Source organism: Botrytis sinoallii, assembly GCF_014898435.1.
Source record: "Botrytis sinoallii strain Bc 23 chromosome Unknown BSIN_008, whole genome shotgun sequence".
Lineage (NCBI taxonomy): Eukaryota > Fungi > Ascomycota > Leotiomycetes > Helotiales > Sclerotiniaceae > Botrytis > Botrytis sinoallii.
Genome location: NW_024066035.1, coordinates 715,247 through 785,445, shown reverse-complemented (window position 1 = coordinate 785,445; position 70,199 = coordinate 715,247). Strand labels below are relative to the sequence as shown.

Here is a 70,199-nt window from a genome sequence, read left to right as displayed (position 1 = left end):
TGATTGGATCTCTGGGTCGGGAAAGGCTCGTGTTGAGGTTTATTTTGAGAGATTGGTAGGGGAGAGAGAGAGTGAAGCGTGGAAAATGGATTTGTACCGTGACTACGAGCGACCGTGGGAAGATGTCTCTCATTATCTTACAATTCATGTAATGAATGAGCACAGCCTCAATACCTCGGTGCCTCAATCTTTGAAGTGCAGGTGAAGTATAAGTTTAATTCTAGATGGGATGATTAGTTGGTTTATTACTTAATTGGGTAGTAGTTGATTTATGATTTTGGTTACAAGACCTTACTCATCAATGCATGTCTCGTATTGATGTATTGATATACGGTATTCTCTAAATACAGTTTTTTCATTCCTCTCTAATGACTTATTAGTAAGATATCATATCATAGCATCCATCCATCATAAAACATCAACATCAACATCAACATCAACATCAACACCAACATCAACACCAACATCATCATCATCTTCAAATTCATCAATCTAACTTTGCCCTCAAATCACACTTCATCACATCATCATCAAATCATTTGGTCAAAAAAGCATTGAACATTAGCATCACGACAATCATCATCATAACCAAACAACAATCATCATCATAACCAAACAATCACGCCAATCAATCAGTTTCAAACTAAATATAAAACACGACTCCATTTTTATCATCTCACTCCAATCCACTCTCTCACTCTTCTCTCCAATAATTCCCCAAGAAAGAAGCAGAGCGCATCGGGATCCAAGATCAAACCATCAATCATCAATCATCAAACGATTCAACTCGAATTGGGTATCCACTGATTCCACTCTCATACTCAGGATCCACTACTACTGATTCTCCCATTCTCAATTCTCAAACATGCCATCATCAAATCATAATGATCATCGTCTTCTCCATTTTCATCTCCATCTCCATCCATCCAAACCTCCAAATCAACCCACCACGAGGCAATCATCATTTCAAACCTCAAATTCAACCACAAGTCCATCAGCGTCCAAACGTTATAATCCTACGTGACCCCAACAACTCACAGCCAATTCCTACATGCCAAACCACACATCAAATCAAGATTATTTCCAATTTCTGTTGGTTGTGTTATTCCAAATGATACTTCTCAGCGCGTAATTCCTCATGACTACAGTAGCTACAACACAATATTACGATATATATTCCTTCCACATCCAACCCAACCCAACCACTCCCCCCCTACTCCATCCTCCCACATCTCCCGAATCCCAAATTCCCATCCACGAATTGCCGATTCCTTCCAACAAGGATTGACGTTACAAGTTACATTTTCATTCCCTTTCCATCCTCCGATCTTCAAAGGGGTTCTCACTTCTCACTTCGCTGATACGAGGTAACGGCTGTTTTTAGGGGTCGTATTGATGACCCCATTATTTAATTTTGATTTGAGATGATATGTCATGATATGAAAGGATTAATTGTTGGAGGGGTTCTAGAAGCTGATTTCTATACTTGTACACAATATACACAAACTATTTAACCAATGGGGTAGGGACATGAGACTCGAACCAATTCGAAATTCGAAATCTCATTTTCAGATGAATAATAATGAGGGATTGAATAAAAGAACGAGATTTGGTATCACCTCTCATAGCTGGAGATGAAGATCAACAAAACTGTTTGATTAGTCGCGTTTCATATCTATCTACTTGGAGTTTATCTACTATCTTTCTATCTATCTTACTCCATACCTACCTACCTATCTAACAATATCATCATCCATCATAAATACCACTACCAATACCAATACCAATTACACTTACTAGATACTCTCCCCAAGCAAGCAAGCAGACAAACAAGCAAGCAAACAAGTCCACAGAATACCATACCTTCCTATACCATACCGTACCGTACATGTCATACCATACCATACCGTACATATCATACCATACCATACCATACTCCAAAAACCAAATTTCTCATTTGTTTACTTTACTTACCGATTCTATTTATTATCTTGGATAATCTTGGATAACCTTGGATGAACCTTGGCTTGCTTGGATGTCTGCCTGCCTATTCATTGAATTGAATTGAATTGAATTGAATTGAATTGAATTGAGATTGAGATTGAGATTGAGATTGAGATGAGATGAACAGAAAGACAGACAGACAGGTAGGTAGGTGTCTGTATACCAATCAATAGATCAATTAATGAATAAATAGAAAGATAGAAAATAGAAAGATAAATTAAAAAAATACTCACTCATTCCGTGAGTCTTCTTGGGATGCTTACTGCTAGAATTCCTTGATTTTTCTTGATTTTTCTTGGGGTTTGTGGGATTGTTTTTCTTGGTAGTTTCTCTTAAGGGGAGAGTGTTTTTCTCTGGAGGTCTTGGGGTTCTTAAGGTTCTTGAGGTTCTTGGGGTGTGTTGGATGGGTGAGTAAATGAATGAATAAATGAATGAGTAATTGAATGAATAATTAGTATCTCATACTCTATATATATCTAGTAATCTATCTTGTATACTTTTTATAGTCTATTATATAAGTTAGATAAATTAGATAGATAGATGAAGAGTAGAGGGTAGAGTAGAGTAGAATAAAGTAGAGTAGCTGAAGACTTGAAGGAATTACGTTTTATTTTATAATATAATACGATATAACATAATATGATATAATATAATACGATTTGATACGATATCATATAATATAATATCTACTGCTACAAGTAAATAAAATATACTATAATATAGTATAGTGTATTATCACGGAGGTAATAGCTATGTCTAATGGTCACTTTGATCAGGAGATAGGTATATAGAGTGATAATACAACTAGATTGACTTGAGGTGTGATTTATAAGGATTATACCTGGTTTATATACCTGATTATGCGATGGAGTCGCCTAATTAGGTATATAGGGTACGCCAAATGAACGGAGTGAATAGTTTTAGTAATTATGGGAAAGAGTACTCCGGAGGAGTACTAGGATTAATACCGTAGGGTAACACTATACGGTGAATTCCGTGACATTATATTATAAAAAAGATTCAAAATTATCAAAATTATTCAGAAAAATATATTACTTATTTTTAAATATTTTTATAATAGTATTTTTGAAGGGTTAAAGTTGGAAATTCGAAAAAATTCGAAAAATTCGCTTATTTTGTATGGGAAAAGTGTTACGAGTTAAAAATTCTGAACTTTTTCAATAAAAGCTTATATAACTTTTTAACAAAAATAATGAAAAATAAATTAGAAATTTTTATAAATAAATAATGAACCAGATTATCTATTAGAAACTTTTTTTCAGTTTAATATCAAGAATTGTATTAATGATATAATATTTTAGATTATATAAAAAACATGAATTTTGCAGAGATTATGTTACAAAACATCACGGTGTGCGGTGGGTATGTTCAATAACTCTTACAAGCGAATTTTTCTCTTTTGGAAAAATTCGTTCGAGGTAGAATGGGATTGGTGGGTTGAAAGCGAGGTTGGTATATATATATATATATGTATATATATACGATGAATGGAAAATACCTACCTGCCTTGATAAATAAGTATACCGTGCCGTGGTGTGTTGTGCTGTGCTGTGTCGGACGGGCGGGTGATGAATTGTTAATTTTGTAATGTGTACTGTGTATTGGGTATGGAGTATGGAGTATGGAGTATGGAGTATGGAGTATGGAGTATGGAGTATGGAGTATGGAGTATGGAGTATGGAGTATGGAGTATGGAGTATGGAGTATGGAGTATGGAGTATGGAGTATGGAGTATGGAGTATGGAGTATGGAGTATGGAGTATGGAGTATGGAGTATGGAGTATGGAGTATGGAGTATGGAGTATGGAGTAGGTATCATTTAATAACTTGTTCATATCGGTTTGGTGAGTGGTTTCTGATATATGTATTTGTATAGTTCAGTGTTGTGTTGTATTGTATAAGATTACTAGGTATCTAGGTTGAATGATGATGATGATGATGATAACGGATTGAGATACCAGACAGATAGGTGGGTTGTTTTACCTAGAGCCTTGTTTCTTTTTCTCTTTCCTTTTTCCTTTTTGATGTGGTTTATAGTTTGTGGTTTGTGCTTTACATTGTGACATGTGATGGGATATTTTTAGATGATGGTTGAGCTTCGAAGAGGGTTTGTATATTTTTGTGTGGTGGATGGATGGATGGATGGGAGTTTAAGATAAGTTGCAGTTTACTAGATATGGCTGTTTTGTTCATTTGTTAGAGGTATAAATTAGGGGATTACTACCAGAAGATAGTTTCGTTTACCCTTCCTCAGTTTAAGGAGTGAAAATAGGGAATTTGGGTAACGAAGGGAGGGAGCGACTAGTTGGGTATCTCTGGAGAGTTAATCCTCCACTCGTTAATGTCGCTCATGGCAGATTCTTGCTATAGCTTGAGTTGAGAATGATTCTCACAGCGGTGTTATGTGCTCGGAATCTGGGCATCCTCGAATTTTGAGATTTTGAGATTTTTCTTTCTCGGAGATGATTTTTCATCTCCTTGCCATGCAGATTTGTCTGCCAGTGGAAGTAGGATGTACAGCAAGTGCTCTGTGTTTCTCTCATCTAATTTATATATCCATATACAACACAGTGTGATAATGCAACACAATGCAACCTCTTTCAAAAGATTGCAAAGAAAATATAGACAAGCTCAATCCTCACCTCCCAAACCCTCTACTCATCTCCACCAAACTACCAATCACAACCCTCCGCCAAAACCCCCGCCAACTCCTCCAACCACTTCCGATCCACCTCATCAAACCCCTCCTTCACCCCACAATCCACATCAATAATCGCCTTCACCACCCCATCCACCACAATCGGCACCACAATCTCGCTCTGACTAGCGGCATCGCATGCAATATGACCCGGAAACTTCTCCACATCGGGAACGAGCTGCGTCGTCTGAGTCGAAGCGGCGGTACCACATACACCGCGGGAAAAGGCGATGGTTTGACAAGCGACTTTTCCTTGGAAGGGACCGAGGATTAGGGAGGGCTTGGAGGGAGTGGATGTGGGGTCCAGGGTGTAGAATCCTGGAATGGGTAAGTTGGTGGTTTGGGAAAAGGTAAGGAAGGGAAGAGAGACGAACCGGCCCAGTTTACCTCTGAAGAGGGGGAGGGAAGTGATTTATATGCATGCCATAATAATGACGCTGTGTTTGATAAATTACTATGACCATTTCGTTATTCAACGTTCATATACATGTCATCTGACTAGATCATATCATATCACTTGATATAACGACTCGAAAAATTTGAATATTTACCACACCTATATCCCATTAGTATATACCCATACTCACAATTTACTCGCTCCTTCAATATCGACAATCCCAATCCCCAACCAAAGAAAAGAAGAAAGAAGAAAACATACCCAATTCCTCTGTCCATCAATTAATCCCCTCGCTTCGTCTAGAACCTGTGCATAAGCTTCCGCTTTGCTGATATCGGCTTTGAAAGTCGATGAGTCGGCGTGTACCTGTGGGTGTGGGAATGGAGTGTTAGTTGTGGTTTGGTACTAGATGAGCTGAGATGAGATGAGATAAAGTTCTGGATATGCTTTTCTCGTGGCCTTCGGGTAGTTTTACTATGGAAGGGGTGATTAACTATACCATTGTGAATCTTTCCGCTCGGAAGATTTGCTCGGACGGCTCGGCTCGGGATCGGAGCGTTAATAGACAAGGGACTTAGAATTGGAATTGAAATAGGCGGGATGGAGAAAAGCTTGGTTGTCTAGTGAGGATAACTAGGTTGTGAACTCAAAATCGTATATGAATGTGCGCTTCTTTTTATGTACATGTGAGGGGGAGGAACAGAGATTGATGGGTGGTCTGTGCGTTTGAGAGTGGAATTTTATTGCGTGAGGTCTCGTGATGTGGAGGTTTGGGAAGGTGAAAATGGTGGGTGAAAAATTGGATGATTTTTTTTGGAAATTCTTTGTTAAATCGATTTTAGATTATTTTAAATTGTAGAAAAGCTTTTAATTTATAGTTGGTAATCTTTCAGACATATTACAAATGTTTTTCGATGGTGTTTATTCGATTTCAAAATGATGTTTAGTTTCAACGAAATCCACGTTTGGCGAGTTTGGTTGGTGTGCCGGGTTTTAACTACTCTTTTACATACGATTCTAGTGATATCGATATAGCATCGAATCAAGCCTTAAGACCAATCATTCAATTGCTCCATTCTCTTCTCCATCCAAACTTTAGCACATGCTTATTAACAATTTCTACATTCATCTAGTTATCCCAGTCAAATATTCGCCCCCTCTCTTCTCTTCTCAACAAATTTCTGTTCCCCCAGAAAGGGCTAAGATGTTCATGTTTAATAGTCCTCTCATACCATTCCACAAGTTTAGAAAACTTCCCTCTCATCTCTACATCGATGACCTGATCAAATCCCCAATACAAAGCAGCAGCAACAGAGATATCCGCCAAGCTAATATCATCCGTACCAGATACATACATGTGTTTACTCAACTGGCTCTCCAAAACACCCAAAACAATCTCCAATTTTCTCATAGCTTCATCCTCTGCTCTTTCTCAAATGGCACAAATCCATATCTCCAGAAGATAAGCGTAGTGATAGGTTCAAAGATCTCATTATTAGCAAAAGATATCCATTGACGAATGGTCGCGCGTGATTTGATATTTGATCCTAGTAATTGGTTCATAGCAGGGCCACTTTCAGCGGCATACTGGGTAATAGCATCCGATTCGAAGAGTTGGAAGGAGTTAGCATCCTTGAATACTGGGACACGACCAAGTGGGAAGTCGGAGAGAAATTCGGGAGTTCGGTTGGTTTTGAACATGACGAAATCGGGAAAGAGATCAATGGTCCTGTTGTTGAAGGCAGCCGCGGCTTGGATCTGGAAGGTGGTATGTTAGATCAAGGGTATGGTATGTGAGATCTGCATTCGGATTGCCGGGTTCTTGACTGACCTTCATTGTACGAGGGTTGTTGGGGTAAGAATACACGGTTCCGAGAGATGACATCCTGAACGAGCCAGTGGTAATAGGTGATTGAACGGAAAGTATTCTTAATATTTGTTTGTCAATTCGCCGTGTGAACCTAAGTACTGAACGTTAAGTTTGCCCCCTTCAAGTGGGAAGTGAACTCTATTTATACCCTTTTCTCTTTGCTCTCTTAATACTGACATTGGGTTTGCAATTAAGTTTTTGAATGTTATCTAATATTACCAAGCAATCTCTACTAATTCCGACTTCTCTATATTATGGCTCCCGTTGCATCTTTCTGAGATTTGAATACCCGGAGTTAACAAGCTGACAGTGCCGGGGGTTTCGCCCATCGCAATAAGTTCAACTACCTTTAATAATTTTGAAGTATAATTATAGAACTGCAATTTTTGGAAAGAAATTCTAATGCATGTCAGTGACTTGCATGCTTCGAAAGAAAGCTCCGAAGCACTAATTCTTAGTGCCCGGACTTAGTCTCCTGAAGCGATTTCGCTAAATTAGCCAACTGCATGCGACTAGCAATCCTACCGCGCTAGTATCATGTAAATCTTTGAAATGCGAGATGAACGCTATGGGTTTATAAATCATCACATAGAATCATTTAGTTCAGTATCATAAATCCGAGGAATGCTCTCACTATTCTAAGAGAGAGAGAAAGGTCCTATCACTTGTTCTTGATAATACCTTGGTGTGTAATCTTTCGAAACTACATATACCTACAGGTACCTTCTAATGTTATTTTTAATATTTATACCTACTTATAGACATCATTATTATTATTATTATTATTATTATTAGTAATTTTCAACCGGGCCGTATAGGCAAGCCTCCCAGGGGGCATTACGGTTGGGCTAACTGCGGGATGATCTTCTAGTTTACATGATCCCCCTTTCCTAGGGATGGGGTCTCAATACCCTCAGTAGTCTCCCAAGCGATGGCTAGTGCATTTACGCCTTTGTCTCCGATCCTTTGAATATTTTTGTGTATGCTTTCCGATCTTCTATATAGTATTTATTTGAAAGCTACTTTATTCTATAAAAGTAGCTTTTGTATATATTTTATTATAGTATAATATACTGTATACTTCAATTTTCTTTTATATAGCTTTTCTAGATCTATTCCCTCCTACTCCCTGTTTATATTCACTTAAATCAATCGATCCCTTTCCTTCTCTCTTTTTATTCTTCTGATAGTGTTTTAGGGCATATGCTTTTATAGAAATCTGTTATAATAATGAATTTAGCGAATTTAGCTGATGTATATATTAGTTATTTCAGTAGTTGTTCTTGAGCTGCTTGATTATAGAGTGGGTATTTGGGCTTGATATCTGGAGGCTAGGTTTTATAGATCGCAAGGACTTTGCGATAATACATAATATACTTGGGGGATTTGAATGCTTTGTATAAATAGTGGATTATTGCTTCCTCGTATTTAAATTATTGATGATAGCTTTTGAAGTTACTATATGCTAAGCGGATTGCTAGTATATAGTAAAGAGTTGCTTGTGAGAGTTCTAGTTCCTTAAAGCATTTATTTATACTCTTTGGGTTTCATTTCTGGTACTGTTTGGAGAGCATTAATATCTATTTGATCCACCATGCCTGTACTGCCGATTCCATAGTAGTTTTTGCTATAGAATGGATACCACTTGCTGTAGGTTGATTCATATACCCTGAGACTGATTTTCTTGTCCCTTTGTCAGCGAGTGTATTCGCACGCTTATTCCCTTCGATCCCTATATGGCCTGGTGACTATTGATCTGGATTGAGTGTGTTTGCATCAGTTTGTGGCATTTGAGGAAAGCCCACTGTGATATGATAAAGGCTGTGCCTCTCATTCCCTATATCACTAATGTGCTATCAATATATATACAGATTTCCATTTATTTTATACCAATGATATTTCTGATTACTGCTTGGAGGCCTCGGTATACCCCGATTGCTTCTGTATCGAATACATAAGAGTTGTAATGCAATCCACTGTTTCCTTTGTATACTATTGTCTGTTCTTTATATACAATATCCATATCCTATTCGCCTACTATCCTTATCGGTTTATTCTAATCCATTAAAGAATATAGTAATCTGATTATATATATGGCTTATTCCATTATTTCTGAAAACTACTTTATCGCTATCTCTTTCGTAAGGCCTCTAATGGAATCCATTTGATATTCTAGTATATAATAAGGCCCTGCTAAAGTTGTCTCCTTAATTCGGGGAAGGTACTGGCTGATTATCTAGATCTTTGTTTTAGCTGGCTGTAATTGGCCTTCTCTATTGCTGAAGGAATAGATGGCTTTTATCCCTCGATAATTGTTGGTATCAATTTGGTGTTGATTAAAGTGTAAAGTACTTCATTCTTATCAATATAATTGATTGTATTATTTGTCTTGATTATTATTAATTATAGGAAGCTAGTACTTGATATAGTAAAAATGCTAGCGCTAATACATACGCTAATACATACGCTAGTGCAATACAATGCCCTCTTAGATTATATGATCGATATCCCGATACTGGCAACTCTTAAGTTGAATAAATTATATACTTTAAATCTAAGCCCATTATTCAATTTTAAGTACAGTGTTTTATCCTACTCCCTTAGCTCCTTTTCTATTATTCTCTTTTTATTTAATGTGTTACTTTAATGACTATTTTATTAATATCAATCAAGTCTTTTAAAGCTTGATATACACCGTTTTTAGTTATGGCGTCCGCAGGATTCGATTTCCTGTTAATCTATTTAATCTCCGTGATCTCTCTATTTTCGTAGCATTATTGTAAAGCTATAATATCGATCAGGAGTCGTTTTTCTGTACTTGTACTGAGCTTAATTAATAGGTCATATAGTGACTTAGAATCTGTACAAAGTATAAGTGGTATTTGCTTTTTAGGTTTGAGAATAGTATTGATAGTACCCTTAATAGCAGCTCCAATATCAAAACCTAGAATTAGTGTATATAGCTCAGAAGCTAGTACGCTTCTAGTGATTCTTTTGCATTTGATCGACATCCAGTGGATGATATTAGTATTGCTGTGCTTATCTACGAGGCATATAATATAGCCGATTTGTGATGATAGATTAGTATTGTTAGCAAAGGATGCATCGATAAAGATAACTAATTCGATAGAATCCATATCGAGAGGTATAAAGGTTAATCCTTTTCTTGGGTTGTCCATTTGCTATTTGATGATCTTATTGAGCTTAATAGCATCTTCTTTTTTCGGATTTATTATTTGGGTAGCAATTAAAAAATAATATGATGCCTTTGGTTGATATACTGTTGCGATATACGCATCTCTCGCGTGTTGAGCGATATATTGGTTCTTCGAAGTGATATTCTTTCGAATCTTTCCCCTCGTTCCCTGCATATCAACGCTCCCTAGTGTGATTATTCGGAGATTATCGTACTGTTTCTTTTGATTCAGATAGATTCTATTACTTTTAAAAGTGATTAAACCATTATTAAACTTAAGTGGATAATCTTCGGTGAGTTGCTTTTTGTTTTTAGTTATAAATCCGGCTTTTTTCAATTGCTTTTGTTCTAATTGTGTAAATCTTTTGTTTGTAATTATAAGAGTATTATTGATTTGTAGTCTTACGATGCTGATGTTGTTATTGGAGTAAAGTAAATAGGGATTGTATGTAGATTGTGTTATATTTAGCCTATCCCTATAGTGATTATAGTAGGTTTCAAATTAGTGATTTTCTGCTTCTAGTATATTATATAAGGGCTTTATAATGTATAGTATATATCCGAAATCAAGTCCAACCTTTTCTGATACTTCTATATAAATAGATCTATTCAAAGTCGTGGTTGATTGGGTATATACTTGTATGATATCCTGTAAATAAATCTGAATATGCTTATTTGATGTTTGCAAAATAGCAGTAAGTGTAAGTATAATATGCTGGCTAATGCATTGAATAGTCGGTGATTGCGTCAAAACAGTAATTTTGCCTATATCTTGGTATATCTGAATCACTAATCGTGATTTCGTGTATATTTTATCAGTGCCTTTTTTTTTTATTTTGTTAACAAATCGTGATTTAAATAGTTGTATTCCGAATAGTATGCTAGCTTTTGAAACGATTTTAAAGATTCTATTTTCCATTAGTCTGTCAACTTTCTTGTATCGTGATTCCTTATATCGTATAGGTATATTATCTTGCAAGAATACAATTAATTGCAGTAATAATAGCTTAATGTCGATATCCGTCAAATTGACCATATTAGTCAAGTTGCTTCTCATGCAACGACGTAGTTGCATATCTGGTTATACCGCTAACAATAGTGTTTGCGGTTGTGGTGTTTTTATTCGTGATGTATCAACTATTATAATGTTACTGTTGTTATTACTATTTGTATCATTACTATTATTCGATTCGATTTCTTCAGGCTTTTCATAAAAAGGTTGTACAGACATAAATCGAAATTTAATTGGTTTACTGGTGAGTTCCACTTCATATATTTCCTTATCCGTTTCAATCAGAGTATGTGGTCCAATCCACTTGTTTAATGTATTGCTATCTTTTCCTTCTTTTTATACTAAAACTTGTAAATTAAGCGATAGAGTAAGGACTGATATCGTAGATGATCCATTCCTCAGTCTAAGCGTTTCTTGTGACCTGTCTCTTAGCTCGTATATAACATACTTCTGTTATAGCTTTCTTTGTAGCTTTCATACATTGAATAATTATCGAAATTAATGAATTAATATCACTCAATTTAGAGTATATCTCATAAACTAGTAGTATAGAAACAAGCCTATTCGGTCTGATTGTATTATTCACAGCTTTCACTGCTATTTGCAGGATCATTGTTTTCGTCAAATTGTCATCTTCAAGCTCTTTAGTCAAGATCTCGTATACACGGCATAGAGAGTAATAATATCTCTCTACTATACCTACAGAGTTGTGTGCTTCAACTGATACGCTCTTGATAGTGATTGACATAGATTTTGCATTCTGGATGAACTCTTTACTCACAAAGTTCTTTTTTGCATTATGAATAATGTAATCTGGTGATCCCATATATATATCAATCCAGCACTTTCGAAGAGTATCGAATGTATGCTTAGCTGAAACGTTTTCAAGGAACCAAACTGCTTGATAGCGTATTGCCTCGTCAACAATATGCAGAACTGATTCGCTTGTAATGTACATGACATCGATGTATATAGCATAGTTAAATTCAGTATCCTCTAATAGAGTGAACCTGAAATGTCCGGGTGACTTGCTATGCATTTGACAGTGCTTGCAGTATTTGGTGAAATGTTTTATAGCATCATTGCTCTTGTCGTAGCCTGCGTGTTGTAGTACACTATAAAAGCGTTGTGCAGATGGATGGCTGAATTATCGATGTAAACGCTGTAGCTTAGTAGTCATTAAATAGCAGTCATTCTAGCGAATAGACTTTTGAATAAACTGATCCATATTCACCTTCCATATCAAAAATACATGCCCGCATCTCCTAATGACAGAATATTGATCGGTTGGATTGATAAATTTGTCGGTAATATTGTTGTAAAATGCTTTAAGTTAGTCTATGTTCTTAAGTCCCAATAAAAATGGAATATCGATATCCACAATATGAAAAACAATGTATCCAAATGGTGTATCGACATGAAATGAACCTATTGATATCACAGTCCCCTTCCCAAAGCGTATATTCGCCGCTTCCGCTGTTTGTGGATTATATATTACTAGATATACCTGTTGCTATACATAATATTGTCCAATCCCAATTATAAATTTACCTGCACAAACTGTATCGATATATATACCGAAGAACTTCTTACTTGTGTAACTTGTGTAAAAAACATCTATCGCATTTTTTGCTGGTAGAGTAACTTCAATAAGGTCTCTAATCAACATATACAATATTGTATTGACTAACAACTGATTGAATATCTCTTGGTTATTTATAAATTCTAAACTAACGAAAAATACTTCTTTTTCAGTATCATCAATATCAAAATCTGTAAAGAACTATTCTATTTCGATTTCTGAATCAGATTCTGTATTAATAGCTTCTCCCTTGTATTCGATTAATTATTGGTTATAGCATTTATTAAACACATTATTACTATTATCCTTAATCTTTTCCTAATATTCACATCGATTTTTATCCTATTCCTCCTAGAAATGCTTTATTGATTGATATTCTTCTTTCTTATATATCCAGTAACGATTTTGTTGATTCGAAGAATTAGATTGTTATCAAAACCTATTAGTATTGCTCTTGAAGCTATTGCTTCTGAAATTACTGCTTCTGAAACCTCTAAAACTATTTGAATTATTTCGGTTATTATTACTGCAGAATTTTCTGTTAGTGAATAGTATTGTATCTTTTTTCTTATGCGATCTTTTTTATGTATTAATGGATTATTGCAGTTGGTTAATTAAACCAAACATCTCCTTTTTGGGATCGAAATAAGCTAGATTGTATATCTCAATATCTTCATATACTAGTATAAGCTTATTGTGTAGATATGATATCTATCGTATAGTAGAATCAAGTCGATGCTGTAGCATACATAGCTGCTTAATCATAATAATAAGATATTTATTAAGTGGCTTGTTTTTATACTCCTTTTTAGTCGATTTGAAAGTAATATTGTTTTATTTAGATAGCATATTACATTGGTACTTTTTTCCTTTAAAGTTACTTTATATATAAGTGCAAAGCTCTTTGAATATAGGTGGTAGTATTTTATAGTTGGCATAAAAGAACTCGAGCGTGCTGTTCTTTAGTATGATTGGGAATACCTTGTATTGTATATCTATAGGTACCTCCGCACGTTGTGAGATTTCGTAGAATATCGAGAGTTTGAAGTCGAAATTATTGTCGTCCCCGCTATATTTCTCCTTATTGGTATAGAATTTCGACAAACTGATAAGAGATTGCGTATTAGAATGTATCGATGGTTTCTTATTCCTATCGTATCGATCTCTATTGTCCTTCCTATCACCATCATCATCGTTGTTATTATCAGAATCTCCTTCTTCGTTATCCTTCTTATTATCTTTTCGATTATTTTCGTTATATTCGAAATTGTTGTTAATGAATTTGTTGATTGTTCCGGATCTAAACTTAGGTTTTTTAAGATTACAATCTTTCAGAACTTCCTGAACTTGATCTTTCGTCTATGTGTCTGTAGTAGATCTACGTGATTGGTTGTATAAAGCTGTAGATGCTTCAACACCTAATTTCGGTATCCATACCCCTTGGATATATAGTACTATACATAGCTTTCGTGTATCCAACTGATGGATCTTTGCGAATTACCTATTTGTGAATATGCTGAAGTCATTATAAAAGACCTCGGCTAGCTTGTTGTTGTTGATATTCTTATAGTTGTATTGCTTGCGCTTGAATTTGATATATTTGGTGAACTCCTTAAAGTCAAAATCAACAATTCCACTATCAGCCTGTTGTTTCTTCAATAGGCTTAACCACTCTTCGCAGTGCTCCTCTTCCTCTTCCGTGTATAATTCCTTGCTGATAACCTTAGAGGTGATCGGGGTGTTGTCGCTGTCTGACATGATAGGATGTGTATAGGGGTATTTCGAAGGTTGTAGGTATTTCGAAGGTTGTAGGTAGGTTGTAGGTATAAGAGGTATGAGAGAGTGTATAAAAGGTATTTAGATAAAGAGTTTACCTTGTACAACATATAGTACAAAAGTGAATGCGTAATGGACACAAAATCGATTTGTTACATTTGACCAATTGATTCTTTTGAATATATTTTCCTAATGCAATTATCCAAAGCATATTCTTTAGCACAACAAGGAGAGAAAGCACACCGTACCCAATATAATGATATCTTTCTTTATGGTCTCTTCAGAATTTCTACCAATCCTGAATACTACTTCTAAACACCTAATACTTTCTAGTAGAATCCAAGGCCCTAATTTGTGATATCACTAATTAATGTTGGTATCAATTTGATATTGATTAAAGTATAAAGTACTTCATTCTTATCAATATGATTGATTGTATTATTCGTCTTGATCATTATTAACTATAGGAAGCTAGTACTTGATATAATAGAAGTGCTAGCGCTAGTGCATACGCTAGTACATACGCTAGTGCAATACAGTGCCCTCTTAGATCACATGATCGATATCCCGACAATAATAAAGCAAATATTTTGGATCAATAGTTTGGGCATGGAAGGCTGCTCTCTATTTTATTTATTCTAATACTACTTCTGCTAATAGGAAAGTGCTGTTTCCTTATTATCACTGTATTCGGAGTTGTTCGTTAGACTGGGAGACTTCTCTGATTGCTATTCGTAGGATCTTATTGATAGCTAGCAGAAATGAATTATATTATAACTACTTTCTAGAATATATTATAACACAAAGTAGGTTCGCTACACCTACAGACACTTTCCCGGCTTACTTATAATAAAGCTATTAGTACTAGATTTTTGTAGAATCTTCTAATTACATAAACTATCTATTGTATAATTACCTTCGAAATTCCGGCTAGGACCAAAACCATTCCTTTACACCTCCATTCCTGTTTGCTTCTTAAGCCTATCTGATATCTCTATTATGCCCTCTACCCTATAATATCCGATTATAGACCAATACACACATTCATCCTCTCGAGCTATATAGACAGTATTGCTATCGCTGTTATTAATATGCTATGCCTTACGGCTAATAATTGTTTTGTATTATCTTGGCTGGATCTCTCTTACACAACAAGACCGACTATGTTTCGTAGACTTGCTATTTCAAACCCCTAGCCAAACAGCCCTTTTATAATATTTTCAACTCATTAACCAAAGCTCTGCTTATAAATCCACTCCTCTAATATATAGTTTATAATCGAAAATAGAATACTAAAAGCGCATTGTATATATATATCATAGAATTGACCTCTGCCTAAGATCCTCCGCTACCATAATACCAAATCGAGCGTTGTCAAATATAACTTGCTAAAAGCATCCTTCCTATACCAGAGCTCCTCCACCATTATATCGCTTTCGTATATTCAAAGATAAGATACTAAAAACATCCCTCCTTCTACTTCATATATACTCCCGCCAGCCCCAGTAAACACTATCCTAGCCTTTGTATACTTCCTACTACTCCCCTCACCATTTATAAATATCCGATCCGGTATACCCACAGATCGTATATATTATTGGATTGTAAAAACTCTACACGCTAAACACCCCAGAGGTGTTTTTTGTCGATTTTTATTTGTTAAGTTAAGGATATCGGCCCTACTTTTAATACAAGCTTCAATCAGACTCAGCTATATTATAGAAGCTTTATTATCCACTATTTCAAGAGCTAATTCCGCTTTGCAAATGTTCTACCGCAATATACTCTGGTTCTACTTCCCACATAGATTCGTAAAGACATAGTTCCATATCAATCCCATTCTCATCTCCCTTCCACTATCAAATGGTTTTCATTTTCGTTTTGCTGATAATCCTTTATTCTGAGTATCTTTGCGATTATCCTTTGGTGATTAGCTGTGTGTATTTTTGCTTCCAGTACGGCCTTCGATTAGTGTATAACCACCACCCAACTCCAGCTGACTCTATTTAGCTCTCCGATCGCACGATCGAAGGTTCGTAGGATACACCACATACAGGTGAGAGTCATTGTATCCCTTATAGACATCATTGTCCAATATCTTTATACTAAAACTCCAATTTCTCTACAACTCAAGCACCTAAATGTCCTCTTCTGAAGCAAAAACCATAGGCATCGCCGGCGTAAGCGGCAAGTTCGCTCAATGTATAATCAAATCCCTCCTCCTCAACCCATCAGTCCACATCAAAGGTTACTGTCGCAACACATCCAAACTTCCCACAATATTGACCACGCACCCTCGAATCAAGATCGTGACCGGATCCTTCGACGACATAACCTCAATCCAAAGATTCGTTTCCGGTACCTCCGTCGTCATATGTTGTTATTTTGCCTCGACAGAGGTAATGACCAACGGACAAAAATATCTCATCAATGCCTGCGAAGCGGCAAAGGTACCCCGCTACATAGCCGGAGATTTCTCTGTTGATCACACACTCATTCCATCTTCATGCATTCATCTCTTCCCCAAACCAACTACGAAGATTATCGAATATCTTTCTACAAAGAAATCGGTCAAGGGAGTGCATATTCTCAACGGCGCGCTGATGGAAACTTTCTGGGCGGAATTCTTCCAGCTATATGATTCCTCCTCTCAAACTCTCTCATACTGGGGAACTGGCAATGAAAAATGGGAGTTTACTACATATCAGACCGCAGCAGATTATACAGCTGCAGTTGCTTTGGATGAAAATGCTGTGGGAATATTCAGATGTATGTTCTTCGTTTTCAACTTCAAATTTTGGGTTTGATTTTCTTTGATGCAATCCACTGACGAGAGAAAATACAGTCCTAGAGGATCGAAAGTCCCCTATCGAACTTCAATCCATCTTTCAAACCGTCTATTCCACTCAACTCCATCTCCAGTCTCATGGATCTCTAATTGACCTCGAACAGAAGCTCGAAGAGGTCGTAAATACACATGGCGAAGATACATCTCAATGGGGCGCATTGTAAGCAATCCCACATTATAACCTTAATTCCACACCTGATCTTTGAAAAGCTGACCAGAGTAACAGAGGATTTTGCATTCTGGTGCACAAACGGGAAAGCGTATTTGGGGGAAGATAGCAGTAATCTTGATAATTCCAAATATCCTCAAGTGAAAAATGTTACTATGGAGCAGTTTCTGAAACGTCATGCTTTGGAGGAGCTTCCGCTTGCGAATCAAAGCTCGGGTTTTGCGTAGATTTTGGTGGGATGAAGGGGGCTTGATATTTTATTTTTAGAGGGTTTGGATAATTATAAATGGTTATGTAGTTTTTACCCAGATAATTCCGAACCTACTCGTTTTCAAGCAACTTTTGAGTGAAAATCTGAAGAGCTCAGCTGTGTTTTTGGGATTGAAGAAAGTTTGCCACTGTGAGTTATATACAAGGTTACCAGGTCCAATAATTATCCAAGTAAAGATATAAACCAAAGTTTCTGAGATGAAGTTTTTACCTGGATTGCTTTACGTAGTTCCTTCATTCTTGGTCCGGTTGACAGTTTTGATATGGTGAGCAGATTCTTGCAGGCTGCAACTCAAAAGTATATCCTTCACATCAGGGGACTCAAGTCCCTTTACTATTAGCAATTTAACACCGTTTTTAAAAAAGTAACAACCGTCCTTATGCGTTTCTGATCACTGCTTTCATATTGAATTCTCTGAAGGCCAAAGTTGAAAGCTTGCATGACCCAGTCAAGAACTAAATTTACAAAGTAACAACCACTTTCTTTGCCGAAACTCCCTTCCTTTGAATATCCAATGCTTTCTGAAGGTCCTCCAATCCGTGACCTACAACATACGGCTCAGGTTTTGCTTGCAACTTTCCGTTTGCCAAGCCTTCTGGTACAAACTTCTTCCAAACAGCTTCTCCAACATATTGATTTGGTTCCTGAATAATCGTAAAAGCGGTGACTAAAAGACAGAAAATCAAAAGGTAATCGGGAAAATGCTCTTCAAGAAGAAACAAGGTGCCAATACGTACCATACTTGGGCGAGAAATTTTCCGTAGGCTTGTCATATGGAAGTACACTTGCAACCTTGGGAAACACATCTAGACTCTCCAGAATCTTTTGTACGGTTTCGAAGCTCCTGGTCTCGGAAATAGCGTCGAAGACTCCAGCGATTTGGCTACCGCGAAGTGCGTTTGCTACTTCATCTACTACGTTGGGGGACTTGTAGTCAATCGCGGTTTGTGCGCCAATTGATTTGACAAAGTCTTTGTTTTGAGAGGAGGTGGTGGTAATGACTTTCAATCCTGCGGCGACGGCAAGTTGAATGGCGGTAGCTCCGACGGAAGACGTTCCTCCCCATATAAGGATTGTGTCTTTGTTGTCTGTTTCGATTTTGTCGGTGGCGGAAGGGAGAGGGAGGTTTAGAGTATCTTTCTGGAAAAGACCTGCTGATGCCGTGGAAATAGCCAATGGAAGTACTGCTCCTTCTGCGAAAGAGAGAGAGTCGGGGAGTGCTGAAGTGAGCTTTTCCGTGACGAGAGTGTAGTTTTGGAAAGCGGAGCTGGAGGGATCGCGAGTCATTAGGGCGTGGCAATGCCTATGTGTATTTTGTTAGGTTTCATGATACGTTGTGCACCGAATTTGGCTGGATTTGATATTTGAGAGTTTCTGGAGTGATTTACATACGCAATGACCCGTTGATCTTTCTGGAAACCTACAACACCTTCGCCGACAGCTTCAACTGTACCGGCAGCATCTTCTCCTAGGATGAATGGATATTTGTTCAGATAGCGACCATGATCCCTATATTTTATTAGAAGTCTTCATACTTCACAATCTGGCCACTTGGCATAACGAGCTTACTGTATCTTCCAATCGACAGGATTCTGCTCATCAAATAATTATTAGTGATGGAATCTATACATCTACGCCGAAAGAAGATTGTGATAACATACGATAGCCACAACCGCATTCTTAATAACCAGCTCTCCCGGGCCAGGACGAGGTATAGGGGAATCGTCAATAGCCAACGGGTGTGCGCCAGAAGTCTTAATCCATGCTGCTTTATTTTGAGCCATGTTTATGAAGGTTGAGGAAATTGAGATGAAAGGGATTTTGAAGCGTCGAAATTTCTTGATGATGTGATGAGTATCTAGGTATGCAAAGACACGAAGGAAAGAATTGAACGACAATCTTCGTTATTTATATCGTGAAAATCCATCACTTCTGCAATACTTTTGCTTTCATCTTATCACTATTTGATTACTAAAAATTGACACTTCGACTAGTCTTTTGAACTTTGTGATGTGTATAGGTATCTTGAATTCTAGAACACCGCATGAAGTGCTTCATGTGTGCGTAACTGTGATGCTTCATCATCAGATATTGCAAGAAAGCATGGAGTTATGTCGCGCGGAGGTTAAACCTTAACCCCTCGCTAAAATAAGAAGCAAAGCCTAGGTACCTAGTTGTCAGTCAATTGCATTAGCTTAAACCTTATTGATACGACTCCACATTTGTTCTCCATATTCTTATAATGAAACTTCAAAGATCATACTCGTATAATTTGCAATTGATCGTTTTGGAGAAATGGCGTCACTTTCGAGAAAATATCTCAAGTAGCGACTGGTATTTTCTTCTGGGACATAAGTTTCTTGGATTTCGTTTAATTGAATAATCGAAATACTCCTCCTATTAGCGATCATACGTAGCCAACCACAGCTCAAACATGCTAAACCAATATCACCTATCAGTGTAAGGAGAAAACTAAACTTCTTTTACATGTCACGATAAGGCGTATGGAGTAACTTTAATACATTGTTCGAATGATACGAGTAACGGTCCTATGCCGTACGCTTGAGAAATAGTGAGTGCACGTGGGGTGAGATCCACAGACCTCAAGCTAATTAGGCCTTGAGCGAATCATGAGCTTTGGGCACTTCCCATGATTTCGATCTCTGTGATTTTTCGCTATCTATGGGCCGTGCCTTGAGACCCTTTTACCGCCATTTGTAATGCTTCGTACCTCAGTAGTCAGTTCTAACCTCATACAGCGTACCAGGCAAACTCAAAAGTGGTCAGGCTAGTGTATAAGTCAGTGACTTGCAGAATATTTAATCAATTCTGAAGCCTTGCAGAACTACTCTCCATTCACATTATTCACAGAAATCGGGGTTTGGACTACAATCTGACAGGAGTGAAGAAGTCAGTCGCATACATATGATACGACTCATAATATGGAGCAAAATCTCATTCCTTTGCAGCTTATGCCTCATCAAAATGGCATGTTATCATTTGAGGAGGATTGGACGGGTGTAACTGACAAACGCCGACGAAAAAAAGATGCAAGATCGGTTGAATCAGAGAATCACGAGTGAGATTTCTTCACTATCCGGTCTTTGCGTGTAGGCTAATGCGGTGGTAATTTACAGGAAAGCGGAAGCTTCTGAAATCTAAAGTACAAAAGAAAGAGGGGCAGTACCAACTCCACAATGGAGATTCCGATCTAATCCCTACTCAACTACCACGGCAATTCACCTTCTCGCATGGTAATTATCAAGCCCCCGAATTGTACAGAACTACTGCACAACAAACAAGCCCACGGCAAATTCTTCCACACACAGATTCAACTGATATTGAAGACATCGACTCTATCCAAGCATGTCGACCCGACTCTCGGGAAACACAATCCTTCCTCTTACATTTCTCCACCCGTGCCTACCATAATTACCTCCATTCATCCCCGTCCTCGGATAACGCAATGATGTTGATCCAATTTAACACCACCCGAGCTTTCATAGCCAACGCCCAAACTCTCGGTCTAACAACTTCCTCTATGGCCCGAACAGCATGCTCTCGATTATTTGTGGATCTCACAGCAGGAAACACATCCTTTACTCTTGATCTGTCTTCGTTGCCCTTATCTCTTCACCCGACACACCTTCAACGTGAGATTCCTCATCATCCATGGATAGATCTCTTACCGATTCCTCAGCTACGCGATAATTTATTGCGGAGGAATAATCAATTTGATGAAGTTGAGCTATGCCGAGAAATGAGAGGAGTCAAGAGTGCGAAGTTGGGGAGAAGAAATGGGATTATCGTATGGCGAGATCCATGGAATGAGAGCGGTTGGGAGGTTACAGAAACTTTTGCTAGAAATTGGGCGTGGGTTATTAGGGGCTGTGAGGGATTATTTAGGTCGACGGATCATTGGAGGAGCTTGAGGGGGGAGAAACCGCTCTTTTTGAGGACTGGGAATCCGAGGGAGAAGTATTGTAGAGTGACTGAAGAAGTCTCTTGATCTGTGTAGGAGATGGTGATCTCACTGCAGCAAGGTCTCTTTTTCAGGAGTGGTGTTTTGAGATGGTATAGCGTGGTTTGAAGGGATCATGTTTAAAGACCTTTCTCCGCTATCTTTACCAACTACTGACAGCGATAAAACTATCTGTGGACGCACTTGACCTTTTTATTCTGTCCTAAAAGGTTCCGCCTGTCACTGCAGCGCTCGACGATGTGGTATACTCCTCTAGATGTTCGGGACATTTGCGCGGCATACCATGTCCTTGCGACTCATGAAATATTTACACACGAGAAACTCATGACGAGGTCAGAGTACCACTAAAATCTATATAACCATGGATGATGTTCCTCATACGAGCAGACGCTACACAAAGCGCTAATACACTCGTGGGTGTGTTTAATCAGACCCGAAAGCCCACGATGATACCCGAGGTCTAGACGGAAGATACTAGGTTTGCGAATATACACTTGGCATATGCATCATCAGTGATAATTTTTCAGAGACCTTTCTTGGTGCTTTAAAGCTCGACGACTTCAGTGAATTGCCTTTTCCCAGAAACTGCTTAAATTGCGCTAGTGCTGTGACCGGCCCAGAACCGCGCGAGGTCGCGGAATTCGAGGCATTTGCAGGTTTCGAGAACCTTGGTGATAGATGGGAATTCCTTTGGTCTTAGTCATATCTTCGAGCAATGGAACCCGTGTGCACCGGTCGGCAGAGGAAATTGAAGAGCGGATGAGGCGGGGAATGGGACGATGCCTACCCATCCTCTGGCTACGAAGGGAGATTATGAGGTGATTGGAGCTGCATTTTATTTATGGGATTTCATTCAGTTAATGCAGGAAGTTAACCTAGTAGGCGCGTTCATTGCCGTCTCGTATATGCATAGCTATGGACTTCAGGTCCGAAGTCACGTTTTAAAACTGACACAATTTTATTCTTGGCTGTAAAAGTTTTCACAATCATTTGCCTCATACCTTGATAATTCGAAGTACCAATGTAATGGTAATTTGATCTTTTGCTTGCAATGTCACAAACACTAGATAGTGGCATCACATACAGCGTCACATGACATTGAGCTGAACAACGCTCAAGTGCTATCTCTTCCACGCAGGAATAGTCAACACAAGCTCTGAAATTCCTTCCTCTACTCCGATCTATTGAAGACCCAAGCAATGTCTACTCTCAATAGTAACATCTCTCATTGCGAACTGCATCTCAAAATCAATCAAGGTTCTTCTTTTGGTTTACCCCCCAAGTTTTTCCGTCTCTTCTCCTCCTCTGCCTCCAACCCCGTCTTAGTTGTCTCATGAACAGTCATGAGCTCTTTCTTTTGAATTCCAAATGAGATAACTAAGCCAAGAAAACAGATACAAGTATACAAAATCCACGTTTTGGAAAGAGCATCTGCAACTACACTTCTGTAGACGGAACTCTGTGCTGAGGTAATAGTACTTGCAATATTAGAACCACCGATAGCGCCGCCATTCAGAAGCTCTGACACACTATCCTCAGGTATACCAACTGCGAGCAATTCTTCCTTGTGGTGTTTGAGAATGCCCTGAAAGACCACCTGACCAAGTACAACACTGTTCGCGGTAGCAAGATTTCGGATAAAATTCAAAGTACCGGTTGCTACCCCGATATCCTCCGGCGCGACGAGAGCTTGCACGCAAATCACAAGAGTTTTCATATTAGCGCCAATTCCCCACGCAAGCAGGATTTGAAAGACGACGATTTTGCCCCAACTGCGAGTCAGTGTAGGCAATAGTATACTACAGTGAAACTATGGCGCGTATTAGCATATTGATATTGCAGCTAGTACGTATAGAAAGGAGGTTATACCACTCTCGTACATATTCATATGCCTAAAGAATACTAGCAATATACTGAAATACTGGAATCCAATATAAAATATACATTCCTATCCTAATTAGGTAATAAAATTCCATTCCTGATTTCAAATTGAATGGGAATCCCTTATTTCTAGCCTAATTTGGATAGGAATGTATTATTTATATTGGATTCCAGTATTTCAGTATATTGCTAATAGTATTGAATAACTAAATGATATTGAATACTTTCAGTGGTATTGAATTCTATAACACATACGTACGTATTTCGAAAAAATTCGATACGCACCACTAAACTAACCCGTATACGAAATACGGGAAATACTATTGCCTACACTGCTGCGAGTAGGGCCGAAGGTAATCATGATGCCAAGCGCCAGAGTCAGAAGTGCCATTGTTCCCCGAATAACCCACAGATATTGTCCGGTGCGTTGAATTAGAATGCCCATGATGATTCCAGAGGCCTTGAATGAAACCGCGAGAGGGAGTAGCCAGACACCGGAAAGAATTGGTGTAGCTCCAAGGACACTTTGAAAGTATAGCGGAAGGAAGAAGACAGGTGCGATAAAGCAAGCGCCGTGACAGAAAACAACGGCAAATGTGTAGATGAGTGACACGTTTCCGAAGATACGGCGAGGGATATTTGGATATTTGGCAAAGCGTTCGCATATCCCGAAAACCGCATAAGTCATAAGTCCGAAGACGATGAGGCAGATGACAACTGCAGACTTTAAGGGATGGGTCACGCCTCCGAAGTCCAAGCCCAACAGGAACATGAGAGTTGCGCCAACGATGAGTATCGATCCAACCCAATCAATAGCCTTGAGACCGGCGACAAGAGGAGTCTTCGGATTGTGGATATGGAGAAAGAGAAATGTAATAATAAGGGATAGTCCATCAAATGACAAATTGAAACAAAAGCACCATCTCCACGATACATATTCGGTAAATGCGCCACCAATGATAGGTCCAATTGCAGTTTCAAATGCCCAAACAGCTCCATATATACCATAGAAAAGTCCTCGTTGTCTGGAGGATGAATATATTAGCAAAGAATTGATCAAGTACCCCCAGTATTGGGGAAGAATTTAAAGTTTGGTTACAACTTGGTTATGCAAACGGAACATACCTTTGACTGAACATATCTCCTACAGAAATCTCAACAAGAGTTATGATGCCACCTCCACCGAGCCCCTGCACAGCACGTGCAGCTATGAGCATGCCTACACTGTGCGATAATGCGGCGATCAGACTGCCAACAAGGAAAATGAAATTGGCGATAAGTAGGATTGGTTTTCGACCGAATATGTCGCTCACTTTACTCCAGACTGGCGATGAAGCTGCCAGGCAAGAAGATAGGAAGATCCAATCCAGGAGTAACCTGAGTCTGACGCGCCTATATCTTTCACAATTGTAGGCAACGCCGGAGTTATAAGAACCGCGTCGATGGCTGCGAGAAAGACCGAGAGACACAGTGTAGCCAGCATAATAGTAAGTTTGCCTTTACTCATATCAGGAGTGTCAGGCACATCTTCTTGAGGCGCGGGAGGCCTAGTGCGATCGCTATTAACATCTGTGGTACTATTAATATCCATCAGATTCTCGGATTTCTCGAGAGGCTCGTTTGTATTAGAATCCATCTAGAACTTGTTGCTCTAACAACACACGGGGATTTATATCAATACTAAATTCAGGGTTTGAGATATATCTCGAATCGACCAAATATTGCCTCTTAAGAAGAAGTTACACGCAAGAATAGATTGAGAGGAGATAACCCATCTGAAAGGCTCAGGAAAGAAAGGACGCTGCAGCCCGCGTTCGGACTCGGATACTTTACCAAAATGGAAGTGTCCAAATTGTTAATCCTCCTCGCAACTCAATCTGATTTACCGAAACAAATAGAATAGTAAAATACACTACCGACTTATCTATGCGATGTCTGAACCCAAACCCGATTTGTCATTTGAATTGCGTCGATAAAAAATATTGTAAGCTTAATGGCTTTCACAAGGAGCTTGGGGGCAAAATGGCGTTTAGACTTTGAAGTCCTCCTTGCTTGATCATTAATTACCATGGTTATTGTTTCAACAAATGACGAAGAACAGCCCCCACTTGCTGGAACGACAAATAAAGTATATTCTGTTTGTGATGGCACGGAAGTGAAGTTCATTATGAATTCTTCTCATCAAGAAAAAACGCAAGGGAAATGACAATTGAGAGACGCAGATTGAAGTTTATCTTTCCGGCATTAGCCATCGGGATCTGAGGGCTTGAGAATACCCAAAAAGAAATGAACATATTAGAAATAAACAAATAAATTCTGAACAAAATGTTATGCTCTTCCCAATATTTTCAGCCCTTCGTGTGCAACTTTCCAATAATCCCTGCCCGAAACCTCAATGGTTCCTTGGTGTGAGAAGTTGTCTCTATGCTCACGTGCAATCGTCTAGAGACCTTTCTGCATCTACCAAGACTGGGACAACTCTCGGGATAATGACGATGTCGAGCAGGAGCTCTGCATACTGATTGCACCGCTAGATTGGATTGAGGAATCGAGTAGCCCCGACAACTTTCATTTTCTACGCAAACGGCAAAGAGATTCCATTTCTCAAACAAACGTTCCTGCTCTGTAAACTGTTGAGTCGGCATCGACTTGTCAGATATGACATGATCGAGTCACCTGATCATATCTCCCAGAGCATGTAATGGTCTCCTATAGATAATTCTCTTCGCTTCACTACTGGACCCAAACTCATAAGGTCTTTGCTGGCCTTGCAGCATCCCGTAAAATACCCTTTGCGCAAAAATACATCATCTGACGATTAGTTCAACCTCTCTCAAGTCCTCGAATCTACCTCGACGAAAGTTCTTCGATCCAAAAACGAGATGCTTGTCGATACAAAACCTTTTCCCTCAAGAATCGTGGAATGTAATCGCAATGCGCTCTTTTAACTTAGCCTCCACTCTCCGCGCATCGAAAATCGCAAGAGCATACGGCTGGCGCGAGGCGATAGCTTTGCCAACAGCCTCAGAAATTCTACACAGAAGATGCAGTACATATTGACCGAGCAAGCGGGCCGAGAGCATGCGATCGGTTTTAGCTGCGAAAGACCCAAAGCGTATCTCGACATAACTTCCTAGACATTGGAAATCGCGGTGGGTTTCAATGATGAAGATCACGACGTCGAAAATTTGAAGGAGACGCACTGAAAAACCCGGGAGTCAGTACTTCCTGTTGTGGCAAACTTGAAAGAAAGTGAGGAGATAAAGCTGTGTTAGAAAACAAAAGATAAGCTGTGTTAGAAAACAAAAGGAGAATAAATCCTCGAAAGGGAAAAGGGAGTGCAATCCGAGGAGGAGGAACAGGATTATGTATTAAGAACAAAGGAATTGGTGAGCAGATTGTACTGACTGTAGCAGCTTACGATCATGAGACCTGTGGCTGTGTCGGCTTCGTCGGTGGTCGTTAACTCCTGGGTGTCCGAGCTGCTGATAAAGCCAGCTGATACGGTTTTAGCATTGCTTGGAGGTAGGTTATTGCCCAACTAGCTTGTTAAGGCATCGATGAATCGTTCTGTGGTTTGGAACAATTGCTGTTGTAACCAACTGGTGTCGATTGCTGCCATCTTGTTTGGATGGATTGAGCATTTTATCTTTCTTGGCTGTTTCCACGGCTTTGACAGAGATGAGACAGCGATATAATTCGAGGTGTAGCTTGGTGAGTTGCTCGACTGGATCAAAGGGCGTATCGTCAAGTTGTGGCTGTAAATCTGTGATGCTATCTGGCTCTGTGCTTGCTCCGATGGTATTCGCATCAACACCATGAGCAAATAAGCTTTCCGGCAAATCGTTATACTGTGGGAACAAAGAGTTCGAATTTTCTAGTCCAGCAAAGGGAGAATCCGAATAAGAATTTAGTTGATTTGGAACTGCCCACGACGACCAAATATCAAGATCCGAACCCGTGTATGAGGTTGGAGTGATTTGTGCCACAATAGTGCTGCTACTGTTACCCACGTTTTCGTTTTTCTCCACAGATACGTCCACAGGCTGGCACATGGCAACGTCAATCTTATTCGGAGATAGGTCAGCAAATTCAATACCAGCGCCGGCACCCCTACAGCTAGATGTGGAGTCACCGTCAGCCGACGGAGACCACGCTATAACCCCGCAATCACTATCTGCCGTGGACAAATGCCTCAATCCACTCCCGGAACTTGTCGTGCTACCAATTCTACGGCTTTTACCGCCATATCGGGATTTGTTTTTGTACCGAGCACCATTTATGCTGGCGCTGGCATTATGGTTATTGCGACGACTGTAGTCTGCTGGTCTGCCCGTGCGCTGTAGCTGTCTGGAAACGCACTCGACGTTGGTAGCCAGGCAACGATCACAGGCATGTTCACCAGGTGGCTTTCGAACACATCGTAGCTTTTGAGTATGACATTTTGCGCATGCAAGTTGTTTCTGTGATTTTTGAACGCCAATATTGATACTTTCTTCAGAGAAATCGAGGAGGCGCTCGGAGTGAAACACACCGGTATTCGCCGACAACTGTTGAATGTTGTCTTGTTGGGGAGACATAGAGTTAGATCTTTGGTTGGGTATGGATGCCTGGAAAGGGCTTATGGAAAGAGTTACTCTATTTTCGTTTTGTAATCTATCCTTTGTTGGGAGAGGTTGTAACACACTCAAACACAAAAACAACAATCGAATCATTCGTTGCTTGAAGAAAGTTCCAACTAAATTTCCAACAGATCATTTTTCGTCTAATCGTCGCAACTTCGATAGAGCTGCTTATGAAATGTGCTGCTTATTCACATGAATATTGACTGGCTATTCCAGGCATTAGACAAGTAAGCGAATGCAGTGTCCTGTCTTTCCCATATTCACATCCAATCAGCGAATCAGCTCTGTGACTGGGCTATCGGTCTCGTGATCTATGATCTATGATGCTCATTTCAAATGGTGACTACCTGAACTTGTGAAAAGGCTTCCTGTCTAGTTGAACACTTTGGAAATTCGCGTTATTAAAAAAAATTGAGATTTTCGAAGAATTTAAACAGCACGTGACACAGTACTCTTTGTCAGTAACACACCAAAATGTATCCATGGCCTGTTGGGGGCACAAAAAGTGGAGAGCACAGTCCAAAGAAGGAAGTGTCTCCAGGTGAACGAGCGGTGCAAGAAAAAACAGGCTCTTTGTTGAGTAGTTGTCGCTTGATCCCCAATACATTTCGTCTGACGGACATCAGACATCCGTGCCAACCTAGGTATATATATCTTGAAATCCGATCATTTTTCCACTTTCTTATTGATTATATAATATTTCACGTGAAATAGGCACGTGAATCACTCAGTATTGATTTTTTAGAATTATATTTAACAAAGCTTTATATCTATTTCTAGGTATTATTAAGTTATAATATTCCGAGTCTACTGAGTTTATACGGTAGATGAGCCTCAGCACCTCAAAAGGTGAAATGACATGCACGTGAGCTTATCACGTGTAAAAACTTTTGAGCCTATAACGTCGCGTCATACTACCTACGCTCCTCCGATGGTAGACTTTTTGAAATTAAATAATATAGCTGGCTACCTAGGTACTAAAAGATGTTACTAAGGGAAAATCATGTGGCTTAATATTTGAGAATCATTGATAGCCACTCTGTTTAATCACGATTATGAGGAACCCCCGAAAAGCACTATGTACATGGTTATATGACATTAGCAAAGCGGATAAAAGCACGGAAAACGTCTTGCATCATTTCCTTTTCACGATCTGATAAATTCGTTGCATTGTAATCGCAATGTCGTTTCTATCTTTTTATCATTACTAAGGGTAGCCTCATGACGAATGACATGTTTATCATGGGATTGACACTGAGAAAATATACCATTCAAATAAGTAAGGCTCAGATGTGAAGACAACACTACAATTATGGCTATGTACCGAACGAATTGCGTCAAGTCTTAGATTGCAAAGATAAGAAGGGCTGCGTAACTCAAAGTCTGCACTCGAATGCAGATCAGGGGTGGAATGATGGTACTAGGAATCGTGATTTCAACTATCCACCCTATTTGAATAGAGATTGTTGATGCTGTTCTACCGATCAGCTTTGGCTTTCCAAAAAGGAAAGTTATCCAGGCCCTTCGTTCAAATTCGTTGTCGGGCAACACTTCGACTATGGCAGACTTTGAACTGGTGTAGATTGTGTTGATTGCGATCCACTAGCATTTCCCATTCCTGAATGAGTAGCCCTCGCATGTCTATCACGATCCCATCTCCTCAAAAATTTCGCTCGACAGCCAGGAAATTCGCACTTGAATGGTTTTGTTCCATCATGTTTTCGTTGGTGTATCTTTAGACCTGATGACCTTGTATATGAGCTTCCGCATATATTACATTGATGCTTCACTGGTTCTTTCTTGACCTTTGGAAATTTACCTCCGAAAGCTGCTGGATCGGGATGCTCTAATAACATGTGTCTTTTGAGTTCCTTCTCGGTACTGTATCCCCAATGTTTTCTCAGGCAACTTAGATCGGTGCATAAGAAGGGCTTCTCGTGTCGTTGAAGATGCTTATCACGACTATATTCATCAGGAAACCCCTCATGGAAGTAGAAACATGCATGGCGAGGACATTTTATCCATTTTGAACCGTAATAAGTATTGAGCTTTTGCTTTTCCTCAATCGTTAAGTTTTTTGATTTGGACAGTTTGGTTAAATAGGATCGTACTTTCTCGAGGATGATCTTCAACTCCTTTGGCTCTGTAAGTTCATCTTGAGCGGCCCGAACTTTTCTAGTATGGCTCAGCAGAAAAATTAGTGAGTCTAGTTGGTCGGACCCAACAAGATGAGTGCATCGATCTTCTAAGAAGGAGGGGACATCCAACCTTTTTGTGTTTTGCACTCCAAAAATCTCGTAAAATTCCGCAATGGCGGACCCAAGGTCGCATTGTTCTGAGTTTTCAAGGTCCGATGGTGATAATTGCTCAATCAGAGACTCTAGATGATCAACCCAATACACAATTGCATATTCTTGGAATGCATAATAACCTTCGTTGACATAGTGGTGGATTTGATTGTCAGGTGTAGTCGGGTCAAAGCATTGGAAAAGTAGGTAGCGTAGGCACATTACTGCCAATTTCTGCTCTTCTAAATTTATTCTTACATGGCTCTTATCAATCAAGTAACTGTTTTTCGTGTTCATCAGTTATTTGGAAATATCCAGCCAGCATATGGTTTCATATATGTTTAACGTACGATTTCGCGGTGCTACGCACGAGTTGCACTCGGTCCCCTAGAAGGACTTCCACGAGAGACCCACAGAGATCCTAAATATGAGCTCGTAGCTGGCGGTCTAAAAAGGTCAGCTTAGTCGTGAATCAAGACAAATAATCCCATCATGGATTCCATACAGGGGCCTGGGGTTTGATCAATTGACGCACCCTCAAATTTCACATCCTCATCATCCATGTTAATTGATACTGCAGCCTGTATTTCATGCCATCGCATGGGCCGCTTAGCACATGAAATCCAGCCCAATAATCTTTCTGCGGTAGCTCGCTCCGACTCGTTGGGGTTCTGATACACTCGACACACAATCCTCGAGTATCTGAATTGTCAGCAATGATAAACAATTTCGGTCTTCTTCCAAGGTTCTTTCGCTCACGCTTGTTCAAAGCCAACTGGAAATGTTCCCGGCCGAAGTTCCTCGTACAATTTTTCACGGGATGTTTGTTCATAAAGATTAGTGAGGATTAGCTTTGCATATAAGAACATCCCTGAGACCGGTTAGATCAAGACAGTGAGGTACTGGAGAGCGCTTACCATCTGCACCTTCAGACACACTCTTTATGATGTGTGTCTTTGTATCATCTGATACAACAAACTTCTGCTGTATTTTCTCTGCCCACACTCGAGAATAGACTTCAATATCAGATCTGTTGCAGGAGCTTGACAACCGTAAATCTGAGCATTGCCGAAGCTGTCTCTTTATATCAGGCTCGTTTTGACTGACAATCAGTAAGCGAAGCATTCCTGGGTACAAAGTCTTTTGCACAATAGAGACCAGAGTAGAGAGCAAGAGTCTCCTTTGCACCGGCTCGCATTCATCGAGCCCATCAATTATCAAATGCGTCCTTTCGGATTTAGATACAGTTTCAAAGCACACCTCGAGTAGCTTCGTACACATCTCATGCGAGACAAGTGAAACAGAATGACTGTTGATACACTCGCTATAGAGGTAAGGTAGAAGAGCTTCGTTTTGCTTCAGCAGTTGAGAGAGTATAGCCCGAGCCACTGCTAGGAAAGTGTCTCTCTGTTTATCGTCATATTTACAATAAAAGAATATTGTTGACGATGAGCTGTTCTTCATGCATTCTCCAATGATCACGGATGTCAATATGGTTTTTCCTAGTTCAATTAGCCCATGAAGCTAGTATTATGCGACTCTGTAATGCCTACCTGCTCCGGGGATACCATTAATCCAGAGAAGTGGGACGGTTAATTGTTGAGGATCAAGCCACGCTTTTATCTTATTCTCTTGCAAAATCCAATTGCCGGAGGAGGGATAATCGGCTCGCATAGAGACCGCGAACTCATGGTCAGGTATAGGATCGGTGGAAGCGAGCCAATCTAGTAAAGCCAGTCGTTGACGCTTGGTATCTTCCTTCTCGATAGCCTCGAACTGCTTTTTGTGATTAAGATGCTCCCTCTGGTATTCTTGAATACGAAGAATTGATTCTTGGATCATTGAAATCGAAGTTTCGGCTTTAGTGTAATCTTTTTGCTGCTTTTCGAATTGAAGAATCGTCGCTTGACTTTCTACTAGAGCTTTATGTCGGGCCAGCCCGTCTAGTATATGCCGAAATTTACTGTTGAAGTCTTTCCAAGTCGCCCTAAATATTTGTTTCCACGCTGAGACGTAAGCGAACAAAACCTAAAAGGTCGGGTACGGTGCAACAGCACATTCGGAGATTTACAAACAAGAAATCCTTTTTAGTATTTTGAGGATTCAGATAATCTCAAACACTTAAAATCAAGTAACGCTTCGCTCGGAAATTTCAAACAATTGTTAGATGATTGGTTGAAGAATACACTTACTTGATTTGCTGAAAACCCTAAGAGCCGCTCGGTGAAAGTCGAGCATGTCTTCATAGAACAATGCAAGTACGTTAACCATATACGAATTGCCTTTGAATAGGTCACCATATTGCTCGAGAAGAGGTATGTTTTCCGCAAGTTGCTGATATGCGTCTAATAGTGTGTCGAAAGACTCGGCCCATGAGCTTGCAACCTGAAGACAAAATTTCATGGGGCCCCAAATGAAACACAACACTGAAGATGTGTTGAGGAAAACTTCGACAACATTTGAATATTGTTCAAATGCTTCGATAAAGGCTTTGACACGAGAGAGATTCATCATGCTTTTACGACGGCTTTGTTCATCTTGTATCTTCAGTATAGCGGTCTTCACTTCGTCCAGAGTTGTGGTTTGAAATCGCAACTGCTCCTCTTGAGTCAACCGTTTTTTGAAGCTTGCCAACGCAATTTGAAATGAGTCGGCCATGACTGGAATGCCGGAGAAGCTATCAATATGTGGGAAACTATCCAACGTTCCATACGACTTGAATAAATAGATTGAAGGAATCCAAATTCCACTTCTTGTCAAAATGCAGTCCAGATTGTTGTTCTGGATGGGAAAAATGTCGTGTAATAATAACCTTGGAAGTCCGAGAAAGAAGGTCCATGATTTAGCCACATTTGGTTGATGAATGTGGCTGACGTATTCTGCACCTCACCTGCACCTGCAGTCCACGTATCGCCAGTCTCGCGAATCCAGAACGTTAACAACTCGGTCTCAACTCAACGCGCACTGCCCCGTACTGCACCTTACCCTTCACAAAAACAAATCAATGACTGCGAATACTAAGTTACTTGCTTATCTCCTAAAAGAATCAGCCTAACCTCCTGCACATGCAGTTCTCCAAGCCATGTGATCTGAACAGAGCCTCGTTGCCTCGTCGGGGCGCAGCATTCATTGGCATTGTACTACAAACCCACATGCTCCTAATTTTTCAATTGTTTGAAATCCGCTGAACAGTGTTTGTATTTTGCAATTCGTAATTACATACCAGGTAGTCAAGTGATTCTGTGCATCCAAATCACAACAATGCACAGCGCCTTCCCATTGCTAAATCACAACAATGTCTTCTTCCAATGTAGTGGCACATTCACATCAGGAGAACAAAAGGGGCCTACCTGATATCCTCGAACCCTCATTTGATCTGGATGGACCGTAAGTTAAAAAGGGACATAAAGTTCGTATATTTAACCTACAACTTGGTGGCTAACACAAAAAATGTAGAACTTGGGCTTTTTATTCTTACAAAAAGACAAGAAGAGATTCTGTGTCCCACTCAGGGACTCAAAGCGACGAGAACTCTGATCATCATGGCGGATCATTTGCTGCTGATCCAGATTTTGACTTGCACCCTATGTCACTACCCAATTCATTTATAGGAACACGGAATGATTCTGGATATATCAATCTAGCATGCTTTGGGCTTGTAAGTACTCCACAAGAAAGAAATAAAATAGGGAGTCTTATTGAGAAATATCAGGTTCATAACATACAAACAAAACTCCTCGATTCCACGACACAGGAGGTTTTAGGGAGTAATGACATCGGCACTAACTCAAAAGATACGCCGTCGCTCAAGCTTCGCTTTCAGCCTGAGAGTGAAGTTGTTTGTCTGACGACCTCAGCTCCCGATAAATCAGATTTTCAGACGGATTCTGCAATTCTGAATGAGAAGACCGGCCGAGTACTTTGCCAGATGAAGAATCTAGGTTGTCGTTTTGAGACACTTCCTTCAACAGCTAAACCCAGTCATGAATTAGAAGCCGATAGAAAGATGTATCTTTATGTTGATGTCATAGTAGCTGGTCCTAAGAATGTCTGTGATGCTGTTGGCACACTGTTGTCGACCGCAAAACTTTACTTGCAACATCCTGAGACGACACAATTCGAGAAATATACCGAATATCAAAACCCCCATTTCTTGAGTTTCGATAAGGCACCTAGAAGCATGATTATGGAAAGTGAACAACCACATACTATCAACTCGTCAAACGAATATTCTCTGGGCATCGACATGGATGCTAGGGAGGATAATCGACTTCAACCCAAACTTCACAAGAAGGTCACAAAGATTTTGAATTCATTGACAAGGGGTCAGAACCTGAAAAGGATCGAGGCAAACATCAAGATAATAACATCCCTTCTGCAGTACGTTATTTGCCCTTTATTTGAGACCGCCTTTAGTAATCATTGATTTCAAATGAGTAGACACCAGGCAGAAGCACTAGACTTCATAGCGCAGAGGGAATTTGGTCCAATTCCCGATGAATATTCTTTGTGGACTCCGCAAAGATACGAAAACCAGATTTGGTAAGCCCATTCTATTCAAGTTGTTATAAGACGGTGGCCTCTCCTATTCTAACTATATTGGAGTTATCAGCACAGGATATCAGGTCATAAACGTGGCGATAGTCCGATCGAATGTGGTGGGGGAATTTTGGCAGATGACATGGGCCTCGGAAAGACACTAACAGTACTTGCCAGTATTATGCAGACATCTAAAGAAGCCGAGGACTTCTTTAGTAATTTCCCTCGAGGCTTTGAGCACGACAAGAACTTCAAATACAAGGTTCGTTCAAAATCGACACTCGTTATTGTGCAAACATCTTGTATGTCTACCTTTTGCTTTCACAAATTGTTCCCAGTTGATAGATATAGTACTCATCGATGGATGGAGAGAGGAAATCGCCAAGTAAGATATCACCTGAGCTCAATCATCCAGACTGAAGCTAAATCAATAGACACTGTTGGGGATATGTGAACATTAACATATACCATGGTCGTGGGCGCGAGACAAGCCGTCAGCCCCTAATCGAAGCGGACATCGTACTGAGTACATATGATACAATCTCTGCGGAATCATTAGATCCAGAAAGTCCAGTCTATGGTATTGAATGGTTCCGTCTTGTTCTTGACGAAGGTAGTTGATCAATGTCCGGCAGGCTGCAGTAGATTTCTTGCTCACTTACCATCTCTTAGCCCACAGAATTTGCAACATCAAGACGAAGCTATTTCGAGCAATGAGTCAACTTTCTGCAAACATAAGATGGTGTCTAACAGGTACCCCTATTCAAAATAGTTTGGATGACCTCGCGGCGTTGGTTTCTTTCATACGTTCCTCACCCCTAGATGAACTTCCAGTGTTCCGGAAGCACATTATAAATCCACTTCTGAAAGAAAAGGATGAAGGGGCTGCCAATCTTCGAACATTGCTGGACTCAATATGCTTACGACGCACCAAAAAGTTACTAAACCTACCAAGTGTAGTAGAGATATATCGGCAGGTCCATTTCTCTTTCGAAGAAAAGTCGCTGTATGATTCGACACGACGAGAGGAAATACAGGCCGCGAAACAACAAGATAGTCAAGGCAGAAACAAAAAAGGCTACTTTGGAATCTTCCAGCTGCAACTACAACTGCGGCGGCTTTGTAATCATGGCACATTTCTCAAGAGATGTTCTTCTATTTCTCAAACTGATACGCAGTTTGATCCTGAGCAAGCCCTTGGACTATTGCAAGAGAAAAAGGAGTCTAAATGCCAGAATTGCAATATAGAGATCGAAGGCCTCGGCAGTAGTGTCATCCATCGTGGCCGCTTCACTACTTGTGGACATCTTTTATGCTTTGATTGTGTTTCTATATACAGAAACTCCCTCATTATAGATAAAGATGATATTAACTCACGTTGTTCGATATGTAGCCAGATATTTATCAACAATGTCTGCTTTGCCGATGAGGACGGAAGCAAACGCAAGGCTCATTCATTGACAACATCAAGCAGATTCGAGAGCACTGGAATAGCATCCAAAATGAAGGAACTGATGAAGGATGTAAACCGAAATCAGACAGGAGGCAAGAGGTATGAAATATGAATCTAGCCCAGTATAAATACAGAACTAACAGAACATCAGTGTCATATTTTCCTGTTGGACTACATCGCTAGACCTTGTTGGGTATCATCTGAAGCTCTACGGGCTGCCCTTTGAACGGATAGGCGGGAGTTGTACCCGTGCACAAAGATATGAAATCTTACAAAAATACACCACAGATGAAAATATACGGATACTCATAATGACAACTGGGACAGGGGCAGAGGGGTATGTTTCTCTGGGCTCCCGAGTAAATTCAGCTGACTAACATCCATAGTCTCAATATTACAGTCGCCAATTATGTATACATACTGGAGCCACAATGGAATCCAATGGTTGAAGCTCAAGCGATCGCCCGGGTTCAAAGAATTGGTCAGAACAGGGATGTCAAGATTTTCAGATGTATTGTAGAAGATACCGTGGAAAAGGTTCGTTAACCACAATATCTGCATCCTCAATAATTACTAAATGACCAATCATAAATAGGGTATTCAAGCTCGACAGTCGAGGAAGCTGGATTATGCGAAGATGGGGTGGACCGGAGACCAATTGGAGCTTCCAGAAGATTCTACAAGTACATCCAATGGTGGATAACTCAAATCTTTGCGTTTTCAAACAAACAAAGTCTCATAATTCATCGGTGTAGAACTCCGAGTTTCCTTGAAATGCTTAGAATGAATAATTACTTCCATTAAGTACCCAGTCGCATGAATCTACAATCTCGCCAAGCTTGATATTAGTTGTACTACCCGAGCGTGAAACAAACTTAGGATCTGTGCTGTGGTTGAACGCCCAGGTAGGCTGTTTGTACTTTATTTTTTGATAAGTGTAGAAGATCTACGGACACTCTGGGATGACTTGCCAGGCTTCTATTATCGATGAGCCAGATAGTCTGGTTATGTATACATTCTGATATATCGTAGTTGACGCAATAATACTATTTCTTCCGCTCAAAATGAGTAAGCGAGGGGTAAACCCGAATTTTCAACTCGGACTTGCAAAATTTGTGATGGATCTCGAAACTTCGGTTAACGATAAAAGCACTTTTATTAAACTTGCAAGCTAAACTAATAGATGAGCTAACTCGTTGATATAGGCTCCCCAGGGATGAATCATCGATACGATTAATCCATCGTATGATAAAAACTCTCCTTCCTGTGTATAATATTGTCGTAACCTTTGCAGTCCTTGAGGGGACAGAATGCAGAAATTCCACCCATCGAACCGAACCACGTGATATATCCAGCTAGTCATTGCTTTTGTTCCTAATAAACAACCATAATGACCAGCCATGCAAAAATGAAAAATTCTATGAATGCCGAAAGAAACTTGCCAAAGCTTCATAAACTGAACCGAGTCGCTCTCCATGACCCATCCACTACTGGCTTCCCCTCTGTCTCCGTTCATTTCTCCTAGCAATATCCCTATCCCATCCTCGGACTATATCATCTAGCAATTGCACTTTTCTGTGATCACTATTATCAAGCCCACGCAATATATCTCGAGCCGATGCCCATCTATCGTTCTTCTCCCCATGGATTTCAACCAATTCCCTCACCGCAGATTCCGAAATATCGACAGTCCCCTCATCAAACCGCCTGTTCTCTTCCTACATATGAATTATAGCAGCCTCTAGCATGGAAACGCGTCTGTTTCTGGTGGCCAGTGTCTCCTCCAAATTTTCAGCGCGATCTTTCAAAATCAGCTTCTCTATTTCTTGAGCAGTTGCAGCGCGCTCGAGCTCGTATAAATTGGTCGTCAATCCAGTATTCGCCATCTCCAACTGTAAATTGCGTCCCCTCAATTCATCGGCCTCTATTCCTCGTCTCAACTCCGCCTCCGTAAGATCTGAGACCTGAGTCGTCAATCCATTATTCGCCGCTTCCAGCTCTAAAATGCGTCTCCTCAATTCATCGGTCAGTCCGCTAACAGCCCGTAATATTTGTGAAGTGCGCGCTGCTTGTGCGTCTATAGATAGCTCCGAATTTCTAAGGTTCAATCTGATTCGCGGTTGAACTCCGTTGGCCCTAACTGCAGTACGACGACGACGTACTACTCTTCTAGCAATAGGTCGTGCAGCACGTCTATATCTGACGATATCTTCCTGACGCCAGTTTTCTTTGCCTATGTCTTTCGGTGAGCATATTGACAGTCTCTGGTGAAAGTCTGTGCAGCAGGTCGTCTAGCCGACGCATAAGGACGGGTCTCGTTTCCCCTGGCTGATGTAGCTCGATACGTTAATTCTCTCTGACTAACTCCTGAATAGTGCCTCTTAAAAGGTTGAGAGTCCACCGGTCTCGATTAAGGCCGAGCAATAACGGACTTTCTGAAGCCATGTTGTCTATCACGTTTCCAACATTAGTATGCAATGAACAAGCAATGAGGGTAAGGTAGAAAATTCGAGACTCCAACGTCCTCACTAACGCATAGCGCCACTTGAAGTGTGTTGGTTAAGAGAAATTCAAGAGACACTTACTGGATGTATCTTTCTCTTGCTTGGCAACTGAAAGAAAGTGGAGGCTATCGAGGAGCCTTCTTCGAGGTTTGATTTTACTACTGAGGTAAAATTGCGAGGAAAGGGAGAGGTCCTGATTGTAGAAAAATCTTGAATCGAATTGGAGAAAGGTTTAGGTGATCAAGAGCTTCTCTTTCAATCTCGAATTGATGAAAGATGTATGAGTTGTATATGTAAACCACGATCAGTTGAACTGATAGATCGATGGTTGTTTGTGTAGAGGAGAAGAAATTTTGTGAAAAGAAATCAAGAAGGGAAGCCTTTTTATGAGCAGGAAAATTGGGTTAACCGAAGTGATGATTGAAAGTGACAATCAAATTCACTTCTCATGAAAAATTCGTAGATGCATTCACTAATGAGGGGTATCTCATGATTGAAAGATGAGTTGATTGAAAGTGATAATTGAAAGTGAAATTTGACCAAATCTGATATCCAGGTTCACTTTGAACAAAAATGCTCTAGTGGTAGCGAGAAAACCATCGTGTCGTAGGTGAGTAAATGACCTTGAGTCATTGGTTCAGTGGGCTAAGCGAGAGCGCTAAGCCAAGATTGCTTAATCCTACACATCCATAGATTAGCTCTCTAGACAGAATGCCACATTGACATTTAGAACCTACATCGTAGGTGCTATTTCACCTGTACTCTACTCGATCAGGCCTGCTATCACCCGAGACGCATCAGGAAGCGAGGCCTCTCAGGTAGCATGATGTCAGATGCCACTCTTAGCGTATAGTGTTTGAGGTCGACGATCTTTAGGGTTCTTCTCAATTCTTCATGAAATTCTACTTTACAGCTACTCGAAGCCTAGTTAGTTCCGCCTAGGTTGTTAAAAAATGCCTATCAACTCAAACGTCTTTTCAAACCAAAACTCATCATTTACACTGACAGATTTTATATTCATGATTTGTGTTTTAAAATTTATTCAAAAATCCATACTATAACTTATAGAGTGTAAGGAAGAAATCAAAAAATTTTGCTCTGATGATATATTAATCATGTAGACCTCGAGCGAAAGGAATTGAAGACGAAGAGAATGATTTTCGATTTAATTGGGTTTAGTACTATTGATCAACCCCGTCAACCGCAAGAGCTCTCCAGATTTTCATTTGAGTAAAAGTGAATCTTGCAGGCTGGAAATTACAATCGGACTCGGTGTCGACCAGTGAGATAATAAGTCAAATAAATTATTCCGAATAATCTAAATAAGGTAATTAGTGAATGATTGTCCCTCAGAAGTAAACATAATCATGCATTTTTCACTTTTGATTGTAAATGAAACTATGCTTCTAGAATTGACAGAAGAATAGAATGCCTCATAGCACTGCAAACAGAAGATGCTTTGTTGGGAGAGCTGAAGGTTTGATAGTGAAGAAAATGCAATTTCTTAAATGAGTACTACATCTGGCATAAAACTGATTTGACAGAAACCCTTGATAACACTTGAACACAGTGAATCTATGAAAGCGAGAGTTGTAAAAAGTGAAATTGAGAATGAGCCTGATAATGGGAAAGAAAGGAACCAAAATTGGAACGAAAGCATGAGAAGTTTAGAAAGGGTGTTGCCATGGCTGGTTGATTGATTGATTGATTTCATTTACGTCCACCTTCAGTCTAAGACTATATAGGACGGCTAGGCCTCTAGAGGCTCTAGCGGATAACTTTTTATTCTACAAAAATGGATATATACGATTTAGGGAAGTGAAAACAATATTGGGGAATAGTGTCTGCTTATTATATACATTGTATATAATAAGAAAATTGTGAAAATCAAGAAATTGTAAGGAAATCAAAGCTCTTTTTTATTTCCTTAATTATTTCTTCTTTATTTTCTTCTTCTTTTTTCTTTTCTATTATTATTTCTTTCTCTATTTTGTTTTGTATAAGAGCTTTGGTTAGGTGCTATGCTCTTGTGGCGATTTTGGTGATATTGATAAATTTAATAGCTAATTTAATATCTATTTTTGTATAGAGTAGGAATTGTATAATAATCTTAAATAGTAATATATTCTTGAATATTTCTTTTCTCTTTATTTTGTATATGGGATAACTAATAAGGAGGTATTATGGAGCTTCAATATTATTATATATATATTTGTTTATCAAAAAGTTTGAATCGATATAAATAAGATTTGATATATCCATGACCTAATTTGAATTGAAAATATGTGCTAGTAGTGTTTTGCTTGGTTTCGTTTGGTAGTTTGATTTTCGATTTTATCTTTTATAAAAATAGCTTTGAATAGGTCAAAGGGGATTGATTTGATTTGAGTTTGTATTGATTGAGAATAGAAAGCTATTGATCTGAATTGTATTTTTTGATTATTATATTTAGAAGTTCAAAACTTGTTTTGTTTAAGATAGAATATATTGTGGTTGCTTCCTTTGCTAGTTTATCTACTAGCTCATTTTCTTTTACTAAAGTATGTTCTGAAATCTAATTTAGAGATACTTTAGCTTCTTTTGCTTTAATGATTTCCGCTACTTTGATTACTCGAATCTGATAGGCCTGTTCAGAGTGATCTAATAGTGTTTTTAAACAATATAGATCAGCTTAGTTGTCCGAATATATCTTGAATTTGTTACCAATACAGGCAATTATGCTAGCATATTCAATAGCTCTAGTAACCCTGTAAAGCTCTCTATTATACACTAGTTGATTGCTACCAATATTCAATTATTATTAATATAAAATTCGATTATTTGATTATATTACGATTATACCTATACCTATACCTATTCCTTTTTCAGTAGAAAAAATGTTAATATAAATGTAGGTAGTATCCTTATCTCTGTAATTGAAAACAATATTGTAAAGAATAGCAGTATTTTCTTTTGATGAATTGCTAATATTAACTCTGAAGGGAGTTTCCTTTTTCCATAGGGGGAAGTTAAAGTGAATAATCTTTTCAAATAAAATAGAATTAAGATCCTGATTTATTGATCCTCTAATTTTATTAAGTTGGATTGATTTATATCGTTTTCTTTAAGGAGTAGGGATTACTTCCAAATCGGTTTGATATTGAACTGATATTTCTTTTTCGATATTGATTGGATGGTTTGATAAGAGTTTAATTAGACGAAATATGTATTACCTATATTTGAATTTAATCGAATTTTTGGAGGCTTTAGGCTTGCTTCTATTTCTATTAAAAGGATTGGGATTATTTTAAAGACTCCTAATATCTTTCGAAGAGCTAGATTTTAAAGCAATTATATTATATTCTTAAAATGAGTTTGATCTCTTCATTAAATCATTAATCTGTAATTAACTATATTAATTATATATACTATATATAATTATCTAAGAGCTTTAGAATTAAAGCCCTTTTCGATATTAGCTAATCAAGTTATTCAATGGAAGGCATCTTTCGCTTATATAATTCGAATATTAATATATTAATTGAATTTAAGGTTCGGGTCGAATCATATTTCTAGTTATCTAATAAGAGATTGGGATACAATTATTTCCGAATTGGGTAGTATAATTGGATATTTTTTTGTTAATTTGAATAATGAAAAGTGTATTAGCTTTATTTTTGCCAAATCGAATTGAATTGTATTTCTAAAACTGAATTCATAGATTTGTTTTATAATTCTCTCTAGGATTTTGATACTCTTTTTTATATAAATAAATATATAATTAAAGCAATATCATTTATATAGAAAAAAAAACTTAATCGAATTAGATAAAAAGAGCTCCCTGATATATATAAGGAAGAAAATTGGAGAAATCGGGCTGCCTTGTGATATTCTAATCGAAATTGATTTGAAAGATTCGATTTGATTATTAAAAAATAATTTCAATTGTTTTTATTGAAGAAATGAGGTTATCCAGACTATCAGATTTATAGGCAGTTTTAGTTTTTTATAAATATCTAATAGTCGATTTCTCGAAATATAATCGAATGCTCTTTTTATATCTATAAATAATATTGAGGTCTTTTTACTAGCTTGCTTATTTCTTTCGATTTCTGTAATTAATAAAAGTGTAGTATCGATTGCTAATTTCTTTGATATCCTTCTATTTGATTTTTGTGAAGAAGATGGGTTATTTCTGTTAAATATCCTAATTATTAAGTTAGAATCCTTTTGCTTATTTTACTCAAACAATTTAAGAGTGTAATTACTCTATATGCTTTTGGAAGGGAATAATCTGATTTGGAAGCTTTCTTCAGAATAGCTCCTATGGCTTATTTCCAACATTTCGGGTGATATCCTAGATTAATAAGTTTACTAAAAAAAGTAAAAAAGATATATAGAATTGCTTTATAAGCCTTTATAATGATCTCTTGAGTGATTCCATCTGGACCAGGGGTTTTTCTTTAGATTTTAGCTGAACAGGTATTACTTAATTCGATTTGAATAAGATTAGGCTATTTCCATTTCTTGAATTGTTTATACCCTTCCTATTATGGTTTTGGGATAATAGAAGGGGGTGGGAACAGAGTTGATCTAAAAGCAGAGTATTTTCCTTTGAAAGAGCTTTTTATTGTAATATCCGATATCCTTTAATCTTAAAAGTCTTTAGTATAAGTTATTGCTTTGAAAATTGTTTTTATATCCTTCTTTTCTAGAAATTTATTTTAATAATCCTTTTTGCTATTTTAATAGCTTAAAAGTACTTGTTTTTAATAATTCGATATTCTTCCTTAAAACTATAATTCTTTAGATCTAATTCAATTTTTTGCTTTATTTCTCTTAGCTTTTTTCGGAGATCTTTCAATTCAGATATCCATCATGGTTTGACTCTTTTAATTGAAACAATTTTAGATATATATCTTTCTATTACTTTTTTGAATAATTCTAATAAGTTCGCTTACTACTTGATCTAGAGTTAGATAGTAATTATCTTTATCTTTCAAAAGGTTTAAGGAATTCTTTTTGATTGGAATAATTAATTCTAAATTAGACAGAATAGAGGAATATAAGGATTCCGATTTGAGTATTGATTCGAACTTTTCTCAATTCGCTAGCTTAATATTATATTTAGTTATCGATTCAGTATTAGAAGTATTTAGATCTTCTTTTCCTTTTAATTCGAATAGTATTCTTATATGATCAAATCCTGTATCTGAAAGCGTTTGTCAATTGTGAATTTGAGGAGAGATTCCTTTTGATGCTAGTGTTAGATCAAGAACATTTGGATTAAGGAGATTAGTTCGATAGAAAAGTGCTGATTCCGAGCTTATTTAAAAGAATGAGATTCTGATCTTCAAACTATTCAGCTAATTGATTAGTGTTTCCGCTTTTCTTTGAAAAAGGATTCCATTATAGGTGATGGGCATTGAAGTTGTCTAAAAGGATGATTTCTTGTATAATAGAAATATTATACAAGCACCTTTTGATTATAAAACCTTTTTCTTTAATTTGATTAGCTTCGTTATATATATTAATGATTTGAAAGGTTTTGTTTCCATTTTGATAATTGAAAATCTATATATCAGAATCTATTGGAGAATCGAAAGCTAGATTGATTATAGCTTAAAGAGTTTTTGATATATATAGTAATGTATATAACCAGTAATTAGGATTAAGTCTTAATAATATTTGTATAAAATTGGAATATATAATAAATCTTGAATTTGAATAATCGATTTCGTTTTTAATAATTCAAGGTTCTTGAATTATGATAAGGTCGATATTAAGTTCTATTGCAAACTGTAGAATGTTCTCTATAGCTTGTAAATTCTGATTAAGATTTATTTGAAGGATTCGAATATTAGTATGACTTATTAATGAATAGTATTCGATTTTTGTTAAATAGCCTGATAGATTTCGTATATTTTCGAATTTGCTGTATAATTCCCTTAGCAATTCGAGTATTTTATTTCTAAATATTGATAGAACTTTCCTTTGATATTATATATTATACATAAATATATTGATGTAATATGCTTGTCTTTATATAATCCACAGAAAGGGTTCCTTTTACAATGAGTATTCTGATGCCCAAATCCTTGACATTTCTGACATTGTATAATTGGTTTTGATTCGTAGAATTGTTCTACTCTTATACTATTTCTAGCAATATATAATCGCTTTTGAATAGCTAATTCTACTTCTGATTTTGTAGCAAAAACAATAACGATAGCACCCTCTCATTGATAAACTCTTCTGAAGACAAATATAAGCCAAAAGGGGGTTTCTATAGGCTTGAAGTCTGGATTGAAGGTTTTGATTTTGTTGAGTATAAGATCCATTCCTTTTATATCTGAGAATTCTTTAATTGGGATTTTGTAAATAATAACTTTATACTATTCTTGATCCTTTTGGATTCTTTTGAATTTGATAATATTACTTCAAATCGCTTTTTTCTCTAATAAGAATTGTAATATAAAAGGATTATTTATTATAATAATAATATTATTATTGAAGAATATAATTACTGCTATAATAACTAGCCCTTTAATTCCGATCTTTTGAAAGACTTCATTTATTTTGTTTTGGATAATTAAAGAGGAAAAGGAGATAGGGTTGGAAAATCTGGCTTGATTAAGATAATTCGTTTTTGAATAAAGTTAGATTTCTTTTCTACATTAGTAGATATAATGTTTTTCCCTTTAAGAACTAAATTCCATTCTCCTTTTTTTGAAATATCAGTATATATTGATTTCAATATAGTAGTAATAATAGTAATAGGCAAAAAAGGTTTAGCTAATACTTTTGCTTGTAATTCGATTTTGCATATAGCAATTTCCAAATAGGTGATTTGAAAGGTAATGATATTCGAAGCTGTAATAAGCTTCCTCTTTTCAGTATATTCTTTAAAGATCTTTAGGAGATTTAAGAGCTTGGATTGTTCTTCGCATAATTGAAAAAGAGAAGAAGCTAGCATTATAAAGTTCTAACTTTCAAATAACTTCTTTAGATATATTTAGATTGTTTTGGATTCTAGATTGTTTGTTCTGATTGCTAAAGAGTATTATAGAGCCCCGTTTTTATTCTAATTGAATATATAGATAGTATTAATTATATCTTGAATAATAAAAGGATCACTAAATAGATTGAACTCTTCAAATCTTTTTCCAATACTGACTAGCTGATTAGTTGATAGAATAGGGCTAAGAGATTTCGAATTGAGGATTTTCAGAAGGCAGAAAAGAGCTTAAAGGTATTAGAATATCTAGAACAATAATAGAATAAGTAATTAATATAATAGAGACTTCAGAAAAAGCCTTCATTATAGCCATATCCCTAAGTATTGATGGATTGTTAAGAGAACTTATATTAAGGATTTTATTCTTATTCTAGTAATTTGGAGTAAGAAATTTTACACGAATTTTCGTGTATATTTCGTGTTCGGAATGCTGACGATAATAGTACAACATTACTGGTTAGAATCACTAGGGGGCAATTGCAATCAATTTGGGTTAATAACTATGATCTAAATCGATTGCAAACGGGTTGTATTTCGAAGAAAAAGTTTCCTTCGAAATTTGTTGTGTTGTATATGAGTATGTGCTATGGCTGGTTATACGATGATATGAAACGAAAAGACAGAGATTGTAAATCAATTCCAACAACGTCTATTTTTAATGATATAGAGGGAGATGCAAGAACAACTGCAGCGATTGTGTAAGCAGGGTCTAGACTGTATTCCGGCAATCAACAACTTTCAATGTTTGCGTCCAATTCCAATGTTCAGATCGAACGAAACACCAAATGCATTCTGACATTGAGATACGATAGTTGTTGAACGTAGGGGGCAACAACGTGACCAGCAACCTTTGATGCCAACTTTCATTACCACACTTGGGTATCTGTATGCTTATAGCGATGAGCAATTGGGGCAGAGATTGGTTTCTTATTATGGTGTCTGCAAATCCAATAAATATTACCTATGCTTTACGCTGATGATATCAGCCTGGGCAGCGGCTGCAACTTTACGGCAGATCAACTTCATACACATGGCATTCAAATCGAAATCCATAAGTAACTTATTTGAGAAGTGTACAAGTCTGCATGCCATGGTTGTTGTAGATGCAGACTCCAGACTCCATTGCTCTAATCACGCGAACCTCATTTATTATCTAACTGGGGATGCGCATTCGAAATTTTCTACAGCCAAATATGTACTGCGAGCTTCAGCTTCATTGTGGTTTTAGACTTTGTAGCTGGACTACTAGTAGGTTCGTAAGGAGTAAATTGAGTAGAATGAATGAAGTTGTACAATTCTTCTGAGCAGTTCAGTTGAAGATGATTTACTTGAGCACAATGTCCATTTGGTACCTACCTAGTAATAAGTATCTAGGTATGCACATTAGGTACTCCGTACAGTGCAAGTTGCAACTTCCTCACTACACAAAAATCCGCAGTGGATCATTTCTAATGGAGAAATTGACCTGAGGTTGACCAGAGGTTGTTGACAGAAAGAATTCTATTTTGTTGCCTACGAAGTAGTCAGTACGTGCATCATACATATACGGCAGAATGGGCGGTCAAAGCTGTTTGTCATATTTGTTTCTTCGTCAAACATGTTTGCACCAACTGGCCCCTTCCTTAGTGTGCACAGGCCACTATCCAACATCTATATAAACATCTTCTCGCTCCCGAATTCCTAATTTCTTTTCTCCTTAGCTCTCTTTGCCTATTGGTAAGTTATTCCCTACTTTTTACTTTCTTCTTCATCTTCTTGAGTCTTTTGCTAACAAGACTTTCTCTCTACAGGCTTAGATCAAGTGTAGTATCTGTTCTTTTCAGTTTAATCTCTGAAAGATCGTCATAGACGGTCACATTGATTATACTTATTTTTGTCCCTCGGGATTGGTCCGCTGTGCTTGCGCATGATCATTCCCACAGTTTCCCTGGTATTACACTGCCTCCAGGTGAAGCGAACAACTTTTCATTACAGATTTGGGCTTGCCCGGATTGTGAAGAAGAGTCTTTGGTGATTTTGTTTTTTGTTGTGTTGGGAAGTGGCTTGGAAGTCTTTGGATAGGATGCTTTCTATTGAGTGTCGCGGCAATGAAACGATTAATAGGTAGGTACGCGCTGCTCATCACTGGTGTGGGTGTAGATGCTGTTCTCCAAACTGGCATGAGTTGTATCTTGTAGCTGTAGTTGCATGTGAAATCTAATATCATCACGAATCACGATAAATCCCACTTTGAACCTTTCCATCTCCATGCGTTGCATTCAAAACCGCATGCGCGATATTGATGCCATGACGCGTTGTGAAATTGAGATGTACTATTCGTATTGATGGTAAAATATTTTGCTTGTGTGACGTGAAATTTATTCTTCAAAGCTCAACCTTTGAGCAAATCTACAAAGTAAACACCCCCACCACATTACCCCTCCAATTACCTTCAAGTAAAATGTCGGATCTCAATGGAATGGTTGACCCAAAGATCTTTGAAGATCTACAAACTAAGATTGATGAAGATGCGGAAGTAAGAGATCAACTGAAAGCTATTCTACAAACACTGGAGAGGCAATGCAGAAATGCTCAGTCGGTTTTATCTCGAGCTCATTCCACACCAGCTTCTCACTGTAAGTCTCCTAAGGCTAGCTGTCTTAGAGACCGCCATCTAACATTTCATAGTGCAGCCTGTTCTTGTCTCTGCAGAGAATGCTATAAAGGAAGAAGCTGAAAGTATTCAAAAGCTTGCGGGCATTGCTTCAAACCATCCATATTACAAGTATGCGCTGTGGATTCTACGATGAAATGCCTCACTAATAAGAATAGATATAATGGCATTTGGACAAGAGATGTGCAGAATGTGATCTTTGCCATTCTTCTCTGCGGATGGCTGGGGGGTTTGAACAAAGATGGAAAGCCTGCTCAATCAGGAAGACTTCTCACTATTGAGGAAGTAGGAGAGATTCTCCAAGGTACTTTGCACACAGATTCTCTGCGAAAAGCACAGCTAACGAGATAATAGTCCCCGTCAACCTCAAAGACCGAGACGCATTCCACATCAGTATCGAAGAATACCTCCTCTCCCTCATTTCCTTGATCGAAGAGCTTTCACGACTGGCTATCAATTCCGTTACTCTCGGAGATTACCAGAGACCTCTACAAATCAGTCAATTCGTCAAGGATTTACATGCAGGATTCCAGATTCTTAATTTGAAGAATGATGTTCTGAGGAGAAGAAGTGATGGTATCAAGTACAATGTGAAGAAGATTGAGGATATTGTGTATGATCTTTCGTTGAGAAATTTGGTAGCTAGACCTGAATCTTCATCTTGAGTGATGGATGATCGGTTGGAATGTTGCTTGGATGTTTTCTCGATATCATAAGAAGAAGGCAGATCTGAAGATTTTTGCTACTAAGAAGTTGCTATACATGGACTGGATCTTGAGAGTAGGAAGAAGGACTGAAAGATTACTTCGAAGGTTCTGCAATGTCATGAGAAGGGAAGGAGCTGGGTAGATTACTGCTATTACGAATGTTACGAGCTGTGGCAAAAAGCAAAAGGTTGCTTGAGTATTGCAGCATTGGCTCCAAAGCCTTACAAAATGGCCCGAATAAATCATGAATATTCTCAAATTACAATATCTTCAAGCTACCTACGTAGTACTTTATGATGCATTTTAATTCCAATATCAAACTTCTTCGGCACCCCACCGAAAAATGCCGACGCTAGTGACGGAGCTCTAAAACACGAAGCTCGTAATCCCCAAAATAAATTACATCTCGAAATTGACAACACCAGAAATGCCATTGATCGATCCCGTCACCATGTCCGGAATCAGCCCAGTATCTGGAGATACCTCCAGATCCAAATCATTTCCTATAGAGTTCCTCTCTTCCGATATGGCTCGGATCGTCACGCACATCCAGCCAGCTATCCTTTTATCTGCATATTATTTCCGATTCAATGCTTTGGTCGCAGACCCGGTACACACCTTATTACACTCGTTGTTGCCTGTCGCATTTTTGCAGGTAGCCTATGCAGTTGTATGTTTACCAGCTGCTGGATCAAACATGGCGAAGAAATTGAAGCCGGGCGAGAAGCGGAAGGGATTGGAGGGCGGAGAGTATAATCATAAAATATTTGTACGTCTTTCCTTTTGGATATTGCCTGCAAGCGATATTATTATACAATTACTGATATTTTTGCCTAATAGACAACCATATTTGCCCTCATTCTAACCGGCACAACCGTCCCTGCCGTCACAGCCCTTCAAATCCTCTTTGGCGCTCCCTTCACCACCCACATCGAACATACACTTCTTTCTTCCGCTCACATCTCGCTTCTAGCACTCTTCCCCCTCTTCTATATCCATGGTGTGGATTCAGTTCGATGGCTCGAAGTAGCATCATTGTATGCGCCAATTGATGAAGTTTTCGGTGCGGCATTAGGATGTGCGCTTGGTGCTTGGTTGGGTGCAGTACCTATTCCTTTGGATTGGGATAGGGAATGGCAGAAATGGCCTGTTACTGTTGTTACGGGAGCATTTGGGGGGTATGTAGTTGGTAAGTTCGTTGGAGGGTTCGCGGGGTTGAGGGGAAAGAGAATTGAGTTGGAGTAGAGGGTGAGGGTGAGGGTGAGGGGAAGAGGTAGGGGTAATAGGAAGGTGTATTATATAATACAAGGGGCGGCGCTTGGGATATGATGATGATGGATGGAGAGGTTTAGGATATTTTCCGCAATTACATGGGCGCATGGAAAAGAAATGGAAGAAAATACAATTTAGATGCTCTGAATAGGAAATCTGGCTTGATCTGGCACGAGAATTTGATTTGGGTATTTGGTTGCTGGATACGGTTTGAGGGGTCCATATCTACCATCAATGCTGAGTAGACCGTTACACCTTGCAATGGTTAGTGAAGCACTCAGACCTAGGGAATTTTTGCTCTTTGCACTGGTCTAGTTCATACACTATTGATCATTATCTTAAACTACTCACGCGTCCATCTGAATGTCGTTTCTGTATCATAGTATCTAAATTTCACGCATCACCCATTTCTCATTGTAACTAGCCCTGTTGCGCTTATCATACCTTGTCCCTGCCATTTTTCTTGGCATATTCAGTGCTGTTACATTGCATATAGTATCGCGGGATAAGTTATTCAAGAGTCGGGTAAAGCGGAAATTCATGTGTGTTAAGCTTCTGCCTGGTATTGTGAACTTAGACTTGTGAATGGCATTGCTTGGCTTGGGCTTGGACCTGGGCTTGGGGTGAGGAGGGAAGGGAACCTTATTTGAGGTGCGATGGCAAGACGTTCGGAAAGGGCTACGAATTCCTCACATCTGGGTCTTCATTCTGTAGGGGAAAAAGTCCTGATTGCAACACTGGGGGATAATCAATATAGTAGAGTTGTGAAGATACGCATGATTTCTTTTTCTACTTGATTGACACCATCTACCTCAACATCTCGTCATCTTCTACGCGACACTGCATTTCAATCCGAGTCCTGCATGGGAAGCGGAACGGGGAAGGAAAGGCCTAGCAAGAAGGAGATTCTCCGTCATGATGATCCCGTTGAGGGCTGGGCGGGTGGCTTTTCTTGGACGAAGAGTTCGGTTAGGTGATGATGGTTGTGGAGCCCAAAATTGTGAATTGGTGAAGTACGCCAAGGGAGTGGCGGGCTTGTTGATGAGGGGTAGAGCTGGGCTCGTCGTGGAAGGCCACTTATTGAGAGGCTTGGAGTTGGGGATGGATGAGATGATTTTGGATGAGATTGATTAGGTAGTGAACTGGTAAAGGGGGAGGGAAAAGGTGCATGGGTATTGCTGTGAAGGGAGCCGACGGGGGGTAGACTAGTCGGGGGGAAGTGATTGTCGTTTCATTCTTTGGACGATTCATTATGAGAAGAGCGTTGTAGAGTGACGTGGTTGATTGAAAGGATTTGAGCTTGAGGTTGTTTGATATCAGGTATACTAGATTATCGTGTTTTGGGAGTAGAGATGCTGGATGAGCTTGGATGAGGAGGATGGGATGATTGGATGCATAATGAGATGTATCAGTAGGAGAATTTAATGGTAGCTGATCGATATAGACGGCGTTGAATACCTTCTACCTGCGAGGGCTCGTCGAAGATGATGAACGGCGGAGAGTCGATCAATCGTCCCTGTCTGGAGTGGAGGAATAGGAACATATCATTTCACCGCCTTCTGGCAGAACAATTAATATTTTGGCGGCAGGAACACCTTAATGATGGAAAATGCAATACTATAACAAACAAACAAGCACTAAACCATTGTCCTTCATTGTTTCAGAAATCGAATGAAAGACATTCAAGGAAATTGATATCAGTTAACTTCACCACTACGTTAAATACACATCTGGCGAAAATGCTTTTTGCTCCTCTTCCTCTTTCTTCCTTACCTGCCTGGTGCAAGTTGAACAATGTAGATTTCCTCGATACTGTTGTTTCCTCATCTAAGATATGTCTACAAGGAGAAAATACCAGCCTCCCAAATGGTATTATCACTACGAAAACGTTGAGCTCAGTGGATGCGCATGATCTGCCCACATTACTCGACATCCCCAGTGACCTTATCCTAGGTGGAGATTTTCTGTTAGAGATGGAGAGGGTAGATTTTCATTTCAAACAGTTGAGAGAAGAAGTTGGGGGAAAGTCGATTAGAGAAGATGCGAAGTTATTCTTATTGCTACAGATGACTATCGCAAGAAATAATACGAATGTGCAGCCAGAAATTGCCCTCAACATCGGGGTGAACAATCCGTGGTCAGAGTATATACGATTCTTACCAGAGAAGATTCCAGTTCCAACAATGTGGACTGAAGAAGAGAAAACTCTTTTGAGTGGAACGTCTCTAGAAGTATGATAAACGTGAACAACGATTGCCACTGTGGGACTTGCTAATTGTTTTCTTAGAATTCTCTTGCTAACAAAATGGTCGCGTTATCACGAGATTTCGAAAATCTGCGTGAGAAGACCATACAAATACCGTGGTGTCACTCGTGTTGGTGGAAAGAAGATGGTCCATTACAACCGTTACTACTGTCAGACTGGATACTAGTCGATGCTTGGTACAGATCAAGAAGTCTAGAAATAGAAAATGGTGAAGAAGTGATGGTGCCTGTTCTTGACATGGTTAATCACTCGTTCACACCCAATGCACATTGGGAACACACGTCGAATGGCAATGCCTTACTTGTCCTTGTACCAGATATACTCTTGGATGAAGGAAGTGAAATAACCATTAGTTATGGAGTTAAGAGTGATGCCGAGAATCTCTTCAATTATGGTTTCATCGATGCAGAAGCCCCCTTGACATCATTGATTTTGGAGGTGGAGCCAATAGCAACTGACCCTTTGCGTGTAGCGAAGGTTGCTGCATTTGGAAAACGTCCATCCGTTCGTATCTTCGGCCATTCGAACGGAGAAACTTCATGGGATTGTCCATTTGTTTACTTTGCGTGTTTGAACGAAGAAGACGGCTTGGAGTTCAAAACCGTGCAAAAAGTCGATGGCTCTCAATCATTGAAAGTTTTCTGGCAAGATGTAGACGTCACAGAATCTACCGATCAATTTGAGAGATTAATCAGTGGTCACGAACGCGAGGATATTCTCAAGTTTCGAGCGTTGAATTTGATGCGAGATAGGATTGAATTGCAACTAGAGCGTCTTCAAGCAAGCGAAGAAATAGTGGAAATATTATTGGATGGGGAGATGGTCGACCCCAATACTCAAGCTAATGCATTGGAGTTGAGACAGATAGAGACTGACGTGTTAGGGGTGGCTTATGGGGCTATCAATGAAGAGGTCTGTTGTGTTTGTGAATTTTTTCTTCTAGATATGCTAATAGTGCTCATAGATATCGAATCTTTCGAAAGTCTCAAGTATTTCTAAACTTCTGACATCAGTGCAAGTTGATGCGAAAAATGATGATCCCAGCGCAGAAAGTAACGAAGAGGACGACTTTAGTTGAGAAAGTTACACATTGTCTCAACTACAGTTCTCCCGTATGCTTAGAGAGATATCCTGGAAGGGCCCGTGAATTCGCCAAACGATATAAGATAGAGACATCTTTTATTGGATAGAAATACAATTAGTTATCACTAGCCTTTCGGAGCGACATACGTTTATGCGCGAAGGATGAATATACAATTATAGTTCGGATTCTGGATAATGTCCGGAGGGGTCAAGCATTCGTATCAAATGTGTATACTAGCAGTAAAATGCGGTAAATACACCGCATTTTTGTACCAATTATCAGAGAAGAAATCCAGAACCTCGATTTCGGGGAGCACTAGTTGACCTATGATTTGAATACTAGTGAGATTAGTGGGATTTGAGGCGCAATCAATTCCGTTTATCGCCGAACAAAACTAACATTAGCACGAGTCAAGGCGTCGGCAATCATTACGAGAGTATTTGTTTAATGCTCGACCAAGAGATACATGCGGACATCTATAGTTGTTGGATCAAGACGGCATCTGTAAAGCGTATAAGATAAGCGTGCGTGTGCGACTATTTCCTCTGTACCTCCTTGCTAGCCTGCCAATCTGCCAATTGTTCAACAACTAAAAGCTAGTACCATTAATGATGTTCCCAAGGGTTTGGGCATTGCTGGTCTTTTCTTACTAGCCAAGTTCAAATACAAATGAAGGGTCAACAACAGGTTCACATGACGCTGTTCATTTGACAGGTATTTAACATTTTCGGAGTTTGAGATATGACGCAATTAGCCTAATTAGAGAATATGGGGGAGGATGCTAATAATTCTATATTATTGTTATTTTATATCAAGCTGTAATCAACCGCCTCTTGATATTCAATATATAGATAGGGTGATGAGGTCCGAAATTCGGGTGTTGATGTCGACGTTATGTAGTAAATCTTACATAATCTTGCTAGCGAAGGTCTGTATGGTCTTCGGAACCCTCGCATTAATAAGATCTTTCTATAAACCCCGCAAGGAAAGTTACGAGGAGATATAACATCAGAGCTATAACACTAATCGAATAACCTTTTCTGGGGTAACTTACTAACCTCACGTAGGTAGTTTTGATCGATGGCAATACTTTAGTACACCATGAAAAGTCTGAATTCAAATACTTTTCTTTACCTTCAACCGGTATGTGCTCTGGTTGACGTACCGGTATAACCAAGTTTCGATAGTGACTGCTAAGTACTCAAGTTGTTGTAGTGCAACGATCGCCAAGAAGAAAGTTGATAAATGTATGTAGAGATTGGTATCTATATCGATGCCTCTCGCAAATCTTCAAGATTGTACAAAAACCGCAAGCCATGCAAAACCAACCCATCCAAAATAGGTCACCTACCCAGATCTGAGGGAATCATCATGCTCGTTTGGCCGCTTTAGTGATAGCCAAGGTGACCCATCGTGTTACCTGTACACCCTGTAGGTACCGTGCCTCTGTGCGTGCCTCCATCCAGATCATCCCCGCAAAAAACTTTCTCTCTAGTCTGAGGGTTTCTGGTTTTGTGGATAAGCCACCGGCCGGTTATGCAGTCAATCATTTTACCACCCAATCACAATCATACCGCCGTCAATAAAGTAGTTTGTTATTGGATGGGTGAATAAACACCGACAATGTACCAAAGTACCTTGCCCCAGATCGCTTCACCATGCCCATTTGTTATAAGGATCCGGCCCTTTCAGTTTAGTTGCCTTCAAACACGTTTATATGCAACCCCTTCACCCTCTTATCCGAGCGAATATTTCTTCATCTAACGACATAGAACATACCTAGAACATCACATACAGGTATCACATCTCCACTATCTCCACTCCATTCGCGATTGGCAAATCAGTCCTCTCAATGAATGGCAAGGTTTATCACGAAGCCGCTCAATGTTACATAGAATAATTGACCCACGATCGCAAAAAAAGATAAGCTGAACATACCAACGTTGAGCATATCGGCTTCGCCGAAACGTACCGAAACCTATTCTTCAAGACGCAAATAACATTTACCACTTCTTGTTGAACGACACAACATTGAAAGAGGACGGAAAATTATCTTCGAAATGCCCGGAATCTTACCCATGAAGATCATCAAGGTGGGCTCGTCGAGTTCACAAAGTCGGATTGCCCAAGCCTGCGATAGATGTCGAAGCAAAAAGATACGATGCGATGGCATTCGACCATGCTGCTCACAATGTTCTGGTGTTGGGTTCGAATGCAAAACAAGCGATAAATTGAGTCGACGAGCATTTCCTAGAGGATAGTGAGTTTAACGGTCTTTTATACCTACAGTCGTTACACATCGGTATTCGATTGTCTAGCATAGTATTGGTTCCTCATTCTCTATGAACAATCTTCCGTCCACAATTGCTAACATGCTGTCTTGTAGTACTGAGTCTTTAGAGGAGAGAGTTCGTACATTAGAGGGGGAGATGAGGGAGATGAGAGAGTTGCTTGATGGAAAGGATGAGAAGATAGATATGCTCTCGAAGATGCACGACAATCGACGTCCTTCACTGTCTTCAACGTCAACTTCGCCTCCTGTCGAAAGTCGAAAAGAGTCATCACCTCCGAAGGAAGACATGTTTAAGGTCCAAGCTCCACCCCATCTATTGGAAGGCGATCATTCCAACTTGTATTTCATGGGAGCATCAAGTGGGAGAACTTTTGTCGGTAGGAAATCATAAAAAAATAACATCATTTAACGTTTACCTCGCTAATATCTTTCTAGATATCTGCAAGCGTAAAATCCAAGACAGCGGCAAGTCTTCCGTAGGGTTTGATACAGAAACATTTTTGAACCCCCAAAATGAATCCACCTCGTTATCAACGATTACACCTGCCTCAAGTTTCGCACCCCCACGCTTATTTTCAGACAAATGTCTAAATGTCTTTTTTCAAGAATGGGCACCATTATTTCCCGTCATACACAAACAGAGTTTCTTGACTCTATACGATGAATACTCATCGAATCCGCATCAAGTGAAAGATCAACATAAATTGGCTCAGTTACACCTTGTCTTTAGTATCGCTGGACTCTCCACCGATTGCCCCGATAAGGAACAAATATCATTATGTGAGAACCAATGGCGCACAGCTCTCAACATTATTTTGATGGAGAACAACATATCGACACTGCAGTGTTTGATTTTAGCGCTTATTTATTGCATTCAAAAGGGGGACTACAATAGCCTACAGCATTACAAAGGAATAGCTGTTGGTCTTTCTCACAGGCTTGGTTTACATCAAAGTCAGAAGCGATTCCCTTTTGATTTATTGGCTGCTGAGACGAGAAAAAGGGTGTTTTGGACTTTGTATACTGTTGATTGGTAAGAAATGTCATAGAGGTTGTATCGCAAAGCTAATCTTCGATAGTTTTTCTGCTTCCCTCCTTGGCCTCCCTAAGTTATTAAGGGAAGATGATATCTACGCGGAGTACCCCTCGGATATAGATGATGAACATATGAATGAGAAAGGATATCAACCCATGCTTCCAGGGGAACCTACCAGAATCTCTAGTGCTCTTGCTCTGTTCCGATGCTCACGCATCCTGTCTAAAGTCTTGGAGCAAATTTATCCCTCAGCTGCAACTCACGACTTATCGTTGCAAACGCTATTTGCTCTGGTGGCCGAATTGAACGAATGGTCTGATAATTTACCAACTCATTTGAAGCTTACATTCGTTCAAGATAAACCATCAACAGACGTTACAGGTAGTCGATCAGCTTTATTGGTAAGTCAAATAATGGCGTGTGGATTTTAGTTTCACTCTAACCGAATCATAGTCTCTTGCATTTTACTATATTCGATCATTGATTCACCGCCCTGCTATTGGTTCCTCCCTCGGATCTAAAACTTCACCATCCGTCATTGCCTTGGCTGATTCCAGCAAACATCTCATACAAATCACACAGCTCCTTGAAGAAAGAAATATGACTTTCTCATTCTGCATAAATAAAAACGCAATGCTTACGTTGTGTGGCCTAAGCCTCCTGTATCAAGGTCTCGATATTAAACAGGAAGGTAAGTTGATGCAAGAAAGTCAACGACTCGTCAAAACCGTTATCAGATTCCTAGAAAAGGCCAATGCTCCTGGTGCAACCGACTTCAAGAGACTTGCGTCATCTCTGATTAATTTGGACAGCCAGAGTCTAGACTGTGGAACTAAGTCGGCACTATTACGCACTTCTTCGACCATGTCTGCCCCAAAAATTTCAAAGCCAACACCATCCTCCTCCGTCGTTCCAATAAAAAATAACCAACAACAACATCCATATACGCATATTAGTGCTAGCATGAGCGAAAATGACATATTAGCACAACAAGAGAAGATTCGACGAGCTACGTTACCAAATTTATTCAATCACACTTCACAAGACCAGACATCGGCTCGATCATCCTATGACGGAACAAGGACCGATTCTCCGATCACCAAGCGCGAAAATCGCAGCTCCCTCTCCCAACTATCAAAGCCTCGATATAACACAAATCCAAAACCACCGAATCTGGACTATTTATCCTTGAGCAATACGCCAATTACTTCGCAACAATCTTCGCCAACAATTTCGCGCACTGCTCCTCCAGGACCAAGTTCTCATAGCTGTCACCTTATGTACAGCAAGATTGATAATCAACCAAACGAATGGGCTATACTCGCTTCCTTAGAAAGTGGTGAAAGCAACATACACAGTGCTATCTATGGTGGGCCACCGCCTAGTCTTACAGAAACAACTCAAAGTGCTCCTTCAAATGCGAGTTATGAGGATTGGTCTTCAACTACCTTTTGGGACGATATGACATCTACAAATATTCACGATCCCTTGGCAAATCCCGGAGCTGCACAGAGTGTATTGAGTTTTAGTGGGGAGAGTCATAGTTCCGGTGACGAACTATCCACTAGTGATCTTGGAATGAACGGAAACACGCAGTACCTACATGAGTCATTGCCACATTGTGATGATTACATGCTTCAGCTCATGCATTATTCTTAAACATTCGTCTTTTTTAAATGCCCTTGGCGTCTTGTGAATCTTATTATGGGTTATGGGAGAGGTTATGCTGTGTCGTGTCTTGAGAATACCCATATGAGTGTGAGATCGGCGTTCAATACTGGGAGGTGCGAGATTTACAATTTGATCCTGTGAAAGGGCTGGCGTGGTCTGGGCAAGAATTGGTGGTTGTTAAGGCGTTGGATGGTTGACACTTTCGTTCGTTGCTATCTGGCGTACTTGTATCACTTGACGCACTTGGTTCGGATCTACTTGCACTATATGCTTATTTCAACTTTGATAGATTGGTACCTAGAAATTAGATAAAAACATCAAAACTAAAATTCAAACCAAGCTCGCTAAAATTTAATATGTTCCTTGAAATGTCTAATGGCTCAATTCTCTAACATGAATGATACATGCACCTTGGCCCTACATATATTACCCACGAAAAGTCTATGACACTAAACGTTTCTACTTTCCTAAATATCGTAGTCCAATTCATTTCTCCACAGTCCCAACCGGAATCTCAAATCATAAATTTCCTCGTGAATATTGCGCATGTCATGAGCTTCCCCGGATTTTGCCGAAACAAGACTAGTGTCATTCACCGGACCTCGGTCATTATCACATGCTAGTGTGGATGCGACCCTGCGACTCGTGAACAACCGTTACTGCTTGCGGACTTCATTTAAGTACCTTACTCCCGTACCTGAATCTGTCGAATATAATTATATCGTTTACCACTCAGCGAATCTGCAAATCTGTTGAAATTTATCGAATGATACATATTACATCGTATAGTTGAAACAAGTCAAAACTAAAGCAAGCCTATCAATACAGCAATCACAATCATGTCTCTCAAGAACGGTCAGCTCCTCCATTTCCGGACCTTCCCATTCCACACCATCCTTTTACTAACCCATCAACCCGCAGATGCATTCCCTTCCTCTGCAGCCTTCGACGTTATCGCCTCTTCCCTCGAATCATCCCCCACCGACCGCGCCGACGCCATCAAACAAGGCAACGCCGTCTTCGCCTTCACTCTCAAGAACAAAGCGGGCGAAACAGCCGATTGGCACATCGATTTGAAAAAGGAAGGGAAGGTCGGAACAGGGCTTGGAGAAAAACCAACAGTAACTTTGAGTCTGAGTGATGAGGATTTCGGAAAGTTGGTAGCGGGAAAGGCGAATGCTCAGAGACTTTTTATGGGGGGAAAGTTGAAAGTTAAGGGAGATGTGATGAAGGCGACGAAGATGGAACCGATTTTGAAGAAGGCGCAAGGAGGTGTGAAGGCGAAGTTGTAGATGGTTGGATCCGTGTGTGGAAGGGGAAGGGGAAAGGGAATGAGAGGTCGGGTTTGCTGCGCTTTGTAATGGGGGGTTTAGATGTCGAGTCGATAGATCTGATGTGGAGTGATATTCTTGGGTACCTTTCGACCGGAAGAAACGAGAATCGGCTTGGATAGATTATTTTTTGCTTCTGGTAGCAGGATAGAATGCGTGCGGATCTACCGAGGGGAGAAGACTTGGCTAGTGGAACCGTGTTTGTTTTGATATCTTCAGACAAGGAATGAAAGATGCATTGTCATTTATATTTTGTTATTTTACTATTGTATACGATCCTTCTGGATAGCATTGAAAGTCGATGCGTTGAATTTTGCATAGTTTGCTTGTTCTATACATTTACCTACCTTGAAACATGGTAAGTCCATGAAATTGTATCTCCTATTCAACTAAGTACATCTCAACTCCACACATCTGTTTACCTACCTTGGATTGAAAAGGAGAACCTTCTTGTATCCTTTGGTTTATGTTTGCACATTTGTGGCTCACTCCATTAGTTGCAACTCAACTACGGAACTCATGCAGCGATGAAATCCTGGATAAAATCCAATCGAGTTCTCCCATTCAATTTAACCGCTGAATTTCAGTATCAGATCTCATCGTCAACTTATATTTCATGGCAGAAATCTCTACTCTCTCCTGATCTCTATTCGATGAGAAATGATCAAACCTCCTCCGTCCCTACTTCTCTCAAACCTATTGCCTGCTTTTATGAAGGAAGTACTTTTCAGCATATTGCCTATCACTAATCTGGTCAAATACTGCAAAGTTATTTTATTGTCATGTCTAGACATCTCCATATTACGAATGTGTTTTTGCACTCTCAGAATTCGAAGTTGCATCTTTTGGCTCGTTGCAAAGTCTTCTGTTTAGGTGTCCATTTCATATTAGGGTTAGTACTTATCAAGGGATATCGGGAGATCGAGAGATTTCCAAGTGATTCAAGTGGATGAGATGTGGGTGTTTCTTGTTGCTTCGTTCTCCTCGGATGCTTCCTCTCGTGTTTGGCTGGTTAAATAGTGTAATTTTTCACATGCACACAACTTGTTTTTCTCTTGGAATTGGCTATTCTCTAGGATTCAAGCAGCCGGAAAGAACTAAATGAATTTTTGAGTTTTTGAATTAAAAGCAGTTGATTGAGACAGTGAAGTCTCTAGTCATTGATAATATCATTGTGACTCCAGTAACACAAGTGGTCGGAAATGGTTCTGAAGTTCGATGTGAAATCTACCAGGATCGGAAAGACTGTAAGAACTGGAGAATACTGGAGCTACACCGTGACTTTGCCATTTCGATCACTATACGGATTCCAAAACTCCCATCGCAAAACTATGGATGGCATAATCACCCAGAAGAGGGTGCCAGTTATGCAGCTGCGTCGCATCTCAGATTTCTTGTGACGACCGAAACTAGCAAGTGGTTTGTCAATCTCTATATTAGATGAAAATGTCAGAGTCAAACGAAACCTTCTTGGGGTGGCCATAGATCTATTAGATTCACCCAAAGATAGAATTGCAAGAGTATACATGGATATTTGAACCCAGCATGAGTCTTAAGTTTATTTCTACTCGTGCAATAGAAATAATATCAAGCTTAGAGGAGTTACATTTTGAATCATGCGGTTTCTTGATAGAAGCAATTATTTGTTCTAAGTGCTTTGATGAAACATAAAGCTATATATAGATCTATAAGGGGACTTTTTATGAAGATACAATGATTCATTTGATTTATTCATTATTGAAAGTGTTGGTGAAAACTCACGGATGCTTCGATTAATCAATGGCCATTCATCTATGTAGGTACAGATAGCAGTTAACTAGTTCTGTGTATTGACTTCACTAAAACAAATGAGATAGGAATGTCGAGTTACTTCCTAGCTCAATATATACTTTCAAAATATGCTAAACTAGAGCTCTTAATTAGAATCAGTATTGATTTCGAAATAATCCTATTTCGAGATGTTGGGAGTGTTGATGTTGTTGATATGAATGAACTTCGGTACAGAGATGTTATAGCGGCAAGTGTAGATAAAAACCTCGGAGGTTTTTATCTACCACCGTTGTTTTAAGAGAATCGGAGCTAAATCTAAGCGATATTAAAGCGGCAGTAGTAGATATAAACAGTATCATTGGCCAGATCAGAAGCGCGGAATTTACAGTGGAGTCTGCTAAGTGGGTGCATACACGGACATCCCTTTTATACACGCAATGGACTTTCAATTATCGATAAAAAAGCACTTTTGATTGCGATTGCACGCTGAACTAATATATGAGTTAACTCATTGATGTAAACCCCATGGAATCATCGCACGGTCGATTCACCCATTGTATGATAGATACTCTCCTTCCGGCATCGATACTTTCTTGACCTTCGCATCTCGCAATTGATAAACCCGCCAATGCTCCACCATTTCCACGCAATGCTTCTATTCCACCCCGTTGTAACTCATTCTCCCCGCGCTCCCATCATCTCTCAAATTACCGTGTGATCAGGTGATCAAATCCACCTCCATCCATCAGCCAAGCCGTGGACATCTTGCACCGCTTCCAACAACCGTTGGCTCTGTCGTCTAATTCTTCGATCTGCTCTTCTTAAGCGAGCTCTTTCCATATTGGACGGAACTCTACGTTGGACCATTCGCCTAGCGAGACGAGCGTTTTGGCGGGTAGCATTTGCTTCTAGCGCTGTGACGCGATTCTGAGACTCATTGTAGAGTGCTTGAAAATCTCCAGCCATCAATTCCAGCCTTAAGATACGGTCTCTAGAATCATCATTCCTCGCACCGATTTCCGCATTCGGCGGTGGGGGTTGTTGTTGCTGCTGGCCCTGCGGATTGCATTCTTGCTGTGGGGCACATTGCATATCTGCAGGTCCATACTGGCAGGCCAGGAATTCTGCAATGATAGAAGCAAGTTGTTCTTGCGTAAGTTCTCGTTGCAGAGCTCCGAGTCGAAAGATGAGGCTTTGCTTACTCTCCCCTGGTCTGGCTCGTGCGATGTTGTAGTTCTTTCTGGCCAGCTTGTCGACCGCCGTTCGTAAAAGGAAGACCGTCCAAAAGCTTTGGTATTGTCCGAATAATAGTGAGGCATCCATTGTATCGGGTCTTTATAAGTTAGTATTCAATGAACAAAGGACATGTGAGAAGAGGACTGAATGCTCTGGATTCATATACACTCAAGAAAGCGTAGCGCTAGCAATAGAGTGTCTGTAATATCCCAAGAAACACAAGAATCACTTACTATCTTCAACGTGTTTGAAGACTGGAAGAAAGTTTTGAATTGTGGAACCTCGATACAGAGGCAAAACAGGGAGGGAGAACTCTTTGGATGGCCTGTTGCGCCTCTTTCCGTCTTGAAGCTTGATATGAGGCTAAAGGAAGAGGTTTTGAGAGATGCTTTTTTCAGTTTCGAGTCTTGAATGAAAGGAAGAAGAGCTCAATTGTTCTAGGGCTTCTTATTCGATCTTGAGATCTTGAGCTAATAAAAGATGTATGAATTGTACATACAACCACAATCAGTTGGATTTCTGAATTGGTGTTTGTTTGTGTAGAGGGGAAGAAAGTTTACAACAAGAAACGAAGGTGGAAGGGTTTTTATTAGAAGGATTAAGCTAGTTGAAAGTAGGCTTTAAAAGTGAGGTTGAAAGTGAGATTGAAAAGTGAGATTTGAAAGTGAGTTTGAAAATGAGCTTTAAAAGTGAGATTGTTGATTAGTGTGATAGTAAGTCGAAATAAATTATTCTAAACAATTTAAATAAGGTAATTAGTGAATGATAGTTTCTTAGAAGTAAATTTAATTATATGTTTTTCATTTTTGATTGTAAATAAAATTTTGTTTTGAGAATTAATAAAAGAATCGAATAATTTATAATATAAGAAATCAAAGAATATAATTTTGAAAGAGCTAAATGTTTGATAGTGAAGAAAATGTAATTCTTTAATTATTATTATTATTAGTAATTTTCAACCGGGCCGTATAGGCGGGCCTCCCAGGGGGCATTACGATTAGGCTAACTGCGGGATGATCTTCTAATTTACATGATCCCCCTTTTCTAGGGATAGGGTCTCAATACCCTTAATAGCCTTCTAAATAATGATTAGCGCACTTGCACCTTTGTCTTCGATTCTCTAAGTGCCTCCGTATGCGCTTTCCGATCTCTTATATAATATTTATTTGAAAGTTATTTTATTCTGTAAGATGTCACGGTGTGAGCTCACGTGATATGCTGGTCCTATCGGAGAGGATCGAAAGGAGCGCTCGCACCGGAGCGCAAGCGAGCTAGGGCCCGATCGGGCTAGCTCGCTGTGAAAATTCCGTATATCTTCAACTCAGAAGATCCTGTATTGTAGCTCTTTGAGCTATATCTTAATTCTCAATCTGAATCTATTACCCGAATTAATATAATTTTATTAAATTAAAACAAAGTTATTAGAACCTTATTCCGCCCGCCTGCCTTGTAATACTATATAGCTTCTATTTATTAAAATATTACTTTCATAATAACTACTTTACACCCATTTAGCCAGTTTAGAGACTTTTCAGAATTTAGTATTTCTATATCAAAGGACCCCCAGATTTAATATCAATACTTTTAATCAGCATTTGCATATTATACTAAACTAAAGAAAACCAACAGATTATTCGAATACGAAATTTCCAAATCTTTAGTCTACAAACATATTCAAATCACTCTATATGAGCAGATTGTTATTCAAAATATCCATCTATTCAATCACCTTACCGAATCCATATCTATTATATCTATTCATTTGAAAACTATATCCTCTAAAACTTTTATTAATTTTATTTTTAAACTCATTGTATCTATTTCAATTATTTGATTGAATAAATATATCCCTAATTCAAAAAAATTTGATAATATCTGCTTCAATCTATGTAGATTTGTTTAATAAATATATAAAAATTGAATATGAATAATAATAGATTCTTAATAACTTTTGCTCACTTGATTTATATTATTAAAAGACTTATTAGAAAAATATATAAATTTATATTATCTAAAATCTCTTATAGAATTCCTTAATTCATTAATTATACTATATTTCTCGAATATTTCGAAAATATCTTTAGAAATTCTGATCGAATATAAAATATACAGAATAAATTATATGTATTGAAGCAAAGACATCTTGATTTTAGTACTTTTTTTATGGAATTCTAGAGACTTGTTTTAGAAGGAGAGATACCTGATAATATTTTAATCCCATTTTTATTTCAAGAAATCTCTTGCGAACTATAAGATATATTATTACATAACCCCACTTCAACCTATGAATTTTGTTAATATATTAATTACTTATAACAACTCAATAACCAATTCTATTAATACCAATAATAAGTTTATTATATTTGTTTTATCGTTTCTGAAACTTTACTTCAAAGAATAATTATTATTTTGTTTCTATAATTCATTAGTTCGAAGTTTATTTTTAAAGATCTAATAAATCTAAGCTTAGGAAAAAAGGAATATACTATTAGGAATTTGGGTTTGCAATGGGAATGCAACAAATGCTATCGCTGTGGTTCTATTAGTTATCTGATACGAGACTGTTTGTACCCCGATATTCGTTCTATTCAATTTCGAGTTATTATTATTACAATTAGTTTTATGAGAATTAGCTTTGTATCAAATAATCCTTCAAGGGGCCAAATCCCTATCTGTTTCCCACCTCACTTTCCTCCTCACTTGCCGATTAGTTTAATCAATTCGGGAAATGGGATATATCTGATTTAAATCACGATTAGGATAATTCTCTGCATACCCTCCGCTTATCTGCTATTGCTATTTATGGTTTTCCTTTAAAAAATGAATTAAACAATTATATAAATCTAATGATTCTATTTATCACCCTACTCTTAGAAAAAGACATTTTCCCAATATATACTATAGTTGATAGCGAATACAAAGGAATTGCCTTTACAAATCGAAACTAGATGTCTTCTCAGAAAATACCAGTACATCAATTATCTATAATATTTGAAATTATAGAATTCGATAGAAACACCTTGCCCGATAATTGAATTACTTTTTATATCCGAATAGGATTTAGAATCAATAATTATATCGAAAAGAAGATTGTTTTATATATAACCGAGTTAGTTTATTATCCTATTATACTAAAAATAGCTTGATTTAAAAAATATAATTTTTGTATCGATTTTGTAATAAATTTATTTCAATTCGATAGTTCGTTTTGCTATAAATTTTATAATATTTTGTTCTATTTGTTTTATATAAAAGCTTTATTAGATATTTCTTTAAAAGCTTGATCTGTATATCTATCTATTTGTCTCGAAAAGTTAAAGAATAAGGATATAACTACGATTTCCTTAAAAACCTATTCAACTTACACCTACTAGAAATATAAAATGTTTTAGATATCAATTAAGTAAATCAATGATATTCTAAATAAGAAAAAGAAAATATTCAATCCCAAAGATTTATTATTTAAATTCCAAAATTAAAAAGATATCTTTTTTTTAAAGAATATAGAAAAGCTATTTCCTTATTAATTATATGATTATAAGATCTGTTTTAAAAAAAGAGTTATTCCTTTTTTTGATACCTTATACTCTATATCCCACCCCAAATTAAAAGTTTTAAAAGAATAACTGAAAGAGAATCTTAAAAAAGGATTTATTCGGCTAAATTCTTCCCCTGCTATTTCCCTTGTTTTGTTTATCAAAAAGGCTAATAAAGGCCTTTAGTTTTATATAGATTATTATACTTTGAATAACTTATTAGTTAAGGATTAATATCCTTTATTATTAATAAAAGAATCTCTAAATAATCTAAAAGGAATAAAGTATTTTAATAAAATCGATATCATCTTTATTTTCAATAATATAAGAATAAAAGAAAAGTAGGAATACCTAATTGTATTTTATACCTGATTCGGATTATTCGAATCCTTAATTATACTGTTCAGACTGATAGAGGCTCCCGTAATCTTCCAGAGGTTTATTAATGATTCTCTACAAGAATATCTGGATATATTTTATATTATTTATTTGAATAATATTCTGATATATAATCGAATTTGAAAAGAATATATTCGTTATATTCAGAAGGTTCTGTAAATATTGAGGAAAGCTAATTTGTTTGCTAAATTCGAAAAATACAAATTTCTAAAATCCGAAACCAAATTCCTAGGCCTTATTATAGAAAGCAATAATATTCAAATAAATCCAGAGAAAATCCGAATAATTATAAATTAGAAACTATTTGTTAGCATAATCAATGTTTAAGTATTTATTAAGTTTTCAAACTTTTATTAATAGTTTATTAGAGATTTTTCAAAAATCATTAATCTAATAATAAACTTGATTAAAAAGAATATTTTATTTTTGTAAAGCTCTATCTATCAAAAAACATTTGATCAATTAAAATAAGCATTTATCGAAATATTTATTCTAGCTTTTTTTGATTAAAAAAAGGAAATAATTATAGAAACTGATATCTTCGATTATATATTTATTAAAGTATTCTCCCAATATAACGATAATAGAATACTTAGATTTATTGTATTTTTCTTTAAAAAACATTCAATAGCTAAATATAATTATAAGATTTATAATAAAGAACTATTAGCTATTATTTATTGCTTCAAAGAATAACACTCCAAGTTGGAAAGCGCCGCATCACCAATTCAAGTAATCACTGATTATAGGAATTTGGAATACTTTATTATAACAAAGCTATTGAATTATTATTAAATTTATTAATTCGAATTTCTATTTCGATTTAATTTCCGAATCATTTATTGCTTTGGGAAGCTAGATATCAAATCTGATATACTAATTAAAAGATTAGAAGATCTCTTTAAGGAAAAGAATAAACACCTTTTGTATCAAAGCTGTATTATCCTGAAACAAGAGAATCTGGATTCCGACCTATTTCCTATTACTATTATTCTAATCGAACCCAAGATTGCCAAGAAAGTATACTTTGCTATAATCATTTGTAGCTAGAGAAACCCCAACCCTACCGATATCATTAATCACTTGGATTTTGATGATATTGTAACTTTACCAAAAAATAGCAAAGTTATAAAGCCTATAATCCTATGTGCCATATCTATATTCAATTCTATAATACAACTAAAGGATTCAGAAATCTCTTTAGACCTTTCTACCAATCTACTTACTCTATTCCACAAAGGCTATTAAGCTAACCCTATACCCAAATCTATTCTGAAATCCCTATAAAAGGAATCCCTAAAATATTCGAAAATCATTTTTACCAAATATACCGAAAACAACAATCTACTGTATTATCAAGGGAAACTATATATTCCCAATTACAATCCCCTGAAAACCTACCTGCTCTGTCTATATTACGAATCGCCTGCTGCCGGTTATTCGCATTATATTCAAATCTTCGAATTACTATTCCGAAATTACTATTAATCTGAATACTATAATTATATTATATAGTAGATCTATAATTATTATAGTTATCATTATACTATCCTAAATCATAAAGGCTAGAAGGGAGTTCTCTGTTCACTCTTGATTCTGCAGAGAGCTTGGTAAGATATCTCAATAGATTTTATTATATATCTATTCAAAAGTATTGATTTCGATACTATTATGATAATAGTCAATTGATTAACAAAAATGAAATATTTCTTGCCTTATTATAGTATCTATAATTCCGAAGAGATTACCTACTTGTTTTGAAAGAATATCTGGAAGCTCTACAATTTATTTCTAACTATTATATTTAATTATAAAATTCAATTCGTTTTTAAATTTTAAAAATATATCTATAAGCACTTAGATATAGCTATTAAGCTTTTAATTGCTTATTATTCTGAAATTAATAAACAAATCGAAAAGACTAATATGATATTAGAATAATACCTCCAATTATATATAGCTTATCTACAAGACAATTAAACAAAGTAATTCCCACTTACCGAATTCTCTATTAATAATACTTGATCCGAAAATACTTGAATAACTCTGTTTTTCTCGAACTACAGGTTTTATCCCCATTTAGACTTCAAGCCTGTATTGTCTCAAAATAATTATTCTATTATACAAAATGCCAAAGAATTTGTTATTAAAATAAAAGCTATCTCCTCACACTTATAGATTGAACTAACTACCAGTTAAGTCCAATACTTAAAGAATATCGATACCCGCTATTCCCCTGTCTATAAATACCTGCCCGATAACCTAATCTAGCTAAATACTAGAAATATCAAGACTCTGTGTTTATAGAAAAAGCTCGATTAGAAAAACCTCGGGCCCTTCAAGATCCTGAACTCGATAGGTCTATATACTTATAAACTGGAACTCTTTGTTTTAATAAGGATTCACTTTATTTTTTATATCAATCTGTTATACTCTATATATAATAACTTTGTTCCTAAACAGTATAATCTGTTGCCATTATTTATCAAAATCAACAGCTTAGAATAGTTCGAAGCCGCCGAGATTCTGGACTCCCACTAAAAAAGAAGAGGTCGTGGAGGACCTTGCCTAAAGTATATCGTCTATTAGATTAGCTATGATATATTGATTGAAGAATCTGTAAGCTATCTGGAAGATATACAAGAACTAATCTACAACTTCTATTATAGATACTCTGATAAACCCGGTCCCGCTTGACCAGGCCCTGCCTGCCTGTAGATTGTAAACCGTGATGTGCTGCCTCGATGGAGCTCAACCTTTAGAAGGGGGGTAATGTTATGGTGTAAGCTTATGTAATATGCTGATCCTATTGGAAAGAATCGAAAGGAGTGC

At 38.2% G+C, this 70,199-nt stretch overlaps 17 protein-coding genes across 17 annotated transcripts; 8 read left to right on the top strand and 9 right to left on the bottom strand.

Annotated features, from left to right (window-relative positions):
• Positions 1-4,697: 4,697 nt before the first annotated feature.
• On the bottom strand, positions 4,698-5,622 carry EAF02_005276 (uncharacterized protein; the record flags this gene model as incomplete). Its single annotated transcript, XM_038901324.1, has 4 exons — positions 4,698-5,041; positions 5,098-5,177; positions 5,311-5,486; positions 5,620-5,622. The coding sequence occupies 4 exons, from the start codon at positions 5,620-5,622 to the stop codon at positions 4,698-4,700; spliced, it is 603 nt and encodes a 200-aa protein (XP_038758664.1).
• Positions 5,623-6,527: 905 nt separating this feature from the next.
• On the bottom strand, positions 6,528-7,005 carry EAF02_005275 (uncharacterized protein; the record flags this gene model as incomplete). Its single annotated transcript, XM_038901323.1, has 2 exons — positions 6,528-6,878; positions 6,952-7,005. 2 exons carry the CDS (start codon positions 7,003-7,005, stop codon positions 6,528-6,530), a joined length of 405 nt encoding a protein of 134 aa, XP_038758663.1.
• A 9,692-nt stretch (positions 7,006-16,697) lies between these two features.
• EAF02_005274 (uncharacterized protein) lies at positions 16,698-17,800 on the top strand (the record flags this gene model as incomplete). The annotated part of the gene is made up of 3 exons (XM_038901322.1): positions 16,698-17,325; positions 17,402-17,564; positions 17,623-17,800. 3 exons carry the CDS (start codon positions 16,698-16,700, stop codon positions 17,798-17,800), a joined length of 969 nt encoding a protein of 322 aa, XP_038758662.1.
• Positions 17,801-18,226: 426 nt separating this feature from the next.
• EAF02_005273 (uncharacterized protein) lies at positions 18,227-19,628 on the bottom strand (the record flags this gene model as incomplete). Its single annotated transcript, XM_038901321.1, has 5 exons — positions 18,227-18,511; positions 18,582-19,147; positions 19,237-19,353; positions 19,414-19,436; positions 19,506-19,628. The coding sequence occupies 5 exons, from the start codon at positions 19,626-19,628 to the stop codon at positions 18,306-18,308; spliced, it is 1,035 nt and encodes a 344-aa protein (XP_038758661.1). The 3' UTR covers positions 18,227-18,305.
• Positions 19,629-20,786: 1,158 nt separating this feature from the next.
• On the top strand, positions 20,787-21,853 carry EAF02_005272 (uncharacterized protein; the record flags this gene model as incomplete). Its single annotated transcript, XM_038901320.1, has 2 exons — positions 20,787-20,903; positions 20,987-21,853. The coding sequence occupies 2 exons, from the start codon at positions 20,787-20,789 to the stop codon at positions 21,851-21,853; spliced, it is 984 nt and encodes a 327-aa protein (XP_038758660.1).
• Positions 21,854-23,078: 1,225 nt separating this feature from the next.
• Positions 23,079-25,343, bottom strand: EAF02_005271 (uncharacterized protein; the record flags this gene model as incomplete). The annotated part of the gene is made up of 4 exons (XM_038901319.1): positions 23,079-23,636; positions 24,039-24,732; positions 24,833-24,955; positions 25,021-25,343. 4 exons carry the CDS (start codon positions 25,341-25,343, stop codon positions 23,079-23,081), a joined length of 1,698 nt encoding a protein of 565 aa, XP_038758659.1.
• Positions 25,344-25,437: 94 nt separating this feature from the next.
• EAF02_005270 (uncharacterized protein) lies at positions 25,438-28,287 on the bottom strand (the record flags this gene model as incomplete). Its single annotated transcript, XM_038901318.1, has 3 exons — positions 25,438-26,909; positions 27,116-27,248; positions 27,292-28,287. 3 exons carry the CDS (start codon positions 28,285-28,287, stop codon positions 26,617-26,619), a joined length of 1,422 nt encoding a protein of 473 aa, XP_038758658.1. The 3' UTR covers positions 25,438-26,616.
• A 1,601-nt stretch (positions 28,288-29,888) lies between these two features.
• On the bottom strand, positions 29,889-30,842 carry EAF02_005269 (uncharacterized protein; the record flags this gene model as incomplete). The annotated part of the gene is made up of 4 exons (XM_038901317.1): positions 29,889-30,073; positions 30,152-30,386; positions 30,444-30,507; positions 30,601-30,842. 4 exons carry the CDS (start codon positions 30,840-30,842, stop codon positions 29,889-29,891), a joined length of 726 nt encoding a protein of 241 aa, XP_038758657.1.
• A 199-nt stretch (positions 30,843-31,041) lies between these two features.
• Positions 31,042-33,278, bottom strand: EAF02_005268 (uncharacterized protein; the record flags this gene model as incomplete). Its single annotated transcript, XM_038901316.1, has 6 exons — positions 31,042-31,067; positions 31,156-31,322; positions 31,380-31,491; positions 31,538-32,122; positions 32,174-32,626; positions 32,813-33,278. The coding sequence occupies 6 exons, from the start codon at positions 33,276-33,278 to the stop codon at positions 31,042-31,044; spliced, it is 1,809 nt and encodes a 602-aa protein (XP_038758656.1).
• Positions 33,279-33,915: 637 nt separating this feature from the next.
• On the top strand, positions 33,916-37,315 carry EAF02_005267 (uncharacterized protein; the record flags this gene model as incomplete). The annotated part of the gene is made up of 11 exons (XM_038901315.1): positions 33,916-34,007; positions 34,077-34,278; positions 34,333-35,000; positions 35,061-35,162; positions 35,226-35,461; positions 35,511-35,544; positions 35,594-35,772; positions 35,832-36,711; positions 36,764-36,949; positions 36,999-37,149; positions 37,208-37,315. 11 exons carry the CDS (start codon positions 33,916-33,918, stop codon positions 37,313-37,315), a joined length of 2,838 nt encoding a protein of 945 aa, XP_038758655.1.
• Positions 37,316-38,330: 1,015 nt separating this feature from the next.
• Positions 38,331-39,057, bottom strand: EAF02_005266 (uncharacterized protein; the record flags this gene model as incomplete). The annotated part of the gene is made up of 2 exons (XM_038901314.1): positions 38,331-38,845; positions 39,045-39,057. The coding sequence occupies 2 exons, from the start codon at positions 39,055-39,057 to the stop codon at positions 38,331-38,333; spliced, it is 528 nt and encodes a 175-aa protein (XP_038758654.1).
• A 9,496-nt stretch (positions 39,058-48,553) lies between these two features.
• On the top strand, positions 48,554-49,780 carry EAF02_005265 (uncharacterized protein; the record flags this gene model as incomplete). Its single annotated transcript, XM_038901313.1, has 4 exons — positions 48,554-48,728; positions 48,781-48,877; positions 48,925-49,070; positions 49,121-49,780. The coding sequence occupies 4 exons, from the start codon at positions 48,554-48,556 to the stop codon at positions 49,429-49,431; spliced, it is 729 nt and encodes a 242-aa protein (XP_038758653.1). The 3' UTR covers positions 49,432-49,780.
• A 120-nt stretch (positions 49,781-49,900) lies between these two features.
• On the top strand, positions 49,901-50,742 carry EAF02_005264 (uncharacterized protein; the record flags this gene model as incomplete). Its single annotated transcript, XM_038901312.1, has 2 exons — positions 49,901-50,242; positions 50,314-50,742. The coding sequence occupies 2 exons, from the start codon at positions 49,901-49,903 to the stop codon at positions 50,716-50,718; spliced, it is 747 nt and encodes a 248-aa protein (XP_038758652.1). The 3' UTR covers positions 50,719-50,742.
• A 1,742-nt stretch (positions 50,743-52,484) lies between these two features.
• On the top strand, positions 52,485-54,089 carry EAF02_005263 (uncharacterized protein; the record flags this gene model as incomplete). Its single annotated transcript, XM_038901311.1, has 3 exons — positions 52,485-52,976; positions 53,033-53,923; positions 53,976-54,089. 3 exons carry the CDS (start codon positions 52,485-52,487, stop codon positions 54,087-54,089), a joined length of 1,497 nt encoding a protein of 498 aa, XP_038758651.1.
• A 2,066-nt stretch (positions 54,090-56,155) lies between these two features.
• On the top strand, positions 56,156-59,083 carry EAF02_005262 (uncharacterized protein; the record flags this gene model as incomplete). Its single annotated transcript, XM_038901310.1, has 5 exons — positions 56,156-56,355; positions 56,482-56,765; positions 56,824-57,421; positions 57,468-57,825; positions 57,878-59,083. The coding sequence occupies 5 exons, from the start codon at positions 56,156-56,158 to the stop codon at positions 59,081-59,083; spliced, it is 2,646 nt and encodes an 881-aa protein (XP_038758650.1).
• An 851-nt stretch (positions 59,084-59,934) lies between these two features.
• EAF02_005261 (uncharacterized protein) lies at positions 59,935-60,387 on the top strand (the record flags this gene model as incomplete). The annotated part of the gene is made up of 2 exons (XM_038901309.1): positions 59,935-59,950; positions 60,017-60,387. The coding sequence occupies 2 exons, from the start codon at positions 59,935-59,937 to the stop codon at positions 60,385-60,387; spliced, it is 387 nt and encodes a 128-aa protein (XP_038758649.1).
• Positions 60,388-62,922: 2,535 nt separating this feature from the next.
• Positions 62,923-63,519, bottom strand: EAF02_005260 (uncharacterized protein; the record flags this gene model as incomplete). The annotated part of the gene is made up of 1 exon (XM_038901308.1): positions 62,923-63,519. One exon carries the CDS (start codon positions 63,517-63,519, stop codon positions 62,923-62,925), a length of 597 nt encoding a protein of 198 aa, XP_038758648.1.
• Between the last annotated feature and the right edge of the window lie 6,680 nt (positions 63,520-70,199).